Genomic DNA, 68,478 nt, shown 5'->3' on the forward strand with positions numbered 1-68,478 from the left:
GCAGTGATGTCAACATTACCACCAATACATGTGCATGTAAACACCAGGGAGGAAGCATATAGGCCGGCACAAGGGAGAGGTTGGCCGAGACTGAGGGGAAACATGATGCGTCGAGGTGGAGGAAGAAATGTGGAAAGGCCTAACAGAGACCAGCCTCGCCCTCCATCTAATAACATCCAAGATGAGGTTTGCTGGGGATGTAATCAACCAGGTCACAGGAGGAGGGACTGCCCAAGTAATCCTTGGCCAGGTCCCAATCCACAGTGGCAATAGAGGTGCCCAGAGGAGCCAAGGGGGGACACCATGGCACCAGTTCTTACTGTAAGACCTCAGGAAGAGCCCATAATCACGGTAGTTATTCAAAATCAAGAACACCCGTTTATGGTCAACACAGGTGCCACTTACTCTTGCATTGGAAAAACCGGCTCATTACTCCCCCTATCGTGTACCTCAGTCAGGACTGTAGGCTTCTCTGGGAAACCTCAAATAATACCAGTAACTCAGCCGGTTCCTATGTTAATTGGAGGAAAAGCTATCACAACATCACTGCTCTACTCAGCCGATACACCTGTCAATTTATTAGGAAGAGACGTTTTATGTCAACTACAAGCCAACATAATGTGCACACCGGATGGAGTGTATGTTGATTTCCCTGATAAGGAAATGGCAGAATCAAGCACTATGATGTGCCAACAACCAGATGACGTGAAAAACCAACCTTTGGTTTACTGGATTCGACTGATGGAGAATTCAAGTAAATGGAGAGAATGGGAAAAATGGATAAAGAGTTATGTAGGTACTGTAAAAGATCTGGCACTGCCACTGCATTGCACCCTGATGTTTACAGAAGAGCCACATGAGGATTATGACGTGTGCTGGGAGGAAATGATTAACAAGAAACCATATTACATAACCAGTCAAGACATCTATGTGGGACCTCAAGGAGCTGCAGTAGCAGTGACCCTTCCTGAAAGGTTACAAGAATGGTTTCAGGTATCATCCTCCACTCCTCATGTTGTGCTCACTGTAGCTGAAGGACATGAAAGCCAGGAGTTGGGACCTATGGTAACAGTAGCGCAACGAGAAACGAACTGGCAACCTACGGAAAATAAGTACATACATGTCTCATCAGATAACCAATTCCTGAGGATATCAACACAACGATTAGTGGATGAAGGCACGGCAGAAAAAGTAGTATTGGAACCCAGACCTAGTAAGCAGATGCTGCTCGACGAAGAAGAAACACTTATTCTTGAACAAGTACCACCAGAAGTGTGGTCAAGACATAAGACTGATGTGGGTAGAGTCAAATCAGCACAACCCATCAGCATAAGAGTAAAACCTAATGCTCGACTGCCATACAGAAATCAGTATCCATTGAAGCAACATGCAATCAAAGGCATTGAACCAACCATAAATGGATTACTGGAAGCGGGAGTGTTAGTTAAAACAAAAAGTCAATGTAACACACCAATCTTTCCAATCAAGAAACCCAATTCAACAGATTACAGGTTGGTTCATGATTTAAGAGCTGTCAATGCCATTGTCGATGCTGAGACTCCTGTTGTCCCTGATCCACATACGCTGCTATCACATGTTCCACCAGATACTAAATGGTATACGGTAATAGACCTTTGTTCTGCCTTTTTCAGTGTGCCGATAGATAAGGAGTCACAGTATCTTTTTGCTTTTACATATCAGAAACAACAATATACGTATTAGGGCTGTCACGATATCAAATTTTCTCTTGACGATTATCATGGGCAAAAAATATCACGATAACAATATTATCACGATATCAGCAAAAATTTAACTAATAATGGAACAAACATTTAGATTCATCTTTAATTTTATTTTTGTTTTCTCTCTTTTCCCAGATGAATTACATTCAGAACACCTGTCAAATGAGGTGTTGAAACAATATGAGAACAGTAACTGTACAACTGCATACAAAAAGTGTAGTTACACTCAACTAATTGAAATCTGATGAACTGATTAACAGAGAATCCACAGCAGAGGCATAATTTACGTAGGGTTGGTGGGTTCTGAAAACCCTCGGGTCCTCTTGGGGTGAAATCCTGTCCCACCACCACACTGCCGAGAACTTTTGTTTGTTTGTTTGTTTAAATCCGAGGCGGAATGAGCGCAGCAGCTTCTTCTCTCCAGCCAGAGGCGCCGCTACTGGCTAGGGCCCTGAGATGAAGGGGGTCCCGAGGAACGGCTGACATCAGTCAATTTCAATGACAGATTTAAGGCGCTACACCCGACGCTGCAATGACAACGTGTCGAAAATCCCCCGCATGGGGCCCTTTTCCGAGGACTCACCGGTTAGTTGCTAGAAGGGGGCCGGCGGAGAAGACGGCGGATATCAGCGACACAACTTGAAACCCCCCCGGACACATTACAATGACACGTCTGGAACCTACCTAATGGGGCCCCACTACTACCCGGCTTGCATCAACGTGCAGTCAGTGTTGCTAAACACACTTTTTTCGGGTTAGGATAGAGCGTCTCGCTGTCGTTGTCGGCCACCGCCGACATGTTTAGTTCACTCGAGACGCTCGCTAACTGGGAGCCACGCAAGCTAGGAGCCGTGCCGCTACCGCTGCTCTGCTGTGTTTACATTTGAGGAGAGGGGGAGAGGTGGGGGTGCTGCAGGAGGGAGACGAAGCAGGGCGGAAGAACAGGAGCGGATTTTGAAAATACACGTTTCAAGTGGCACTAGATCCTCTTTACAATATTATCATGTGCGCATTTTGAGCACGATATTGAAATTTCATTTTTATTAACACAATTATCGTCAATACCGGTTTACCGCGACAGCCCTAATACGTATACTCGACTTCCACAAGGTTATGTAGAAAGTCCATCAGTGTTTAACAGGATATTGGCTCAGGACTTACAGCATATAGATGTTGCAAGCACAGTAATACAGTATGTAGATGACATATTAATATGCAGTCCTACTAAGGAACAATGTGTAAAAGATACGATAGCTGTATTGAAAGCATTTGCTGATGGAGGTCATAAAGTTAGTAGGGAAAAGCTACAATTTTGTAAGGAGAAGGTAGAATATTTGGGGCGGCAATTGAGTGGAGGACAAAGAAACATAGCACCATCACAGATAGAGGCTATAACTCAAGCTCCACAGCTACAATGGAATGAAGAGGCAGAGGTCGCATTCCAAATGTTAAAGAAGGACTTGCAGTCGGCACCAGTTCTAGGTAATGAAGTTATTCTTGCTTCTCCTGAGCTCACAATCCAGCGGTGCGCCGCGGTGAATCCTGCCACTAAAATGGTAACTCCTGATGATGGTACCCCTATGCGTTGTCAAACTAACAGAGTGACTCATCTAACACCGCATGAAATGTGCACAGGAAGGCCCATGCCGGTGCCGTTTCTGAGGGGGCCATACAAAGGTCCATCTCTTGAACAATTGGACCGGGAGCTGAGTGGTTATGTTCAACAATTGTCCAGTATTCATAAGGTGATCTTTCAACAGGTCAAAGGGGCCACAGAAGACCGGGAAGCTGAAATCTCACCATCTCTAGAACGAGTGCGACCTGGAGAGTAGGTATATGTAAAAGTGTTTAAAAGAAAGTGGAACCAACCGAGACGAGAAGGCCCACTCAAAGTCATCCTAACCACACCCACTGCATTGAAAGTCGAGGGTAAGACTGTTTGGTTCCATTTACACCACTGCTGCAGGGCTGATAGGCCGCCCTTGGAGTATCAGCAGACACCACCTGAGCCGGAAGGGGAAGGTAATGCCTCCCCGCAGGGTTTAGGCCGGCCATAGGAGGGGGAAGACGACGTCTCCCCTGCACATACGGCGCAACCAGAGATCAGAAGATCCCAAAGATTGATTTCCAAACAAACCAGCAAATAAACTAGGAAAAGAGGGCTGTTGCCGGGTAGACAAGGGGGTGATTCAGACAGTAATACAGCATAAAAGTCAGGCACAAACTTTGAGATCGGGAGTCAATAGAGGAACTACTGAGATCCCAGTATATATAAGCAATGTTACTATTAATACTATCTCTGTTAGTAGGAGGAGGAATACATCAGGACATAGGGACTGGTTCAAAGTTGCAACTTAAGAAATGTGCAACTGCAGCTGGGGTATTAGCTGCTAAACATGGAGTAATACCAGTGAACACAGATGTAACATTAACATACATTAAGTCCTTGGAACATAATGTGATGCTCACCATAGACAACGTAGAGAAAGCTGAGATAAGTTATAGCGCCCAAACGACTGAATGTAGCTTAGATGGAGTAATCACTGTAACAATTAAATGTACACCAAATAATTGTATTGAAGAAGAATCTACGAGTCGGGTGTATTATGAATATGCAAACAGAATAATGCGTATGGGAACAACCAGAGTCAAAAGAAGCTCCAGATCTGTAATGGGTGTTAAAACCCCAACAGAAAGTATGTTTTATCAGTGGATGGAATACTCGGCCAAACAGGTGAGCTCACGCTCTTTTATAACTTGCTACAATGCTAAAAGGAGACCTCAAGTTTATCCTTTGCCTGGGATAGATGACCCAGCGTGCACAATTATGAAGAATTGTTTCGCCTACTGTACTTTAGTTATGGCAGCAGGATTCGGAGGATGGAACGTGCCTAGGGGTATATGTCCTATTGCAGTATTGGATGAATCCAGTATTGTGATTCCCCCTGTTGTGGACAGAGACAGAAGTATGGTATATCCTTTGTGTATAACAGCGAATCCAATCACACTGGAAGCAATGAGGGGAAATGGGACTGATGATAGGCTTGGATGTGAATACAAGGAGGTTACAAAGAATGGAGAAATCATCACTATTCGTCTATGTAATACCACTCACAAATCTGCCCTGCAATGTAGTCAAGTAATACCAAGTAGGGGTACTATATATGTTATAAATGGGTCTCAATGGGTGGCGCAGCACTTTCTGCCTAATCTATATCGGGGCTTAAGGCCCCTGGCAGATATTTTTTGGTTATGTGAAACAGATATGGAAATTAAAATTAAAGTGCATCTGTCAGATTTAGACCTCTGCACACCAGTTATGTTAACTAGTAAAATAACGGTGTTGAATATACCATCATCCACACGGGAGAGGACGAAAAGGAATGCTGAATGGAGAGAAGATGCTCGAGTATACATTGCATGGAATCAGGAACCCTATGGAGTCCCTAGTGAACATAAAGCCATAGCGGAGGAATGGATTAGTGGCCAATTAGCAGGATTGATACCAATATGGGGACAGGCAATAAATGCACAATACATAGCACGTAACAGTAGATGGGTAAATGCATTATGGTATAATCAACAACGATTCATGAATTGGACAGTTGCAGCGATAGATGCTATACGAGACCAGCTACATGCTACATCTCGTATGGTGTTACAGAATAGGTTGGTGTTAGATACCATACTAGCAGGGGAACAGGGAGTGTGTGGTTACATAAGAGATGAATGCTGCACCTTAATCAATATGCACACAGGTGACGAAGGTAATTTAACTATGGCTCTTCGTAAACTAAAAGAACTGCGTAACGAACATGTTGTAAACTCAAATTGGAACACTAAAACAACAAATTTGATGGATTGGCTCAGTAAACTCTCATGGCAAAAAATTCTTCAGATAATAGGAATGGCCCTGGGAGGATTTCTCCTTATTGTGGCTATACTGTTGTGTTGTGTATTCCCTCTGATAAAACTGCTGATTAAACGTACGCTTGGAGCAATAACGGGACAATTCCCTTTACAAGTACGTAATGAGATTGAGATTAATATGGATAGAGGAGGAAGTAGATGTATTTACGAAAATGAAGATGAAATTGAGATAGAACCTCCCGGCTACTATGAGCTTGAATAGGAAAGCGTGCTGGTTTATAAGCTTGACGACATCATGGACTGAACGATAAAAGAAGGGGTAAGTTGAATTTTAGATTATAAAAATGTTTTATACAACCAATAGGTTGTTGAGACGGTAAGGTTGCTACGCTACCTCACCCCACGATAGGTGGAGTGCTAGCTAGTTCCGGACGAATTCCGGATAGGGGTAGTATGGAAAACAATGAAAAAAAAAAAATGATGAAAAAGGTAACAATGTGCCTATGGTGGATACCATTAGAAAATGCTTAATGGGTTATTTGTCTTTATAGGAAAATCATGGCGGAGAGCAATATTGACTGGAATGCACTCCTGTTGGACAACATGCCATCGATGACTCGAGACCAAACATGGACGAGGACGTTGGCCAGTGTCTTCCAGCCGGAGCCTGCCCCATGGCAACTGACGATTGGGGATCTACAACCAGGACCCAGCAGACCTCGTCCACAGGAGTCCACCGGCATGTATTGGGCTCCGCCTCCACGCTGCTATCAGCCGCCAGTGACTAGCTACCAGCATCCCTTTCCAATTAAGGTCACCAGTTCCCGAGACCCTCTCCACACCTCCCCTCCCGTCATGCCGATGCAGGAATGCGCTCCATCGCAGGAGCAACAGGCCCCAACAACACACACGGATCCTCGAACCCCTGAGAAGCCCAGGAGACACCTTTCTCCCCAGCCTATGACGCAATATCATCTGACGGCAGCGACGTCAGCGACAGCGACACCAATGCTCGTGTAGGATTCTGGTTTTTGAAAGTTTGTGTTTATACTCGGAAGGACCTTGCCACCATGCCTTTGAATGATGTACAAGAGATGATGAAAGATGTTCAGGTGTTGGAAGATACACCACGTAGCTGTGTGCGTCAATACTCGCCGCTGGCAAAAGATGATTTGCTCTTCGGCATTTCCGCTGCCAGCAAGATGCTGTTCCCGCTGCACCCAATAATACCCCAAGCTTCACTGAGTAGTGTACTGCTGCTTGTATCCCTCTGTTTGGTAGGTTTCAGTCAGGAGATTGATTGATAGGGGATGGTTAACCCTTAGTAGTATAATCTCTGTATTAAGTTAGTCATGTAATCTTAGTATTGATCATTTATGGGAATGTGTATCATGTTATTAATCATTCTATGTAGATGATTTAGTATATTCATACGTGTGTGCTGAAATCACATAACCTTTTTGAAAAGGTGCAAGATGTGCCGCAGTTAAACACTGCCGTTACACGCTTACAGACAAATGCTTGTGTTTGCTATGAAGAAATTGTTGTTGATTAATTGCAGTGGTGTAGTATGAGACTTGTTAGTCTCAAAGGGGGGAAATATGTTGAATAATTATATTGTATTCTTCATATTATGTATTCCTCATATTATGTTTATCTAGTAGTCATTATCTTATGTTATTTAGTATTATTCATATTATGCATGTTTTTGGTTGTGTGTGCACTCATGGGTGGACAAAACAATGTATTCTTTCAGGTTTGCCTGTCTGTCATGTTTCATTTTTACGGCAGCCTCTTGGCAGCTGGACAGTTTGTTTTTTCTAAAGTTAAGACTACAGGTCAATTGTCTCTCTGTCTCCCTCTGGTGTAAATGAGGCTCATTGGACAAGAAATGTAACACTATGATTTGTTGCACAACACCTGGCATTTGGGAAGACTTGATGGAGGCTGAGAGGGCCTCCCAAGGGGTCACGGACATTGACCTTTGTAGGGAGGGGGGAAGAGTCAATTGAGAAGCAACGAATGGTTTTGTGTGATTGTGTCTTGACGAAGACTCAACTAAGAATCAACGAATGGTTTTGAGCAATTGTGTCTTGATGAAGAATCAATTGAGAAGCAACAAACTCTCAAGAAATAGTATAAATAGATGGAGCGGAGAGCGATCGGGGCGTCAGTTCTTTGGTCGGCCTGGCTGCCATGAGGGTTTTTTTTTGGGGAATAAAGTCCTCCTTTTGCATTCTGACTCTGACTCTGCCTGATTTTTCCAAGGAGAACTGTGATTGAAGACTTCAAGAACCAAGTGGATATAATTGAGGATTTTACGTTTTTTCTGGAATATATGTTTGTGGGGTTTTTTTGCATCGTGACTGGCCTAGGATACTTTTTTAAATAAAATTCCACGACAGTTAGAGGAGACGTGACTCAGATAAATTTGTGTTTTTGTTAGAGATATTTCATATTTTTGGTGACAAGGAAGTGTCTGTGTTGAGTTCGGGTGATACCTGAAGCAGAGAGTTCAAGAATATGCCGGTGGGTGGCTGAAAATGTGTGTAAATTGCATCGTGTTCCACAATGAGGAAAAAATGTGAAACTGTGTGAATGCAAACCTATTAAAAAAAAACCAGTCGGGATATGTTTTTTTGTTTTGGCACAGAAATGAGGAAATGTGTTTTGACTTTGGTGAGATGTTAATTTCTGTAGAAAATGTAGAAAGTAAGTTGTGTATCTACACGTTTTTTTCCTGCAGACGCACTGCACGTGGATTGAACCAACTCACTGTGTAGAGTGACATGTGGGCCTGACATGACTGTTTTTTCGTATTTTTGATATAAAATGTTGTATTGGCCTATAATTGTTAAACTTGGGAACAAGAAAGAGAGATTTATTGGAAGATGTTCTGTATTATTTTGTGACAAAAGAATTAACTGTGAAATTTACTTGCTCATTGATTGATGGCTCTGCATGTTTTGTGCAGGCTGGTTTTTTTGATATTGGATTGATCAAATCGAATTGAGGAACTGATCTGTGCTGTCCATGAGCTGGACTGCATCTGCGAAGACCACAGAGAATCCCAAATCGGAGTTCACCTACTTCCTAGGAGGGCGGTAGGAGAGAAACCCAATTCACCATTTTCCTTGGGGTGAATTTCCCTTTCCCCCCATTAATCTGAGATCTCAGACCACCCCCCCACCCCTTTTTTTTTTTTTTTTTTTTTTTTTTTGAGTCAGGCCTGACTATAACAAGTCTCACACATTATACTATAACGTATAATGTGTGAGACTTGAGAGCCCTGCGAGTTTGCATGGGGCCGACTTGGCTGTGTCTCCTAATAATCGGCTCCTCATGGCAGTGGGAATGGGTTTCATCGGTATTTCGACCTGGGTTGACTGAACCTGCAAGCGACCTGATATTCCGATCGGCTTCAGTGGCAAAGCCAGACCCAGGTCGACGCAGTAATTTACGTGGTGGCGTTGACGTAGTGTCTCTACATTAGTCCAACATCACAAAGGTGTGCCCATCACTTGGGCAATAATTCCACGCTCGCAGGTGAGGAGACACGCAGCTCACTGGCAGGCGATTAGACCTGGGTCTGCAGGCAGTGGGAAAGGAATCAATTATTAGCAAGTCAACCCCACTAGTTTCAGTGGGAAAGAGGTATTAGTCAGGGTGTGGACAGGTGGGCAGCAGAATGGAGTTGGAATGCTGACTGCACAGGTTGTCAGAGGTTCTCATGATACGGTCCAGCATCAACGTAGCGTCTCAAGTCCCCTTAAATAGAACTGCTCCTCGTCTGAACAATGATTTCCACCCCGACAACACAGGTGAAACAAATCTGCAAGCAGCAGCCAATTCCCTTCTTCTGCACACAGCCTGGCACCGCCCACCTTAAACCAAAACTAAACAAAACACAAGACCACAAAGATCCCACTGTGGCTGCAGAAGAGCAGAACATGACAAAAAGAAAATCCTGCAGTGAAACAACTCGAAAATTGCTGCTGAGGTACCTGGAAGAAAAATCAGGAATTAATGAACAAGAAAGTAATGACAGTAGGTTAACTATTTATTTTCAATGATACCAACCAAACCATCATCTGGCTGGTTCAAATCACTGGACTCATACATATCTAAATTTCTCTGGAAAAATAAACCATCACGTATCAGTTTAAAGATGCTACAACAGACTAAAGACAGAGGTGGGCTAGACTTGCCTAACTTCAATAATTACTTCATAGCCAGCAAGCTGCAATATATCTCCAAATGGCTTAAACCTAACAATTTAGATGAGCCATGGCTGGATGTAGAGCAAGCATTATGTGAGGATCTAGTCATCTCTGACCTGCCATTCATCAGTCCCACCATCAAATCCCATCGCTGTTTTAAAAGTGTCAACATCAGTTCCTCTTTAATGGCTTGGTGGGACTTTCTAAAGCTAACCAAATCTTCTCTGATCCCGTGTAAACTCACACCCATCTGGAACAACCCGGACATCCTGCAAAACAAAAAGATGATAAACTTCACTCAGTGGAGAAATAAAGGAGTCAGCCAGCTTGAACATATAATTGAAAACGGCAACTTTCTATCATTCAATACTCTCATCTCACAATATGGAATCAGCAGCACAGCATTTTTAGAATATCATCAACTTAAATCTATCATAGGTAAAAAGTATACCTTTAATCAATTGCAGGGACAGCTCCCTCTCGGGGTCGAAGAATTCTTAAACCTCAGTTCCCCAAAGTTGCTATCAAAGATATATAAAATATTATCAAAGGTAGAAGATGAAATCTTCCTTCCGACCTTAAAATGGGAGGCTGACTTATCTAACAACTTTGACCAAAATGCGTGGTCACAAATATGTTTAAATACTTTCAAAATGACAAAGAATTCAAATATACAACTAATACAATTCAAAATTCTGCATAGAATTCATTACACAGGACGAAGGATGTTCCAGATGGGTCTATCACAATCTGATATCTGTTCACATTGCAATGATAACATGACTGACAGCTACCTCCATGCCTTGTGGTCCTGCACACCAGTGCAGAGGTTCTGGCTTCAGGTGTGTGAAGACCTGTCAACATGGTTCACATGCAATATTCCTGCAACTCCCACATTGTGCCTTTTAGGTGATTTGGGTGAAATTAACATGTCAATAAACTCTGTCTACATGGTTGTCACTATCTTGTGCATCGCAAAGAAAACTATCCTTGTAAATTGGAAATCCAGAAATAATCTGAGTAACAGGCAGTTTAAGAATCTTCTATTAGATCATATCAGCTTGGAGATGATGTCTGTCTGTTCAGAGGATCAATCAGCTGAATCTGGTTCCCTCTGGTCCCCTGTGATCAGCTCCATCACTTAATATAAGGGGAAGATGAGGGCCTCTCCACTTTGAGGGTCGGTTGTTGGTGGGGGGGGCCTGATGGCTGCGGGTGGTTGGTGCTGTCTTGGGGTCGGGATCTGGCCTGCTTCGCTGGGGGCTGTCTTCCTGTTTGGTTTGGATTGGGGGTGGGGGGGCCGCCGGTTATTGGGGCTGTCTGGCGGCGGTGGGGCGGGGGCCCCGGGGGGCGGGGGAGGTGGGTGGGTGGTGGGGGATGGGGCGGGGTGGATGGGGGGGTAGATAGGGGGGTGGTGGGCTGTGGGGGTTAGGGGGTTGGGGAAGGTGCGTGTACGTGTATGTGTATATGTGTGTGGGTGTGTATGTGTGAGTATGTATATATGTTTTTGTATGTGTGGGTATTTATGTAGGTGTATGTGAGTGTGTGGGTGTGTACCTGGATATGTATGTGTATGTGTGTGACTATGTATGTGTAAGTGTGTATGTGTGTGTGGGTATGTATCTGTGAGCGTGTATGTATGTGTGTGTGGGTGTGTATCTGTAAGTATGTATGTATGTCTGTACGTGTGGGTGTATATGTGTGGACGATTGGAGCTATGTATGAGAGAGTGCGGTGTCCTGTGGGGGGTGGCCCCGGTGGGCCTGGGGTCGGTGGGCCCTGGGTCTGGGTCCTTCTGCTGCCCCCTGTCTGTCCTCACCTTCACTCCTCCTGATGCATGATGGGTGTGTGCTTCTTGGGTCGGTGGCTCTCCGGCCATGGTCGCTGTCCGCCCTGGTCCTGGAGGGGGGGGGGGGGGTGGCGCTCCTGGCCCTGTCCTTCATCGGGGGGCTCCTGGGTGACATCCCCGGACCCCTCTCTCCCCCCGCTCTCATGCACACACACGTAGGGCTTTGGGAGGCGGGCTTATCAGGTAGGGTGTGGTGGAGGGGGCCGTCTAAGTGGCCCCAATCACTGCACGCTTCGGTGGCTCGCCTCTCAGTCTTAATTGCACTTAGTCATCTAACACGACCAAATACATACAAACACACACGTCGGGGGGTCTTGGCCCGCTGTGTCGGGGGTGGGGCTGTTCAGGTGGATGAGACTGCTCGTTTGGCCTCACTCGCGGCACAGTGTAGTTACTGCCCCTCAAATTTTAATTGCAAACAACATATACTCCATCAACACTCACGAGACGGGGGGGGGGGGGGGGGGGGGGGGGGGGGGGGGGGGGGGGGGGCAATGGGGTCTTCTGCGCCCCCGTTTTCGGATTCCTTCTGGTGGGGGGTGGGGTGGGGGGGGCTGTTGTTTTCCCCACAGGCCTGGGGTTTGGAGCGGCTGTGGTTTGGGGGGCTGCTGGCTCTGGGGGGTGCATATCTGTCTGCGGCGGTGGGGTGGGGGGGTGGGGGCGGCAGTTGTGGGTGGCGGGGGGTCCTGGATGTGGGGTTCAGTGTTCCCTTGCCTTCCGGGGGTGTCTCCCACAGGATATGACAGTTGGATGATGCAGGAATGTGAGTGTGTTTGGGTTAGGGTTGACTGTGTGTGTGTGTGTGTGTGTGTGTGTGTGTGTGTGTGTGTGTGTGTGTGTGTGTGCGCACGTGCTTGTTAGCGTGTGCGTGTGAGTGTGTTGGAATGTGAGTATGTGTGTGCGTTTGGTTTAGGGATGAGTGGTTGTGTGTGTGCGTGTGTGCATGTGTGTGTGTCAGTATGAGTGAGTGGGTATGAGTGTTGGGTTGGGGCGGGGGGGAGTGAGGTGGGAGAGGACAGGGGGTGGGAGGGGTGGGCCGGGCGGTGGACGGGGGGGGTGGGTTCCGGGTGGGGGTCGTGGTCGTGGGGGGTGGGGGTGGGGGGGGGGGGATGCCCTGGATCTCGGGGTGCGTGGCCGGAGCACTGGGGGGTGTACTGGCCTGGGGTGGGTAGCCGCCCGTGTGGGCTGGTTCTCCCGGGTGGGTCATGGCCCTCCGCCTGGGTGGGGGGTTGGCTCCTGGGCTCTTGGGCCTTGGGCTCTCGGCCCTGCCCGCCCCGGGCGCCCGGGGTGGGCCGGCTCCTGCCGGTCGTGGCTCCGCGGGGCCCGGGCCCCGGGGCTGCCGGGGTCCCCGGCCGGGGCTTTCCTCTGCCCCGTTTCTGGACCGGAGCGTGAGCGTCTGCCTGGGGGGGCGGCTTGGATCCGGGCTCTGTGATGACCGCCGGTTGTCTGGGCTCTGAGGGCCTCTCTGGCCTGCTTCTGGCCTTCTCAGAGGTCAGAGGTCATATATGCATGATCACTGTCACCATCACTGTCACCATCATATTCACATGATCACGTTGATCTTTAATCACTCTTCACATACTGGGTTACCTTGTCTTCTTGTGGTGGTTAGACTAATGGTGATCTGTAGCAGACCTCTCTTGATGCACGCCCCGAGTTTACTACTAGTTACGACTAGCTATATTCAAAAAAAAAAAAAAAAAAAAAGGGTTTGTGGTGTCCTTGCATTTCCTTCCTCCCCTACACCTCCTTTTATTTTTGTGGCCTGGTCTGTTCACTAATATGGTTCGGAAAAAAAAAAAAAAAAAAATGTATGTATGGTTCTGTAATTTTCTTTGTTGGTTGCCAGCTCTGTTTTGGTGTTGTCCAGATTGGGGATTTGGGATTGTTCTCGGTTGCATGTGGTACGTCGACAACACTGTTTTGTATTGTGACTTTGTACATAGGTTGTGCCCCCCCCCCCTCATCAGAAAATTGGCTCCTCACTCTTCCAAATCTTGCGTAGTCAAACGTGACTTTGTGCGGTCTCTCTTCATTCCTCATTCCCTCAGTTCATTCATTCGCATCGCTCCTTCAGCACCCCCCCCACCCACCCCACCCGCATGCACATGGAGCATGTACTGTGAGGAACCTGTCAGAAAGTTTAAATGGTACAGTACAAAAGAGGGAAACATAGACTGACACAATTTTCTTAGAATTTACCCCTCTATATTTGATAATAATTCAGCTTATTATTGTTTTTTTTTTCACTTTTGACTCCAGAGTGGGGCAGTAGAAATAAGTTATAAGTAGCAATCTGTAACAAATACAAACGACTTTTTTTAAATCATCAACTATCTTAAATCATTCTTTTTGTCCCCAGTTGACAAGTTTAAACCAGAATAAAAACACGTTGACCTTTGATTAGGAAAAGTTTCATTATACATCTGCTCTGTTGCACTGAAGGCACGGAGTCAGTGGAAAGTTGATTTTTTTTTTATTCCCCCATTCTTCCGTGATGGTTAATAATGGAGATGAATTAGAACATTGGGATTATTGCAGGAGTGGCGGAGATGCAGATGAATGTATTAGATCGGGGTTTGGGTCTAAATGGAGGAGGATACTGTTAAGTCTTAGCTGACTGTAAGCCAGTTAAGTCGGTCCCAATCCAAGTTGGCCCCACGCTAACCAACTCGGTCCCAAGCAAAGTCAGCCCATAGCCAAGTCGTCCCCATGCAAACTCGGCCCCTACTCACATACACAATAGAGGCCAGTATTTACTGTCAGTGAATGAGTGTAAAGGTTATGTTGACAATTAATCCACTCCCATTGAACTTTGTATTTTACTGTTTTGAATTCTAATATGAAAAAAAAGAGACCACTTACCAATAGCTCAGCAGGTGGGGGGGAGCGCGGAGGGGGCAGCTGGGCGCAGGGGGCGGCCCACTGCTGCATGGGGGCCCACCCTGAAGGGCAGTGGCGGTGCCAGGCTATTTTTTTTTGCAGATGCTATGAGGTGTTAACCCAACTGCTGATGGTGCTTTTAAATTCACGATGAAATGCCATTAAATGCCATATCAACAACCATGATGCACAAAAATAGTCTACATACATATTTAACACCCATTCAGCACAATTTAAAGGTTCTAAATTAAAATGCTAAATTCATCTAATCTTACCTTAATACAACACTGAAGAAATAAGCAACAGCATGCAGCAGTGCCACCAAAGCACAGCATTTTATGCATGCACACTACAGCTTTGGTTACAAAATCCACCAAATTCTAAATAACATGCAGCTTAGAAATCAACAGACCTTCTTATATCACATCCAGAATATATAGCCCATATATAAACAAGAACTCAAAATAAATGCAATGTTCTCATAATGTGGTGCCGAAGAACGGGAGTCGGAGGCGGAGTGAGCTGAACACACTGAACTTCTTTATTCTCCATGAGAACAGGAAAACACCACACACTCACATTTGGTGCAGCGCCTTATATGCGCAGTAGAAACCCCGCCCCTCGGTCTGAATGGTGGATTCTGCCCACATGATCACCACAATAATACATTTAATCAACACTGCCTCCACAAAAACGCATTCTTACCTGTTGATGTCTTCATAACAAAACAATGATCCTGTTGCGGTTTACGGCAAAGGCATCTATGATCTTTTCATGGTCCAAGGCTCGGGTTCTGTCTGAGTTTATTGCCAGCAGTGCCAGGATGCGGCCGGGCAGCTGCCCTTCCTCATCTCTTTGGTCCTGTTCTGGTCCTGGCATCTCTAGATTATCATCAACAGAGCAAGACTTGTTTCCCAACAGTAAGAAGTTTTTTTGTCCATCCGTGGACATTTTTGAAAAACAAAGCGATCCATCTCCGCACCATTCACCTCACAAGCTACCAAGCTAACAAAACATGCCTCACCAGTCAAAAACGGAAGAGTTGGGTCAAAGGTTATGTGCGTAATCTCTGCATTTTGGCTTTTTTTTTTTCTTATTCGAAATTACTTTGAATGTGTATTGCACAGCTACAAATAAAATTACATAAAAAAATTTAAACCATTGAAATTTTTGGGGGGGTGCTACTGGGGTGCTTTGAAAATCCCAGGGGTAGCTGAAGCACCCCCAAGCCCCTCCCTGGCACCACCTATGCTGAAGGGGGGGGAAGAAAAAAAACTTTGCTGAAGAAAATGGTACGGAAGGAAAGCTGAACTCTATAACACTTGCGTTCATGAGGATGAAGTTGTTCAAAAAATAAAAATAAAAAAAGGTCCCTTCTCCCCTTGTCTGCCTGCCTGTCATGCACGCATACGTGCGTGCCCAAGTTGTGTGTTGTTTACGTTTGCTGGAGATGTAGCCTGTACTTTCTTGTCCGTTCTCTGATGAGAAAGAAGCTCATTTGTGAGAAGCGAATTTGTGCCGGGAAGCAATTGATGACTCATTTATTTGAATTTTCTGTGATTTGTGCCTGAGGAAGACCGCACCTGTTTGAAATGTCGCGTGACTGCATGCTTGGGAGAACTTTTTTTGGGTGTTTTATTTTCTTTAATTTGTTTTATTTCAGTTTATTGTTTTTCATACCTGTTGTTGCATATCCTCCACTGGATGGGTGTGAGATGTGGGAGGAAGAGGGAGATTGTACGGTAGTCCACCGTGGTCGGCGCAGCGGCCGTGTGTGCGACCAGAAAGCCCGGCAGGGGCACAAACAAAACTTCCCGGGGCGCCGGGGAGATTTTGAGGGGGATCGCTGGCGAAGGCAGTGGCGACCCAGGAAGGCCCGAGCAGACCAATGGACAACAATAATAGAACTCGGCTGTATTGAATCTGACATCACTGGATGTCATTTGATTTTTCATCTCTAGTTTGATTCCTATATCTAAAAGTCTGTATGACTGGCAAAATCCATGGTGCTGGCCATGGTGCTGAAACAGTATTTGAATCGTTCTGACCGCGTGCACCTGCTTGCTGTGGTTGTGTAAGAGGAGTTGATCTGCGGCATTTTTAAGCGATTATGATTTAATGGGGATGTTTCTGTCACAAGGGCCCATGGAGAAATGTTTGGCCCCCCCTGGGCTGGGACCCCTGCTCCGCCCCTGCCTCTTACCAAAGATGTTGTACAGTGCACGATGTTCTTGGGTACATGGCTGTGAAGTAGTTTAGGTGTGTTGAGTATGGAATGTTATGGAAAGGCAAAGGTATGAGTGGTAGATTTCTCAGCCCAGTGCAAGCTCAGTCTGAATCACAAACACAATTCAGGTCAGGCTTGACTGTCATTGAATAAGTGTATGTTGTTTCCCCCCTTTTCATTGTTAATCCACCCAGTTTTTATCCTAAGGAATCTCAGCAACCTCGCCAGTAAAGCGAAGTCAGGATTTACACCATGGACAAATATTGAGAACCTGGTCTTTATATTTAGTTTACTTACGGGTAGGAACAGATTACCCTGTTCTATGAGAAATCCACTTGTTGATATAACTGATAAAAAAGTGGCAAACAGTATGCTTCATAATTTCTAGTCGGCAAAGTTTGTAATCAGTTATGATCCAAACAATGTTTGTACTTGGACTAATTCCTGTGTTTGTAATGAGTGCATATTGACACTGTAGAAGAGAAGGTTTTTGAATAGACTGAACAGAGTGATAATTACGGAGCCCCGGACATGACATGGTAAAAAAAAATTAAATTGTGGCCACGAATTACTAATTCGTTCCCACGAATTAATAAATCGTGCGCGCGAATTACTAATTCGTTCCCGCGAATTACTAATTCGTTCCCTCGAAATAATTAAATCGTGCGCACGAATTACTAATTCGTTCCCACGAATTAGTTATATCATTCATATACTGAACAGTTCAGTAAAGTTGGCAGCATATTGACAGATACGGACTTTCAGTCTCAATAACTCTTTAACAAAATGTCAGTAACATACAAAGTGCGCTGCATCCCATCGTTGTGAGGTGGACGATATGCTATAAGCTCATTTTTATTAAAAATATCTGTCTATCAAGCAGCAGAAACAATATTGATTTCAATCAGCACCCGGTAGTGCTGCGGGCTTCAGGGACCGTCTACAATTTACAAGACGCTGCAACAGTGAAGACAAACACCATATCCAATAAATTTGATAGGAGACAAATGAAGGTTGTAGCGATTATGGTGACACTGTAGTAAATCCCAGTGGTGGTATTACGTTTTTTTTGTTGTTGTTTTAGTTGTTGGGTTTTTTTTTGTTTGTTTGTTTTTTTGAGCTATTTGTCTTCACTGTTGCAGCGTCTTGTAAATTGTAGACGGTCCCTGAAGCCCGCAGCACTACCGGGTGCTGATTGAAATCAATATTGTTTCTGCTGCTTGATAGACAGATATTTTTAATAAAACTGAACTTGTAGCATATCGTCCACCTCACAACGATGGGATGCAGGCGCCCTTTGTATGTTACTGACATTTTGTTAAAGAGTTATTGAGACTGAAAGTCCGTATCTGTCAATATGCTGCCAACTTTACTGAACTGTTCAGTATATGAATGATATAACTAATTCGTGCGAACGAATTAGTAATTCGTGCGCACGATTTATTAATTCGAGGGAACGAATTAGTAATTCGTGGCCACAATTTAATTTTTTTTTTTACCATGTCATGTCCGGGGCTCCGTAGATAATAGTAATTAGCATGAGCTTTTTATTTGTATTATAATTTTGGAGCAGAAAATCAAGAAGTGTTACTATTACAGGCCAAATGGCACTTTCTGGCATTTAACTGCCCCTGCCACTGGCTTAGGTTCTTGCTGATGTTGGTTTTAGTAGAAAGAGAACACACAATAAATAAAATTCAGTCAACATTTAATGGCAATTTTCTGAAAGAGTACCACAGATTTGATCATTTTCCTCATAAATATATAGAAATCACAAGATAGCTACATAAGCATTGGTCATGAAAATACCTGTATTGCTGTTTGTACTATGTACCAGGTGTATTTTTTCTCTATGTATTTTTCAAGAGCTGAAATAAACTAATAAAAAATTGTTGCTTTCTGTTGTCATTGCAAAGTGGAATACTTGGAAAATGAAATCATTATGGTCTGTAATGAACTGTGCTTCTTTATTTATTGAGCACTGGGGTGGTTGTAATGGCGAGATATCTTACAAAAAAAAAAACCTTTACCTCGCCACTTCTGCAGGACTCGAAGTTTCTGACGCGCAAAATCCACTCCAATAAAGAAAAAAAGGGCAAAACGGATATAAAAACGATTTCCATTTATTAAACCATAAAGCCACAAAAAATAACACAGTTCGTCACTGAAAACTGTTCAAACTTCAGGAATATAACAAAAAACTTTGACGCAACCGACCGGTCAGAAAACTGCAGCTCCTCGTCCTGCTCCAATTCACTGTCTGATGCTGTGCATGTGCCCCTAAACATGAATAAACCATGCGCCTCACGTGACCAACTGCAGGGCGTCAAAAGGAGCTTCACCAAGCAATTAAAACATAAATAATAAACACACGAAACAATACAAAATATAATCATGAACCTCTTAACAAAATATATTATTATTTTAAACAACTTAATTACTCTTATCAAATGCACAGAATAAACAATTTGGAAATGGCTCTAACAGTGGTCTCTACCCAAGGAGAATTCCATTCTCACCTCACGGTTTCAATATATTTGTTATGGGTATCCAGCACTCCAGAGCAATCAATCAAAGATACTAAACATTGATATATGTATATATATATATATATATATATATATATATATATATATATATATATATATATATATATATATATATATATATATATATTAGGCCTGGGCGATTATATGATCGTGATTGGTGATCGCGATTAATTTCCAGTCGATCACGGTCATCAGCTGTGAGTGTGACACTTGAAATATATGGTCACAAGTTGTGTTTTTTTTTTCTCCAAGGGATTTATGTTTTGGGTTCATTTTCATTGAAGCTTGAGCTTGAGCGCAATGACGTATTTACGCCAGCAGGAGGCAGTGTGACGCGCTACCCGCTCCCCCAGCGGACCGTCGGTTTTTTTTCAGTTGGACCGTTAGGTTGCGCTGGAATGGAGACTGACTGCTTTCTGCCTGATTATTTCTCCTGTTTATACAGGTTTGTGGGTTGATAAACATTTGTAAATTGTATATCTATACAAGATAGATTGAGCATTATTGCTGAGAATGAGTTGCTTGATGTTAAGATATAAATTTATGTGATTGTAGTGTGTAGATTTAGTTTTACTGCTTGGATCCAGACATACTGTATAAACTGTCAACTGTTTTTAGTAAGAAATGTAATGTTTAATCTATGAGATGTTCAATGTTTAAAGAAAATAATTTAGAATCTATGATTTGTTCAATATTAATTTAATTAACAGCAAAGTTAGATGAATTAGAGATCTGAAATATGGTTGTGTATTGAATAAATTTCAGTTGGACCGTTAGGTTGTGCTGGAATGGAGACTGACTGCTTTCTGCCTGATTATTTCTCCTGTTTATACAGATACATCTGTCACAGGTGTGCAATCCCAAGGTTGTGCCTGTAACATGAGCACATTTACTCGATCACACATGGCAGAAATGTGCGTGACACAGTCGACTTTTTCCTGCTCAACTTCCGCCTGCAAGTTGTCTGAGAAGTAAACTACGGTGGCCCTGAGGTGCAAAACACAACGGCAAATGAGAAAACACGAATGCAAATGAGAAAACACAACACAAAAAGAGAAAACACAACGGCAAATCAGAAAACACAACACAAAAAGAGAAAACATAACGGCAAATCAGAAAACACAACGCCAAATCAGAAAACACAACACAAAAAGAGAAAACATAACGGCAAATCAGAAAACACAACAGCAAATCAGAAAACACAACAGCAAATTAGAAAACACAACACAAAAAGAGAAAACACAACAGCAAATCAGAAAACACAACACAAAAAGAGAAAACACAACAGCAAATCAGAAAACACAACAGCAAATCAGAAAACACAACGCCAAATCAGAAAACACAACACAAAAGAGAAAACACAACGGCAAATCAGAAACACAACGGCAAATCAGAAAACACAACACAAAAAGAGAAAACACAACGGCAAATCAGAAAACACAACAGCAAATCCGAAAACACAACGCCAAATCAGAAAACACAACACAAAAAGAGAAAACACAACGGCAAAAGAGAAAACGGAAATCGGGTGAAAACGGAAATCGGGTGACATCAGTCTTCTTCTTCTAATGATTTCCGGCAGGCTGTACGCTTGTTTAGCGCAATGCTGCCCCTTCAGGTTAAGTAGTGGGTGACATCAGTCGTCGCTGATTGGACGAAAGAATTGGTCCGTCCTTTGAACCGGAAAGAGTCACAGTTCGCCACTGAAGCCCCTTTTCCACAGCTTCGGTACGGTTCAGGTCTGGTCAGTTCGGATCGGATATGCGGCGTTCTTGCCTGCGAAGCAGCGAGCCATCTGTGACGATCCGTTCCACCGGTCTCACCGCGACAGCAACGCAAACCTTTCCAAAAAGTCTACTGAACACCGGTCCTCCCCGGAGGAGCAGCGGCTGCTTTCCATCACTGCAGAGGAGGTTCAACGGAACCGAACGGTGCCGTTAAAATGGAAAAAAGGGGGAAAAAAATCACCGCAAATGGGGAAAAAAAAAGGGAAAAAAACACTGTCGTCTCCGAGCGGCTGCTCTCCGTCGGCTCCAGACCCGGTCAGCACCGCGCAAAATGCAAGAAACGGAGGAGAGGCTGTGTGGACTGCGGCTGAGATGGAGCTGATGGTAAGTTTTAATACTCTGAACTGTACAACCACCAGTGTTACCATGCCGCTATCCACCACTGAAATCTGAGGTTTTTGTCTTAAAAGTGTATCCACGCAGCGCGCTAGCTGGTTAGCATTAGCACGCGGCTAGGCTAGATAGCTTTGCACCCAGCCATGTAGCATTGTGGTGTTTCATGTGGTTTGTGTAACGTTTCTGCAGGAGGACAGGAGTCGTCCTCCTCTGGGCCCAGGGGTGGAGGAGAGAGATGTAGCGTCGTCAGGATGGAGCATCCACCTCCAGCCGGATTCTCCTGTGTTATGAAGCTCCAGCAGCTGGGAGGTGAGCAGCAGCCTTGTTCATGCTGTAGATAATGCAGGAGACGATTCAGCATCTATACTGGTATTCTATCAAGTAGAATTCTATCAAGTATCACATTGATACGTTCACCACTGCTGCTCCAGCTGGATCCAGGGCCCAGTGTGCAGTACTATTGATGCAGAGTAGTGAAATAAATCTATGCTGCTGTTTCTGCAGCTCCAGTTTGCTCTGTGAACTGTGGATGTTTACGCTGAACAGCTGTCTCTCGTCCAGTGTTACAGTGAACACAAACTGGTGAAGTAGCAAAAACTGCTGGAGAAACGACAATAGATCATATTTAATCCATTACAGAAGTGCAGAGCAGTCAGCTGATAGACCACACTCTGCATTTACACCCTGGGAATTACATCCAGCAATGTTACTGTCCAAAATCGTCTCCACCAGCTGCACCACAGGGTCTGATGGGTGGAGGCAGGGTATGGGTGGTAGTGTCTTGCTGAACTGCTCTATTTCCCCCTTTGCTTTTTACCCAGGAGGAGGCTGGAACACCAACCAGACCTGACGGAGCCCCTGAGAGAAATTCAGGCTTTAGGTGAGCTGGGAGCTGCAGCGTGATGAACGGCATGTCCATCAGGAGGAGGAGCAGGAGGAGCGGCGTCTGAACCTGCAGTTCCTTGAAGATGAAGCAGGGCAGCGAGGCTGAATGAGGCTGATTTGGCCTCTCAGCAGCAGCAGAGCTAGGCCTTCAGATGTCCCTGCAGCGGGTCTCTCTGCAGGTCCAGACCCCGAGAACCCACAGGAGCAGCTCAACAACTGGTGGTGTTGATGTCCTTTCCAATAAAAACCGTTTTCACACCCATATGTGTCTGAATTCACTTGTTCTTGCTCAACACAAGCACAGCAGTGTTTTTGCATTTGGCATTTCTTTCTAAGTAGTGGTGCTGAACGGAAATGAAATAACTCCATTTGTAAGGGATGTACATGGTGGTGTTTTGAATATTTTACATGGTGATTATCATGAACTTCAATCCAGACAATTCTGCACTGCGACACGTTACAGTAACAGTGCTTTATGGAAACACACTTCAGTCTGACTGCAGTTGAAGAGCGAAAGGTAAGGTGGAGCCAGTATCATCTACATGTAGGGAGAAGCCAGTACTGATTTAATATTACCCTGTTACAGCTTTAAACAACACTGTCACTAAATACAGCCTTATAAAACAATTCTCCTGTCATCAACCAACTCTTCTGAGCTGGTCTCATGTTGACAAGCATGTAGTCTCTGCACAATTCCTAAGACTGGTTTGAAACTAAACCTTTAACAGCAAACTTTTTTCTGTCAGAAAAAAAAATTATGAATTTTACCCAGTTATGAGCAGATCTGTGCCTCATAAAGAGCAGAATAGACTATTTATCTCACCATGAAGACATTTAGTTATGGCGGCTCATAGAACAAGCTGGTGCAAATAAATGAGGACATTTGCAAATAAAGAATAAGTAATTGAAATCAAAAAGAAGAAAACATTGAACTTGATATACAACAGATCTAAAATATAACACTACTACTACTAAAATATAACTGGAGCTATAATATATAGAAGTATGTACAGATATGAACTTAATACATTTTGAAAATGTGATGATCAAGGGTTGTTTTGTTTTGTTTTTTTGTACTACCCACACGTTTACAGCACAGCGTTTTCAGCCATGGCGATTATAATTCGTGCAAATCGATATTTTAACCCTCTGCATTTCAGTCATTTATTCTAGCAGAGAAGCTGGCAATGTCTTGGATCCATTGTTTTGGTGTCGCTGTGCTCTCTGCTGATTGGCTTCAGAAAAATTAGACTTATTGGCTGTGTTTTTCTGAGGGCAGAGCTCATTAACATCAACGACGTAAAAATCGCGCGTCTTGCTGATTTAAAACGCACGTTTTTTACGGCATTTTATTAAAAAAACAGGCGTTTTTTACTGCATCTTAAGGATCCGAGGCATTGGCTTAGTGGCGAACTGTGACTCTTTCCGGTTCAAAGGACGGACCAATTCTTTCGTCCAATCAGCGACGACTGATGTCACCCACTACTTAACCTGAAGGGGCAGCATTGCGCTAAACAAGCGTACAGCCTGCCGGAAATCATTAGAAGAAGAAGACTGATGTCACCCGATTTCCGTTTTCACCCGATTTCCGTTTTCTCTTTTGCCGTTGTGTTTTCTCTTTTTGTGTTGTGTTTTCTGATTTGGCGTTGTGTTTTCGGATTTGCTGTTGTGTTTTCTGATTTGCCGTTGTGTTTTCTCTTTTTGTGTTGTGTTTTCTGATTTGCCGTTGTGTTTTCTGATTTGCCGTTGTGTTTTCTCTTTTTGTGTTGTGTTTTCTGATTTGGCGTTGTGTTTTCTGATTTGCTGTTGTGTTTTCTGATTTGCTGTTGTGTTTTCTCTTTTTGTGTTGTGTTTTCTGATTTGCTGTTGTGTTTTCTCTTTTTGTGTTGTGTTTTCTAATTTGCTGTTGTGTTTTCTGATTTGCTGTTGTGTTTTCTGATTTGCCGTTATGTTTTCTCTTTTTGTGTTGTGTTTTCTGATTTGGCGTTGTGTTTTCTGATTTGCCGTTATGTTTTCTCTTTTTGTGTTGTGTTTTCTGATTTGCCGTTGTGTTTTCTCTTTTTGTGTTGTGTTTTCTTATTTGCATTCGTGTTTTCTCATTTGCCGTTGTGTTTTGCACCTCAGGGCCACCGTAGTAAACAGAGATGGAGCTGAACGTGGAGCAGCGAAGCAGATGAAGTCAGCCATGTATTGGCGTTATCCTCTGAAGATGAGGCTGCTGCTGACAGGAAAGGCTGCTCCACGCTGCTGCTAGCACACCGAGCCGCAGGGTTGGGGAGTAACGGATTACATGTAACGGCGTTACGTAATCAGGATACAAAAAAATTGTAACTGTAATCCTTTACAGTACACGCAAAAAATATGTAATCTCGTTACAGGTACTTCTGATAAAAACACGGATTACTGAGCGGGATTACTTTTGAAAATCAGACAACACATCCGCGCCGTATACAGACATTGTGACACTTTACAACACTTTACAGCATTTTACGGCACAAACCGCCACACCGTAGATCTATAAACAATAGACACCGTAGATATATAAATGATGGACGCCGCATCGACCGCTGTCTTGTACATCTACCCAGACATACAGTAGGTGGCGGTATGCACGTAAGTTGTTGGTCGCCACCCGCCATTGTCCCAAAGAAGAAGACGAAGAAGAAGAAGAAGAAGAAGAAGAAGACCGCTGTTTTGGAGCAGCCTCCCGCTCTACTGATATGTTTAACCGTGAATGAAACAACCCGCGCTGCCATTGACTTTACCACCTGCTGCTGGAGTCATGGCTGCTCCAGGGAAAGAAACTCATTCTTTGGCTGGAAACGTAGACATTTTGTATTTAAGTCAGATGAGGACCAGGACTTCTCTGTAAGATGTAAATCCTGCCTCCAGCTGTGAAAATGCTCTCAACATCCAGGAACTCATCTGAGTCCCTGGATCTGAAGACACATCTTTCTACAGGTATGAAACACACCTGAACTCACAGTGAAGCTGAAGTGTTATTAGCCTGCTAACCTGTCAGTAACCTGCCTGTAGAGAATCACAGCCTCACCAGGCTGAACTCAGAAGAATCTGATGGACACAATAATATCTTCAGCCTGTATGGAGGATTTATTGGAGATTGCATGTTTCCTTCTGTCACTGAGGAATGAATCAACTCTGAACTCTTGAAAAAATACTTTGTATGGCATACCTGAAGACAAACCCTGCTCCTCACTGCAGCAGTACAGCTACACAGCAGATTGAGTATATACAGTATAATATAAATGTGTGTTAACGGTGTCAATGCGGCTCCTGGTGCTGCTGCTGGACTGTAGAGCTACTAGAGGAATACAGTCTGAACGGATGGTTCTGATCCTGAGTCAGAAAGAAAGAAAGTCAGATTCTCAGGTTTAGAGGTTAAAGGTCATGTTGTTGGTATTAATTGGGGCTGAACACACAGAGTTCAGCAGAGTTCAGAACACTCAGAGCATTTAGTGTTTACTGTGTAGAGTTGTTAATACACTATGAGGATGACACATTGTATTTGTCTTTATTTTTTATGTTTGCTGGTGAAGTAATCTAAAAGTAACTAAAAGTAATCTGGTACATTACTTTTTAATTGAAGTAATTAGAGTAAGTTACTGATTACATTTTTTGACAAGTGACTTGTAACTGTATCGGATTACAATTTAAAAGTAACCCTCCCAACCCTGCCGAGCCGCAAGGAGTCTGGTCTTTTGAGTCCAGGAACTACTTGTGATACAGTTTAACTAACAATCGTTCAGTTCTCCTCTTTTACTGAAAATGACGGTGCATCGCATCATTGAACATATCACCACTTCTTGCCGCTAATCTTCTGTTTCTAACAACATGCAGAGAGCGCCTGCAGCGGCTGCAGCGCCGGTCTTCTTCTGTGGCGTCTGTGTAAAATAAGGTTGACCATGCAAACAGCACACCTGGTGGCATGAAGTGCAAATGCAGTCATGGCGTCGCCTGTGGCTGTGGTCTGAATGAGGATCTCCCTGGGGTTATTCCAAATGTTTCAGAAACCAGAATATTTATCTTAACATGAATATTGACTGCACGTAAATGTAGCCAGTGCTGTCTTTTCAGGCCACTGCACCATACGAGCAACATTGTAAGAGGAGAAAAATGATTAATTTTGTCTATTTTTTTATATTATTGTAGTTTTGCACGTTACATTTTAAATCTAATCTGTCCAATCTAGATTATTTAAATTTTGTTCATTTGATGCAAGCATTAATGATGGCAGCAGCATATTTAGCATCATAACTTGAAAATAATGTTTACATTCTAAAGCACCTTCATTATCCCCAGGCGGTTTCTTTAGTTTTTTAATCTTTTATAGCAACAAAAATCCTCAGGGCTGGAAACTGTCACACTTTAACTAACGATCGTTCAGTTCTTCTCTTTTACTGAAAAAACGGTGCATCGCAGGATTTTATTGTCTTGGTGCTAGATTTTTTTTCCCACTTACTGCACTGTTAAAGCTCGTGTCCGGAGTTTTGAAAGAGAGATGTTTTTTTTAATCCAACGTCTCAGGTTCCGCCCTCCCTCTGCTTTCATGAGCGACCAAGCCACGCCCCTTTAATTGTGCATGCTATTATCTGTCGGGTGAAAATGAGAGCCTCCGAGTCCTACAGCATCCTCCATGTTGAGCTGTTTACGGTGGATGTTCAGCAGACTGCAGAGTTTACCGCGTCCACTAGGTGGCAGTGCAGGGCTAGTATTGGGCTTCTGCTATGTTCTTCCTGTGGGAGTGAGTCAGTGTTGTTGTTTTGAGAGAGTCCGGCTCTGGGAACGTTCTTACTTCCCCAGGATATATTCATGTTGATGCATATTACTATTGTAAGTATTTCAAGTTTGTTAGTATTGCAATCTATCAAGCCTAACTAGTCCAGTATGTTATTTCTGTGACTTATTCTTGTCTTGGAATGACTAGTGATAGCTTGTTGCTTTCTGTTTGGATAGTTAGGGCCAATCCCAATTCTACCCCTTACCCCTACCCCTTAGCCCTTTGCCCTACCCCTATCACTCTCCTTCCCCTTTTAGAATAGGGCTGAGGGCTAGGGCTATCTTTGCAGCACTATGAATTGGGATACCCCTCGGCCCTTTAAGCCCCGCCGCACTCCTATAACAACAAAAAATTATGGATATTAGAAATGATAGAAATTACATTAGAAATTACTTTTATTTTTTTTTAAATGGTATTATTATTTACCTTATATTTCTTTTTGATGTTCTCCCACTTTTTTGAAGCTTGCTGGGCTGTAACTTCCCCTTCCAAGCCATTTTTTTTTATGAATTTCCTAAAGTAATACAGATATATTTATATAAACACGTTTTATTACTGACATATTATAGCTTAGACGAATAATATAATTTACTCCCAATGTGTTTTGGCACTGTATTTTGATTTCAAAAACTTTTCTTCCTTTTTAACCTCTAAACCAGGGGTCCTCAAATACAAATCTTGAAGGTCCACATTTGCTTTTTATATACAAGCATGGGTCCGGACTTCAGCGCCCTGTGGGAGAGGGGGGGCAGCGATACCGAGGACTGCCGAGCAGTGCGGTGCGACGGAGTGCGCTGGACACGCGCAGAGCGGCGCGGTGCAGAACGGTGCTCACACGGAACATGGAGCGTTTAAAGAAAGATTTTTTTTCTTTTTTTTCCCATACGTTTGCCCTGGGGCAGCAGCGAGGTGTGCCGCGGTCTGGTCGTGGACCGCGGTCCGCTAATTGAGGAGCAGTCGGGTTTCATCGGGGGTCCCTGTGTCTAACATATTACGTTAAAAACATGATAAAGGATGACGTTATTTCAGTGATTAGTGCTCTAAAGAAGTTACAAATTCACGATTGGAAACAGTGCTGCGCAGCGCTAAAACGTTAATCCATGACTGGGACACTGTCACGCTAGTTTATCTATAAATTCAGTGAAGCAAATACACTTTTTATAGCTTTTTAAATAGTATACAGAAAGCAATCTTACATTTGTGCGACTCCGTGGTGGGCGCCATGTTGTTTTTTTCTGGCCAATGTGAAACTCCGCCTACCCCTATAGAGAATAGGGAGCATCGATGCAGACTTTGCTGAAAGGGGTGAAATAGCCCTTCCCCTTACCCCTACCACTATTCAAAAAGGAGAATTGGGACAGCCCTTAAGCCTCGTGAACGCGCATATCATAGGGGTAGGGGTAAGGGGTAGGGGTAAGGGGTAGAATTGGGATTGGCCCTTAGTATCTGTTCATGTTGTTCACAGGGCTCCCTCATCGTTGTGATTAAAACACTAAACCATCAACGAGGAGCGTATTTCTTCACAGACAGTGGATATATCCGAGGTAAGCGGCGGCTGCTGCGTTGCTAACTCACCTCTGCCTGGGCGAGCGGCCGTGCTCTCTGGCTGCGAAGCTGCGTGCACACTTTGATTGACAACACGAGAATGCTCGAAATCTATTGGCTGACGCTGACCGGCGCTTTTTCGGATAACATGGGGGTCTATGAGACGAAGGCGGGGCTCATAAATAAATTTTTATATTGCTTTATGCTAATATTATATTATAGTATCGAACCAGACTGACACATTTAAGCTCTGTTGAAAAATGATACATACATTGGAAACGAACGGAAACTCCGGACAAGAGCTTTAAGTGAGATTGTTCTTATACTTTTCTGTGTTTATATTATTTAATTTGCATTGCTATTTGCTTGGTTTGTTTATAAAATGTTAAACTATTCTATAGTTCTAGTTTTCAGTGCAGACGCTTTAAAACTGGTTTAAAAACAATACAGCATATCGTGATTTTAATCGAGATTGAATGATATGAAAAAAAAAATCGTGATCATTTTTTTTGCCATATCGCCCAGCCCTAATATATATATATATATATATATATATATATATATATATATATATATATATATATTTACCAGGTTTTTTCAGACAATAGAGGAGTCATTTGACCTCTCTCACTGATTTTCCTTGATGGTGTTCTGTGTTGTCTGTGCCTGCAGCTGTGATTGCTGTGATTGTGATTAACCGTAACCTCCCAGTTTATCCAGTTTTATGATGGAAAATAAAAAGTCACTGAGGTCATTTTAAGAAGACACCAGGAGGGTGATAGGTCAGGAAACAATGAAATGTGTGAGAGGAGCCAACTTTGATCATTTGGGACTCAAAGGAAATGACGTGGTCAACTTACAGTACATCCACTGTAGGTTCAGTTTAACAGTGGAAGTGCCATCATTGCAACTGTACGGAAGTGTTTTGCTTGATCTTATCTTATAATTACAAAATTTGTTCTCAAAGTTACAAGATAAGGTGTGTAATTGGAAATAATAAATATTTCAAATGTACGTAATTGTTGTTTCTTCAGTGAATGCAATGTGCTTCTTTAAAAATGTACCAACAACCATTAAATGATTTTTGGTGACATCAGACAATAATCTCGAGGTGATTTGGTATGACGTTTAATTTAAGCCAACAATTCCTGTTGGACGTCATAACTTTCTGAATATTCACTTTACTTGAGAAAGAAGTTTATGGAGTGAAGTTAATGCCAAAACCTCTCCAACACAAAAAACGTGTTTTATTCACAGCCGATGATTCACACACAAACTCAGTGTGTTTTGCAAAAGCAAAATGTCATTCACAACTAATGCACTTAGGTTTGTCCATCAAAAAAACGTTCCACAAATTAAAAAAATATATATCTGCACTTACATTAAAACATTCTTTAAGTGCAAAATAAAATCTTTCAAGATTAATTTTTTTTTCCGAGTACAAAAAACAATTCTGCGGGCTGGAGAAAAAAATCTGCAGGTTGGAGAAAAAAATCCGCGGGTTGGAGAAAAAATTCCGCGGGTTGGAGAAACTTTTCTGCGGGTTGGAGAAACTATTGGCTCCCCAGCGTCACGTGACTTTTGGCAGTGATTTTGCACCTTCCTGATTCGCATCCGCAGGACACAACTGCCAGTGTTGTGTAATTTGCATGCCACAACAGGAGGTGGCGCTGTTGATGCCGTTTAACGCATAGCACCATCCACAACCAGCCAGGACCACAACCGAGTGAGTCAGTCGCCCCAAAACAACACGCCCTGAGCAGCCAACAGGTGAGTTTGTGGTCATTGTTGATGAAAAATTAAATTATCTTCGTGGGTACATGTCATTTTTGTCACTGCCGGAGCTAACCCATGTTGTGGTGTCCGTGGTGTTAGCTGGTTGTGAGCGTTAGCCACGCTAGCTCAGGGCAGTAGTGGCAAAGCAAACACTCTTTCCTTCACTTCCACTTCCCTCTACTGTTGAATTTATATCATAATTGTCCTCACTCATAGGAGATTGACTTTGAGAGTACATTGTAACTGACCTCATGTTAAAAGTCATAATGGGCAAGTGTGTTTTTCAGGAGAGCTGCTGATGAAGTGAATGAATCTCATCCAGACTGCGCTCCTGTCATCACATCTCAACACACGCTGCGGAAAGATTCCAACGGAGAAAAAGGCTACACCTGAACCTCACACCCCTGATGTGTATCAAGCTCCACAACAGAACGACATGGTGGAGAATGAGCAGTGTGTCAGTTGTAAACGAATGAATGGTGAAATTAAGTCCATGTGTGCTGAGATGAACCGCTTGTTTTGTTTATCTTGATTATATGTGGCCAACTTCTGTTTTTCTGTAAATAAAATTGATGGCTAACAGTCTTCCTCTGCTTAATTCTAATATTTATCCTGAACATTTCATTCTGTCAGGACAGGTAAATCTCCTCAGCTGTTACTGCTCATTGAGTTGGCTCCATCGATCTCGAGAGATCATGGGGGGGGTTTGTGCCGTGGATTTACAGTCAGGGAGCTGCAGCGCCGGGCGTGGCTGTAGAAGCCAATACGGGATCCGCAGATCCTGCCGCAGCCACTGCAGATGAACTCTTCGCGGTGTGGTTGAGGTGTCAATGGTTTCCGCTGTCTGCGGTGTCTCTTCTCTCCCCAGCGGGTGTCTCTTCTCTCCTCTGCTTTTCTGATGACATCCTTGCTGGTGGTCCACCAATCAGAGCGTTTGGACGTGGCTGACTCCAGGTCAGAAGGGTTGAAGCCTCCAGCTTTAAGGTCACGCTTGCAGACATCCTTGAACCTGAGAGCTGGTCGTCCCTTTGACCTGTTTCCAGTAGCCAGTTCCCCGTACAGTAGGTCTTTTGGGATGCGGCCGTTGTTCATTCGGGTGACGTGGCCAAGCCATCGCAAGCGTCTCTGGGTCAGGATGGCAAACATACTGGGAACTTCTGCTCTGGCCAGGACGTCAATATTGGAGACACGGTCTTGCCCGCTGATGCCCAGTAGTCTGCGAAGGCAGCGCTGGCGGAAAGCATTCAGCCGACGTTCCTGACAGGAGTAGAGGGTCCATGTTTCACTGCCGTATAAGAGAGTGCTCAGTACGCAGGCCTGGTAGACTCTTATCTTGGTGTTGGTGGTTAGCATGGAGTTGTCCCAGACACGCTTCGCCAGGCGGGCCATCACTGTCGATGCCTTGCCAATGCGCGTGTCCAGTTCAGCATCATGGGAAAGGTTACTGGAGATGATCGAACCGAGGTAGGTGAACTTGTCCACTACCTCAAGGGTGTGGTCGCCGATGTTAATGCTGGGAGCACTACTGACATCCTGACCCATGACCTTGGTCTTTTTGAGGCTGATGGTGAGGCCAAACTCAGAGCAGGCATCAGCAAAGCAATTTATGAGACGCTGGAGCGCTTCCTCAGTGTGGGCGGCAAGACCAGCATCATCAGCAAAAAGCAGCTCCCTGATGAGAATGCTCCGTACCTTAGTCTTTGCTTTGAGGTGTGCCAGGTTAAAGAGGCCTCCGTCGCTCCTGGTGTGGAGAAAGACACCGTCTTCAGAGTCCTTGAATGCGTAGCGCAGGAGCATAGAGAAAAAGATGCCAAAAAGGGTTGGAGCAAGGACACAGCCCTGCTTCACACCATTCTTGATTGGAAAAGGGTCTGAGGATGATCCCCCAAACTGGACAACGCCGTTCATGTCCTGATGGAATGACTTGATCATGCGCAAGAGCTTGGGGGGGCATCCGGTTTGCTGGAGGAGAGCAAACAGTCCATCCCTGCTGACCAAGTCAAAAGCCTTGGTCAGGTCGATAAAGGCCAGATATAGGGGTTGTCTCTGCTCCCGGCACTTCTCTTGCAACTGTCTCACAGAGAACACCATATCTGGAGTTGACCTGGCTGCTCTGAATCCACACTGCGCCTCTGGATATACGCGTTCGCCCAGTAGTTGTAATCTGTTGAGGACAACGCGGGCAAAGACTTTGCCAACTGTGCTTAGGAGTGAGATGCCACGGTAGTTGTTACAATCGCTCCTGCTCATATGGTGACAAAAACCAGCCTCTGCTTTAATAAGTTAATAAGACTATGGTGAAATTAAATATTGTAGCTCAGTAGCTATTTATGAAACTTCATTTTAATGGGAAATCCTCTGTGAGACTGTGCCATTTACCCATGCTGCAATAATGTCACCATTTCTGGTTTCAAAGTATTCTGTTTATTACCAACCTTCTTGTGTAGTGCAACACACTGTTAAAGTTAGTTACAGTTCAAATAAGGTGCAAAAGTCTGTGCAAACAAATATCACTGCAACTGTATAAAGTACGATTAGATTGTGCATAAACAAATAACACTGCAAATAAAATGAAGGAAAACATTGTGCACCTTGCAGTCCACCGGCGTCCACACAACTAAGTCACAAAACTTAGCAGCTGTCACAAAGATGTGAGTCTGTCTGGCTGTAGTGTTTCTGTGTCTGGCTGTAGTATTACTGTCTTCTTCAAGACAAAATGCCATCACTGAATCCAGACAAAAGTTTGTGCCCTGACAACCTATAGCGCCGTGCTGCTGCGATGCTTTGATGGACATTTCACTTCCAGGCAGCCTTTTCCACAACAGGAACGGTAAGTGAGCCCAACCGGGTCTGAACCAGGTCCAGCTGGTCTCCATACAGTCCGTCGCCTTTCTGTTTTGGTCCATTTCTCTTTGTGTTTAATTCTGTCTGAAGCACAGTACATGATCATTTACTGTAAACACTGTAAACGTGAACGCGCACAGCGCCACCTTCTGTTGTGGCATGCAAATTACACAACACTCGCAGTTGTGAATAAATCCTAAGTCCTGCGGATGCGAATCAGGAAGGTGCAAAATCACTGCCAAAAGTCACGTGACGCTGGGGAGCCAATAGTTTCTCCAACCCGCAGAAAAGTTTCTCCAACCCGCGGAATTTTTTCTCCAACCCGCGGATTTTTTTCTCCAACCTGCAGATTTTTTTCTCCAACCCGCAGAATTGTTTTTTGTACTCGTAAAAAAAAATTAATCTTGAAAGATTTTATTTTGCACTTAAAGAATGTTTTAATGTAAGTGCAGATATATATTTTTTTAATTTGTGGAACGTTTTTTTGATGGACAAACCCAAGTGCACTAGTTGTGAATGACATTTTGCTTTTGCAAAACACACTGAGTTTGTGTGTGAATCATCGGCTGTGAATAAAACACGTTTTTTGTGTTGGAGAGGTTTTGGCATTAATTTCACTCCATAGAAGTTAAATTAACAGTTTTTCTGTTCATATATTTCAAGACATGTTGATCCAATCAAAATAATAGTTGGATCTGCTCCAGCTCCTCTGACCCTGATGAGGATAATAACATTTCAGAATATAGTGAGTCATTATGTTCTGTTTTTAATGATATTTGAAACTGTGCCAGTTTTTATGTGACTGGAGTTGTGTGTAAATATTTGGAAGAATTGAACCCAGGTTCAGTTCCAGGTCCTTCTGTTTGATGTTTGCATGTTCTCCCTGAGCCTGTGTGGATTCTCTCAGGTTCTTTGTCTTCTCATATTTCATAGACATGCTTGTTGTGTGTCAGTGGTTTTCTGTTCCTCTGTGTTTGTTCTGTGTTGGAATATTGGTGTCTCCCTGCTCTTCACCAAATGTCAGCTGACATAAGCGTTTCCTCTCTGAGAGCCTGACTTGGAAAACATGAGGATGAACTGGAGTCATTCCAGCTGTATGTGGATGAAATAGCAAATTTCATGATGCTCAATGAAATTTATGTTGAGATACGCAGTTAAGTTTAAAACAGTCTGATTGATTTTCAGATATGAGTAAAAAGATGCATAGTTACATTATTAGGGACCGAGCCCGAGGGCGAGGTGGCCTCAACTGAGGCCACCTTGCCTGGAGGGCAAGGCCTCTATTGTTCTTCGTTCGTTTCTTCTTCTTATTATTATTATTTTCCTGCCTGGACATCGACGGCCAATTTGACCCCCTTAACATGCACGAAAACTCACTAAATTTGGCAGGCACATCAAGAGAGATGAAAAATTTTATAAAATAAAAAAATTAACCCCATATGCTCTCTAGCGCCACCTAGGAACTCGCCCAACATAGAAACAGTAAAATCTCCGCTACGACCCGTGCGAATGTCTGAGACAGATCAAAGTACCGCTCATGCGTTCGTCTGCTCGAGATCTAACAATTACGATCTGTGCACGATGACATACATCCAACAGGAAGTCCAGTATTTCCTGATCAACATAATAGCCAAAAGTTGCTGTATTCGACACCAAATTTGACCCGCTAAACATGAACGTCTAGTCACTAAATTTGGCAGGCACATCCAGCCAATCATAAAATTTTCAAAAGTGGAAAAATTAACACTATAACCCCATCTGCTCTCTAGCGCCACCTAGAAACAGTTAAATAGCCGCCACGGCCCGTAGGAATGTCGTACAGAGATCAAACCAATGCTCAGGCGTTTGTCTCATCGAGATCCAAAAATGCCCAAGAGGAATACCTATACCTAAATCCAACAGGAAGTCCGTTATTTCCCTTTCAAGATAAAATTTTTAGAAAATCACTCCTCATTTAAAAATTATCTGCTCTGAGACCACTTGTCGTAGAGATGTCAGGGTGGCGTGAAATCGTAGAGGACAAGTTCCTCTTCCAAAGTTGTTAAAAACTTTGTCAAAAGTCTCAGGGTGTGGATTTTATTAACCCTTAAATTTTGAGTCTGAAAACCCACTTGAAGCACTACAATGGACGCTGCTACCCGCACGAATGTCGTAGAGAGATCAAATTGACGTGGATGCATTCGTCTCATCGAGATCTAAAAATCTTTCATTGACAAAAATGTCCTAAATTGCACAGGAAGTCCGATATTTCCCTTTCAATGTAAAATTTGGTGAAAAAAAAATGACTCCTACGCAACGGCCCGTGGGAATGTCGTAGACAGATCAAACCAATTGCTCACGCGTTCGTCTCATTGAGATCTAAAAATCTCTCATTGACATTAATAACCTAAATTCAACAGGAAGTCCGCTATTTCCCTTTCAAAGTAAAAATCACTCCTCATTTAAAAATTTTCTTGTCCGAGACCGTTTGTCATAGAGACGTCAAAGTAATGCGGCCTGAAAGAGGAGAAGCTTCTCTACAAATGATGTTTCAAACTTTGTCAAAAGTCACACGGTGTGGATTTTATCAGCCCTTCAAAATAAAAGTCACATTTTTGGAAAAAAATGGCCGCTGCAGTCCGTAGGAATGTCGTAGAGAGATAAAACCAATTGCTCATGTGTTCATCTCATCGAGATCTAAAAATCACCCATTGACACCAATAACCTAAATCCAACAGGCAGTCCACTACTGACCATATATGGGCATGCAGTGCAGTTGACAGCAGCTGTCATTAAAGGGTACATATGATGCTATTTTTCAGTCATGTCATATAGGTCTCTGAAGGCCTAAAACATAGTATTCAAGCTTGTTTACAACAAATTCATCCTTCTTTCAGAGTTTCAGCGATGTAAAAAGCCACTGTCGGAGTCCTTCAGAAGTTATTCAGATCCAACTCATTCAGCGGGGGCCACGGCAATGAAGCTTCCCGCACTGAAGCTCCATTGCCGTGGCCCCCGCTGAATCGGTTGGATCTGAATAACTTCTGAAGGACTCTGAGCTGCATGATGTTTGTCTGAGTGAATAAATGAGCATGTGCACACCTATAAATAATGTCCAAGTGTCAAAAACCGGAGTTGCATGTACTACCTTTCCAAAATAAAAGCAAAAAAATCCTTTATAAAAAAATCCCGTTTACAACAGAAAATGATGTAGAGTCATGAAAATATATGTTTATGGAGTACCAAGGGTTAGTCATGATTATGACAGCGTGTACTGCCTTTCCAAAATAAAAGCCCAAAATTCCTTCAAATTAAAAGCCCAATTACAACAGAAAATGAGGTCAAGTCATAAAAATGAATGTTTATGTACTGGCAAGGCTCCCAATGACTGAGAATTCAGTGCTAACAGCTAAATGTTAGTGTATGAGAGATGCTAACAGCTACATGTCAGCGGATGAGAGATGCTAACACCTTCATGTTAGTGTATGACAGATGCTAATATCTACATATTAATGGATTGGAGATGCAAATAACTCCATGTTAGTGGGTGACAGATGCTAACAGCTACATTTTAGTGAATGGGACATGCTAACAACTCCATGTTAGTGGATGGGACATGCTAACAACTCCATGTCAATGGATAGGAGATGCTAACAGCTACATGTTAGCGGATGAGAGATGCTAACAGCTACATGTTAGTGGATGAGAGATGCTAACAGCTACTTGTTAGCGGATGGGAGATGCTAACAGCTACATGTTAGCGGATGACAGATGCTACCAACTCTATGTCAGCGGATAGGAGATGCTAACAACTCCATGTTAGTGGGCGAGAGGGTGCTGGAAGTCTATGGAGGAGCAAGGTTCCCAGTGACCTGGACTTCGGTCATCAAGGTACGAGGACGGCCTCAGTGGGGCCACCTTGCCAGAGGGCGAGGTCCCGTCCAATGCCGCTTGCGGCTTTAATTTAATTTGACACTGATCAAAATGAAGAAGAAACTCACTAAACTAAGACTGTTTGTGATTCAGACTGTGGTGGAGTGAAATATGTGAACCTGCTCTCTGGTTTACTGTTTACTTCCTGTCACACACTTTATTTGACATCAGTTGGTTTTTGTTCAGGCTGCAGGGATCATTTCTCACTGTGGGAGTTTTTAATCCAACAGTAGCAGTAGTAGGAGGCTGAATGATCTGATTTAATTTTGTTAATCTTTAACTCACAGACGTTTTGTTTCTTCACAGCTGAGAAATCCTTTACCTGAGGATGATTGAACCCTGTATATACTTCACTGTTATCAATTGCAAGAATCAGTCTGAATGTTTCTTTATCTTTCTTCTGGTACCAGAATACATAGTTAGTGCTACACTGATCAGTTCCTCCACAGCTGAAGGAGACTGTGTCCCCGACTCTCCTGGTCAATGTTAAATCGTCCTGAATCAGCTCTGCTGCCATGGCAACCAGCGCTGTGGAGACACAGACAGACAGGTGCAGGTCAGTGTGACCTCCTTTGTTCCAGGTGGAGTTTTCTGGCTCCTGATTGGCTGGAAACACTCACCTGAACACAGACAGCAGAGAGCAGCAGCTGGGAGGAAAAGCATTGTGTGCAGTGGTGTTTCCTCTGGAGGAGCTGAGGAGAAGTGGAGCTCTGATGCAGCCGAGGCCAAACAAGGACGAGCTGTTTGAGCAGACGAGCTCATGTGGTTTCTAACAGCTCCTCAAACCTCCCATCAGCCCACAGATAAGCTGCTGATTGACAGCTCAGCTGAGGCTGCTCTGTGGTTTCATCTGGCTGAATCCAGCCTGAAGAGAGAAAAAAACACTGAGAATATTTATTTTCTCACATATTTAGGTTTTAGGGTGATAAGTTCAGTGTCATACAAAATGTTCACACACACACACACACACACACACACACACACACACACACACACACGCAGATGCATATAGATGCTTTTTCAGAAAAAAATATAAAGACATTTCTGAAATGTTTAACACAAACTAAACTCAAGTGCAAAATCAGAACTATTCCTGAGCCTTCTTGGTCTCGTGCTTGGACCATAATAACCTCAAACTTTTTTTTTCATCATTTAGAGTTATTTTTCCTCTCGTTGATATGATACAGTTGAAATTGTTCTTCAGTATTTATGAGTCCACAAAACTTCATTTTAACCTCAGATCACAACAATATCGGTCTGTTTTGATATAATGTCTTATTCAATGTTTTTCATAACAGTATTCATTACTTTATATTAGGCTGATATTACATATAATATATAAATTATGTAAATTACATATGTTATTAAAGTGCTTGTTAATGTCACTGTTGCATGATATACAGTAGAAATTGTTCTTGCCAGCATTTATGAGCTCACTGGATTTTTGTTCAACCTCACATCATAACAACAATAATGACCTCATTTTTTCTTATGTCTTATTTATTGTCTTTTATTATATTATTTATCAGATGATGTTATACAGTAGCATTTTTATTTTCTTCTTTTTATCCAACTCAATATGAAAGTCATATCATAGGAGCAGGACTGTCATTATTAAAGTACCTGTTAAAGTACTGTATTATTACTGTTTCTGACACATTATTTCTTGTCCATCATGGTTTTGAAAACTTTGTTGGAATATTATCTTCAGTCTCCTGCCACCATATGCTGGATAAAGCAATCACATTTATTAAAGACCAGAAAGCCAAAATATATCAAGTTGAAGTGATTGAACATGTTGAATCTGAACATTTTAGATTATTTTGCTTCGATCTGAACTCAGAAACAAAAACATGCAGATGAATTGACACGTGGACTCAATGGGGGTTTCTGTGGATCACCAAGGAACCAAGACATTACCATAAAAAATGCAAGAATAAACTATTTCCATTAATATGATGAGCTCATAACTACAGCTTCCACAGACCAGAATGAAGTTCAACCAGGACCACAGCCAAGGCCTCATGGAGGACCTGAGAAAATCCTCTCTGCCATCAGCAGCACTGTGGAGTGGTGTTATGCTCTGAGAGGCTTTTAGACCAACACTGAACCTCTTCTTCAGGTGTGGAAACATTTAAACATTACTTTTTTGCAAAATAGGGGCTTTGTGTGTATGTCCTGTATCTTGGGATTTTTTTTATAGATGTGTATTAAACACAGAGAGGCTGTGATGGACTGTTTGGTTTTGTTTTTTCAATGCAAATGAGACCATGGAAGCAATAAAAACAATAGAAACCCTACTGAGAGTACAGCAGCCATTATAATCTTGTGGCAAATTTGAAAAGACATTAATGACTGATATTATGCAAATTGTTAGGATGATATATGTAAATCAGTGTAAGAAAAATATTAACTTTGTCAATAATTATTGGTATCTTTATTCGTTCTTTGTAGGAATTATTTATCTTTAAAATTTGCAGCAGAACATAAGAGAGGACAATGAAAGAGAAAGTATCCTGCAGAAGAGCTGATGGACATGAAACATGTTGAGTTAAAGTCCAGAAAAACCAGCAGACTGGACGACTTTATGGTTCAGTATCAACTGTCACACACCGCCCTCCTCAAGGAATCTGGAGACTCTAAAAGATCTTCCAACAGAGTTAGTGACCACATTTACTGCTTATTTCTGGGATCATAACCCAAAACTCTACTTTCACCATTTTTAATATTTTCTACATTTTATTGTGAGATTGATCGACTATATTTTTTATCAGAAAAGTAACAAATATTTTTATTTATACAGAATACCCATATTTTGTATATAATTATAATAAATTGTGCAGTAGCTTCAGCAATGTCTCAGAGATTCTCTGATGTGTTTCTAATACATCCATCTTAACTGTTGAGGATGGAGTTTTCCTCCGGGCCGGGCTCCCCTCTGACTGCTCCTCGAACCTTACAGATTCTTTCTTGGATCCCAAATAGAGTGCAGAATTAAAGAGCCCCAATGCAGATTCTCAACGCTTATTACAATTTATTTGTGCGAAGCCTCCAGACAGAATTCTGGTCCTCTGTGTCCCTAGTCTGTCCTCAAGCAGCCCTCACCGGCAGAGTCAGAGCGAAAAGGCGAAGTCTAATCTAATGTGTGTGTTTTTATCAAGTCTTCCGCTCACAGGCGGGGGGACTTCTTCATTCTTCTGGCTCACTCCTCACTGGAGCTGGTCTGGGCTGGTTGAACCTCTGCTTCTCACACACTGATGTGGAAACGGTGTTCCTCCCGTTGTTCCAGCACAGCTGCTCTGCCTGATCAGGATTTGTCTTTCTGCACAGAGACACTCAGAAGTCCTTGCATGAACATTAGTGTGTGTCTGATTCGACGAGCAAGATTATGAGTTCACAAGATGTAATTTTCCATATTAATAAATAGAACAGAAAACAGTAAAATAGTAATAGAAATAGTAAATGTCGACATAACTCAGGGTTAGGGAAGGGAAATATATGAACAATAACTGAAAATCTGTTTCACTCCATATCTTCATCAGAAATAATGAGTGGATCTTGAGAAATTGAAAATGCAACGACAACCCAGAAAACTTTTACTTTGAAAAGTTTCACAAAGAAGAAAGTCGAAGGAATTACATTCTAATCCTCCTGAACGGTGAACTGAACTGAACCATTAATGTTCATCTTTCAGTTAATTTCAATGATTACTGTTCTCCTCTTTTTAAACCTCACATCACCAGTGGCTCGTTTTATGCTGTTAGATGTATAGAACCAAACAAACTACACTTGCAGGTGTCAATTTGGTAGCTAAAAAAAAAAAAAATTCAAGATGAGATGGAAAAGTGAAAGTGACATGTTGAAAAAAAAAAAGTCAAATAATAAAAAAGAAGAGAACTCTAATCAGTCACAGAGACCTCCAGGGCTCCAACAGCAGCCTTCACCTCTGACCCCGACTCAAGACTCTCCACCATCCCCAGCAGGAGCTCCTGTCAGTAGAAACACCCCAGAGAGCTTGAATGATTCGAATATTGTGGTTTTGCTGCCTCCTGGTGGACAACAGGAGGAGTGACACAAGAATTTAGTCTAAAAAACAATATTGTGTGTTGTGCTGTGTTATAGAGCAGAACTCTGCAACCTTGAAGACCAAAAGTTTTGTTTTTGTGACTTTTCGCCAAGTGAAGTTGGTCTGGAGCCTCAAAGCAAATTCAACCTTTGAAATCAGGTGAAAGCAGCTCATGAAGTTTCATATATAGTTTTGATGCTCATACAGCTATATTTGTTGAAGCATTTATGAAGTTTAAACTCAGAAGAGTGAACATTTTATTACATTCAACCTATTTTTTGGACCTGATTTTAACAGTTCTGTTTCTCTTTTCAAACTTTTTTGTTGACAATTTTGAAATTTCAGCTGTTTTAGACATTTAACCTCTTTTCAAGCCATTTTTCATGCTTCTTGGTAATAGACCTCATGGTAATAAACTCAGTAAAACTAAAAAAAATTCTTCTGCCAAGCGTAGTAAGAGGCATGTTGTCAGCACATTATATTTCAGATTGTTTTGTTGAAATATCGCCAGAATTACCCAGCAACTAAAAGCAGTTGGTGCTGCAGCTGTAAGATATGATACAGAAAGAATGAGCGAATGGCTTTGATCAATCCTCTTTCAAAATGTTGCTGATTCACTGTGTTATAAAAATACTTTCACAAAGAAATAAATTGATGAAGCAGTATAATGTAAAACAACTCATGGTAACAACTCTGAGGAAACAGAAACTTACACACCATTCATATGGAGCCTTTTGAAGTTTTATAATTGCTGACAATCGAGTGCATGTGGAGGCACAAAGGTAGCATGTGGTGATAAGACTTTAATTTTATTAATGCACTCTTCAAGTGAGGTGGAATCTGTTTATTTTAATCACATGTAGGTGTGTTGAACTATTAGTGTGCAAATGATGTCAAGATATTGTGCCTGACAAATATGTTGGCATAATGCCGTGCACAAGTTATTGATGCAAAAACATAAAATGAATGCATGCAATATTTTTCCCTTGTGGATTTAAAATTGTAGACAGTATTTCAGCCTCAAATCCTTGAAGTTTGAGTGCTGTATGTGTCTTCTTGCATTCCTACATTAATGCAGGCTCGATGCTGAAGTTTGTCCAAGGAGGAACACAAGACCAGGAAGCCGATGTAGATGAGCAACCATCAGCAAGAGGTGTATCCACATCTCTGGATTGCTCTTCAGATTGCTCTAACTCTCCCTGTTACTGTTGCCTCTGCTGAGCGAAGCTTTTCAAAACTCAGGCTCATTAAAACATGTTTGTGTTCATCAGTGGGTCAGGAACGTTGAGGTGGTTTGGCTGTCATCAGCACCAACATGGACGTGGCTCAGAAGCTGTCCTACAATGACCTGACAGCGGATTTTGCTTCCAGGAAATGCAGACGTGTGTCTCTGTGGGGCCTGAAGTTAGTGACATTCACTCAAACTGACACCAGGGGGCGCCATAAAGCAGTCGTGTTTCGTGCCCCTAAATGACTTGCAGCGGCCCTGTGCAGACCCTGTTACAGAGGATCGAAGTGTAACAATAACCTTGAGTCATCTTAGTGTCAAACCTGCTTTGTTTGTAGTCATGAATCATTTTACAGGAAACTCCTGAACATGGCTGCAATTTAGTGGAATTATGTGTGATTTAACTTTGCATTTTAACTCTTCTGATAAATCAACATGTGACCTTCAACATGGATGTTTGTGCTCTAAAGCATTCAGTATGAAAGTGTTTCTAACTTCTATGGAGTCTGTTCTGATGTGAATCCAACATGGACCCTCAGCAGCAGACTGCAGGCTGGATCATTGTTCCTCCTTTGACTCCATCATTTATTGCTGGAGTTCACAAATGGAGACTTTTTCTCTCACAGAGGAAGAACAGAGTTTCCACTTGTAGCTGTCATGTTAATAAAGAGAAAGTCAAAGGTCACAGTGTGGAGGCTGCAGAGCAGAAAGCCACAGAACTGCTCTGCTGCAGTGGAGGAAGTGTGATGAGCTCTCACCAGCTTGTTTTTTCTCTTCTAATAACCACAGAGAACAAATTCACATCTGCTGCTGCTCCGTCATGAACGCCACTCCTGTCTGTCTGTCTTCTCTGTGGTTTGATTTCCTCTCAACATGTTTCTGATGAGACCTCCACCCACACACAGGTGAGCTGAGACCCTGAATACTGTTACTGTTGCACTGTGGGAAATATTTGGAGCTGATTGAATTCAGTTCAGTCCATCAGTATCAATGTCATCAGAGTTTAGTAGATTGAACAGCTCTGTGTTTCATGAGGAAGAGACTGAAGATCATCAAAACTCCCATTCACTGTTCACTTCACAAGAAACTCTCCTGATGAAGAGTGAAACACTTCCTGTTAGCGCTCAACATGTCAGACTGAAGAGAAAACACAACAAAACAACATTATGTGACATTTTATTCTGAAAGTAACACTGAGGAAATGTAAAGAAAGTTTAACATTGAGAAACAATATCATAAAAGAGAAAAGCAGAGAAATATAATTGAATAAACTGATATATCAATAGAATAAATGGTTCAAAATAATTTTACTTGAAATATCAAAATCTTTAAACTGTGTAAAATGTGTTTTTTTCAATATAATCAACCAGGAACATTTTTGATAATTAAGAACTAAAATATAGTCAGTGAAAGAAAGCATTTTGAAAGAAATGTGGGAATTCACATATTTTAAATTCATCACTACAAACTGAAATCTTTTACAAACCTTTTCAGAAAAAACTTTTTTTCGTTTTAGTCAAACATTTTTATTCTGAAAGTAACACTGAGGAAATGTAAAGAAAGTTGAACACTGAGAAGCAATATCATAAAAGAGAAAAGCAGAGAAATGTCATTAGTTTCTTTGTTTAAAATACTGACTGAACTGAAGTTCCTCTTTCTGTTCTTCTTCTCTGTGTTTTCTACATGTGTTCAGGAGGAAGATTGTTTCAAGATAATCTTTGTTGTTCTTTACAGTTGATGACAGAAAACATGTTTGAGTTTTCCAGCAGGTGTGAGTGAGACGTCAAAGCTCTTGGAGGTCAGTCAGCATGTGTGGAGCTGGTGGACGGTCCTTTGTTTCTGAGGATCATCATCAGAGAGAGTCCAAAGCAGTAGACCACACTCTTCACTATCAGCACTGTGTACTGCAGGCAGAGCAGCCTCTCTCTGGACCAGAGTGGTGAAGGGACGGCTGGAGGAGGAGGAGGAGGAGGAGTAGAGGGAGGAAGGGTAGGAGGAGGAGGAGGAGGAGTAGAGGGAGGAAGGGTGGGAGGAGGAGTAGAGGGAGGAGGAGGAGTCGATGGAGCAGTAGACGGAGGGGCAGTGACCTCTATGACTGAAATGGACAAAGGTCAACATGTCAGTGCTCTAAATAATGACAGTGAATCACAGCTAAAGTCATCAAACCTTCTTTACCTTGCTCTGTTTCAGCCTCCACTGTTCCTCCCTCATGCTTCACAGAGCAGCGATATTTTGTTTTCGGATCATAGTGTTTGAGTACCAAGATGGAGGTGGAGCGTCCCGACTCTCTGAGCTCCAGCTGCTCTCCCTCTCTGGAGTTCAGCTCCTCCAGGCCGCCGTTCTGCTTCAGTCTTTTCCAGGAGAACTGGACCTCAGGAGGGACCATGGCTGAGGCCACACACAGCAGGTGGTTCTTCAGGGGATCTCTGGAGGCTGCTGGGTACACGCTCACCACGGGCTTCACTACCTTCCGCTCTGGAATCAGACAGCAGCAACAAGCAGCACACACACACAACCACAAAGTCAACAGCAGCTTCCAGCTCTCAGCTACATTCAGTCTGATCCTGGAAACCACCTCAACTCTGATCAATCAGCTGATTGATGTGAACACAGTACAAAGGTCACTGCTCACTGTGTTCATGTTGATATCAGACTCTGTCTTCACCTCAGGTCCTCATGTGTTGCAGCTCAGTGATTTTTAACAGAGAAATAAAGTGGTCAGAGTCGGGGCCACACAGTGGAGTCAGTGTGAGAAAGTTCCTGCTTCACATCCAGGCTGAACTCAGACTGAGTTTATGTGTGGAGTTTGCATGTTCTTCCTGTTCAGGCATTGTTTTCCTCCAGGTTCTCTGGTTTCCTCCAGTCTGAAAACAGCTTTTGATTCTGACCAGTAACTCTAAAGTAGTTGTATCTGTGTTCGTGTGAGAGACTCGTGTTTTGTCTTCACTCAGATAAAGTCGGAGGAAAACAGCGTTCAGTCAGAATCTTTATTTTACATTATTATGTTACACAATACCACTGATGTCATTTAAAATCAATTGAAAATATTTTGAGGAATCTGAGTGTTAAAATAAATCTGCTTATATTAGCACATTAATTTCTATAACTATGATCTTTATATATATTTAATGCTACGACTTTTAATTGAGTCCAAGAAAGCATTTATGAATTAATTAATTATATGATGTAAAACAATTAGAAAAGCTAAAATTTTAATGAGTTGAGTTTTCACAAAGTGATTTTGAAAAAAAAAAAAATTTTTTATGTGATATAATTCAACTTCTAATCTTGAATTCGATACTACAATTGGTATCGTTAAAATTTAAATGCTTTATTTAAAGGAGAGAAGTCAAAGAATGCATTTAAAAAAATTATTAATGCATCAGTTTTGTAAAATGTCCATTCTAACAGATTAGTTTAATCTCAGGTGATAATTCACACACAAATTTAAACTTCATTAATTCTGATTTTAAAGATAAAATGTAGAGACCATCTAATTATTATTTTCATTGTATTTAAAAATATTTCATTTTTTTAAGAATACAGTTTATGAAGCAAAATAGTTACATAACTTCCCTACTTATGTTTTTTATTGGTGGTTGGTGGTATTTATTTGGTGGTAAAATAAAGAAAAGAGCACAGAACATAGTCAGCTGAACTTGGTAGTTCATTAATATTCAGTTTGGGAAAATCAAGAGACAACAAAAACAATTATTTGTTTGAATTGTAGTACATAAAAAATTAAAACGGTTTCACCTCAGTGCAGGATAAATTGAGCTGCTAATTGTGTGGCTATTTTCAAAAAAGTTTTTTAAACTATATTCCTCACATTATCATATATTGACGCACTCCTCAGTATGAACTGAAAATATTTTGTGTTCCTTTGTGACACCAGACTCAACATAATCAAATGTTGTGTTATTTGTATTTTGCCATTCTATTTTTAAATGTTAAAATATTGGCAGTGATTGAATTCAGCAACATTCAGCACAAAGGATTTCAGGAATCTGTCAGTTTATTAGTAAAGAATCATCATCACTTTGAAAAGAAACTAAACTCTCTGGACACAGAATTAATAAATGAATTAACTTTAACTGTATGTCTGTGTGTTTATCTGGATGTGGAATAATTTTAGATATTTTAAACAGTAAAATACAAATAAAAGAGTGATTTCCCAAGTATCCCATCATTACTTTAGCATCAAATCAGCATGTGTGTATTCCAGAAGTATTCAGTATTTTTGTATTTGTATTTGTATTTTTGTGGTTCAATATCTGATCAATTAATCACATTCTTCTAAATTACATTCAGTAAATTTAAATAATCATAATATCACATTAACTTTACATTTTAAGTAATCTGAAAGCCAAGCTGTGAAATTTCTTAAATCTAAAACTGCAGTTTGTCTTCAGGAAGTAACTGCTTTCTGAAGTATCTAATATTAAGATGAAAAGTATTTTACTAAATAACTGAATGAATGAACAAATAAATAGCATTTTAAAATCCTTTCATCAAACATATTTTTAACTTCTGATAAAAAAAAGACAAACACAGAAAAAAAGTTCTTCTTACCGTTTACAACATACAGCTTTGTCCCAGAGCCAAAGATCCTCCCACAGTGAGAAAGAGTGAAACAAAACCCTCCTGCAGCTGAACGTGAGCTGAGCTGATGAGACTGTGTCATATTTCTGTTTTATAAAGAGTTTCTCTGATTTCATATCAACACATCTGTCTCTGGTTTCTTTGATCCAGCAGCTCAGCTCTGATGATCATGTCTGTCTCTTGGTCAGTTCACAGCTTTAGTCCACATGGAGCAGATCTGGACTAAAATACTAACTGTTGGACTGAAAGAAACTTTGTTTTACTTCCTTTGTCGGCAGAAGATTAACTTCATGAAATAAATGAGTTTGTTTGAATGGTAAAATATTTTACTGTTTTTTTTATTTAGTTTTTTTTAAATATTTATTTTAAAAACATTTTTGCTTCTCACTAAAATGTATCTTTAATGGAATTTTTAATATATGCCTGCACAGCAATGCATACTTTGGCTATGATAAAGCATTTAATAATTTACCAGGGACCACCAGGGTACATTCCTCGCCCAGCCCCTCCAGCTCACCTCTTTGATGCTGCTCTGCCCAAGCTCAGCGAGGCGGCTGAGGTTGTCGGGAAAGCAAAAGAAGCCTCAGCTCCAGGCCCCAACGGGATACCCTATAAGCTGTACAAGCAGTGTCCAGGAGTCCTAAAACACCTATGGAAGCTCCTGAGAGTGGCCTGGAAGAACCAAATCATCCCGTCTGAGTGGCAAAGAGCAGCGACCGTCTTCATCCCGAAAGAGACAAACTCCACCACCATTGGCAAGTTTAGGAGTATTGCGGTCCTGAACGTTGAAGGCAAGATCTTCTTTGCCATCCTAGCCAAGAGGTTGACCAGCTACCTCACAAACAATGGGTACATTGACACCAGCTGTCAGAAGGCTGGAGTGCCAGGCTTCCCAGGGTGCGTGGAACACTCTGCAGTAATGTGGAAACAGATCCATCGAGCAAAAACAGGGAAAAGTGATCTGCATGTAGTGTGGCTGGACCTTGCCAACGCATACGGGTCAGTTCCCCACCAGCTCATCGAGAATGCCCTGGATTTCTTCTATGTCCCGGTCTGCATTCGCGCCCTGGTGTCAAGCTACTTCACAGACCTCCAGATGTGCTGTACCCACCAAGATTTCACCACAAGCTGGCAAAGTCAGGAAGTGGGCATTGCCATGGGATGCTCAATGTCCCCTATCCTGTTCACTGCAGCTTTTGAGATCATCCTCATTGGGGCAAGGAAGATGGTAGGAGGGGTGAAGCTTCCATCTGGCCAAAGGCTGCCACCAGTGAGATACTATATGGATGATGTCACCACCATCCTCCAGACAGCAGCATGTACAGCAAGACTGCTGAAGAGGATCAACGAACTTGTGAGCTGGGCAAGGATGAAAATCAAACCTGTCAAGTAATGTAGCCTGTCCCTCAGAAAAGGGGTTAGAAACGACCAGACCATCTTTGCCGCAGGTGGTGAGAAGATCCCGTTGCTGGCTGGTCAACCCGTCCGTAGCCTCGGTCGGACCTACACTGCAGACCTCTCCGACAAGCACATGGGGGAAGCAGTGAGGAAGCAGCTTGCGGATGGCTTGGCAAGGATCGGCGACAGTCAGCTACCTGGCAAGTACAAAGTATGGAGCTATCAATTCATACTGTACCCAAAGGTGATGTGGCCGCTGAAGATGTGCAAAGTCCCCTCCTCAGTGGCAGATAAGATGGACAGGTTAGCAAACACGTTCATCAAGAAGTGGCTGGGTCTTCCAAGATGCCTTTCAGATGTGGGGCTGTTTAGGAGGAACACGCTGCAACTGCCACTGCAATCCATCAGCCAGGGATACAGGCAGGAAAAGGCCCGACTGGTGCTGGAGCTGAGGGAGTCCACTGACCAGCTAGTGAGAGCAGTGGGCACCCAAGTGCGAACAGGGAGGAAGTGGAAGCCCAGGAGGAGGTTGACATGGCCATCAGCAGGTTAAAACACCAGGAGGTCATCGGAAGAGTCCAGGAGGGTCGAGCAGGGTTGGGGAGAGGCGAGGCCCCCCTCTTCTGGTCCAAGGCCTCCAAGGAGCAGTGAAGAGCGATGCTGGTGGCAGAAGTGGCAAGGACGGAGCAAGTCAGGCTACGCATTAAAGCAGTGGCCCAAAGCTGTCAAGGAGGCTGGATGTCTTGGGAAGGTGTCACAGACAGGCCCTTGTCATGGTCTGACCTGTGGAAGATCCCCCAGGCCAGACTCAGCTTCCTAATCAAGTCCACCTATGACATCCTGCCTTGTCCTCGAAACCTCCACCTATGGTTTGGCGTGGAAGAAAGCTGCCCCCTGTGTAATGCTATCAATGCTAGCCTCCAGCATATCCTATCAGGCTGCAAGACAGCACTCTCTCAAGGCCGCTGTAGATGTCGGCACGATCTGGTGCTAAAAAAGCTGGCAGAGGTGGCAGAGGCATGCAGACAACAGTGCAACAGCAAACCTCCTGCTCCAGCGAGACCGCCCATCCCCTTTGCAAGAGCTGGGGAGACCCCCAAACCCACCCACCAGAGAGCAACACCAAGACTTCTCTCACCCGGGGGCGAGTGGACCATGAGGGTTGACCTGGGGAGGCAGCTCCAGTTTCCCAGGGAGATAGTGGAAACATCGCTCCGGTCAGACCTGGTCTTGTGGTCAGTCCCACACAAGACCATCCTGCTGGTGGAACTCACTGTCCCATGGGAACAGGGGATGGAGGCTCCCAACGAACGCAAGTGTTCCAAGTATGCGGACTTGGCAGCAGAGTGTCAGGAGGCTGGCTGGAAAGCCCTGATATGCCCCATTGAGGTGGGGTGTAGGGACTTTGTGGGATCCGAAACAGTTCGCCTGCTCCGAGACATCGGTTGCACAGGAGCAGGGAGCTGGAAATCCATCAAGGCAGAGGAGGAAGAGAAGGGCAGCTTCGGGCTGTGGTTAAAAAGGATAGACAGCGGGTGGGGGCAGAACACCTAGGGCATCAGCAGGGGGTGGCAGGTAGAGATACTTGCCATCGCTCCGCCACCAAGAGATGTACTGGGGTTAAAGGAGCAAAACATCCGTGACTGGTGGTCCCCAGCTGATGACCCATTCCTGCCCGTAGGTGTATAGGGGAGCACAATTGCATCGAGTGCACTGGTGGAGGTGCGTCAGGCAGCAATACCCAGCAGGCATACCAACAGCCTGTATCTTCAAATCTAAGAAAACACTCCAGTAAAACAACTTGAAAATTACTACTTGAGGTACCTGCAACAAGAATTTCTGCAACAGATAAAAGTTGCACTTGAATGCACCAAGAAGTCCCATCAGCTTTACTGTAAGGATTTACTCCTGAACAATCATCACAACTTGAGATGCCTGCACAGTATTGACTTGCTAATATTAATACCATCCTCATTTTTGAGAAACAACAGTATTTCGTCAGTGTCACCAATCAAGAAGTTAGTTAAAGCAGTTTAACAGTGACAGTGCCATCACTGACACTGCACAGAAGTGTTTTGCATGATGAATTTTATCTTGTCATTATGAGGTCTTTTCTCGAAAATACAAGAACAAGATCTCATAAATATGAGACAAGGTGTGTAATTGTTGTTTCTTCAGTGAATGCAATGTGCTTCTTTAAAAATGCATCAACAACTATTAAATGATTTTTGTTTGCATCAGAGGATGATTTGTAGGTGCTTTGGTCCAGCCTTTTCAGCTTTTTTCGTATAGCGGCAATTACAATATAGTAATTTCTAGACACTTTTACAGAGAAAACTCAACAGATCCACATGAGCAAGGAGAAGTGACTGTGGAAAGGAAAAACTCCCTTTTAACCCTTTAAGCTCGGGGCCATTTTCGCCTAAAAGTTCAACTAAAGACGTACCCAAAGTAAACTGAATGCTGTTCTTGAACTGTTTGGAGTACATGCATGGTTGGGGTCTCATTTAAAAGCTGACAACCTGTATTTTCACCCAGTGCAGTCAGAATTACTGTAGGTGCTACTGGCACAGATTTATTATGTTGCAGCACACTGAATTAGGATGAATTTCATTCTCGCCTGAATTTTTTCCCTCATAAAACACCTGGAAATAAGTGTGAAAGCACTGAAATAGCTTGAAAACAATTTTGCTAAAGCCTGGGGTCTTACATAGTTCAGGTCAAAATGTCAGAGCAGTAATACAAGAAATGAGTGTTTGACACATGTATTTGTACTGCTATGCCCCGGCGGGGTCAATTTTGGACATCCTCTGTATACCCCCTGGATGCCCTCTGTACAATGGTATATGTTGGTTTTTGGCCCGTTTTTACATTATTTTCACTCCAAAAACTCATAAAGTACTCAAAAAATCACCTCAGATAGGCTTCAGTGTGGGATAAGGCACTCAGATTGAGAGGAGCAGGGATAGACAGCAGGTGCATCCCTCAGCAGATGTCTGAGAAGTCCCAAAACCCCGCTAGCGTGCCAGCCAGCCATTCAGCCATTCAGCAAGCTCATTGGCTACCAGCCTGTCAGTCAAACGTTTCTACCGACGTGATTGGCTCAGAATTCATTGATGACGAGTGATGACGACTGATGACGTGGGTCCATCAGTCTCGGCAGCGGTTGCTGGTTAGCCATCGGAGGGCGGGATGAGTCACTTGTTTGGTTGAAATATGATGAATAAGCAACGGAAACCGATCAGTCGCCATATTGGATATCCTCAGCGCGAGTGAGAGAGGTCTGCATGTTTTTATCTGATTAAAAAATTGATTATTATCGGACACGCACGCAGAGACACGCCACGTGCGCGCGCGGTGGCGCGTCTAATTCTGGATTATTTGCTATTTACATATTTTGGACAAAAGGCTATACTTTCTAGCTTTGCCTGGATGCATACGTTTGGAATGTGGGAGTTTTTGCTGGATTATCTGGATTATGGATCATCTGTGATCAGTTATGAGCCTCCAAAGGTGAGTTGCGCTGTTTATTTAATTTTCTGTATGTTGGACAAATGTGTTTATATTACCCGCTGTGGTAATCACATCTGAAAGTGATTTATACCAGCGGATTCATGAGAATATCCGCTTTCTAACGGTACATAGTATGTCTGTGGAATTTGCAAAATGCGTCTGGATATTTGATAAATGCATCGGGAGAAGCTGACCGGCCCGTCAACCAGTCTCCTCCTTGTGGGACATGCCCGGAACACTTCTCCAGGGAGATGTCCAGGAGGCATCCTGAATAGGTGCCCAAGCCACCTCAGCTGGCTCCTCTTGATGTGGAGGAGTAGCGGCTCTACTCCGAGCTCCTCCCTGGTGAGCTCCTCACCCTATCTCTAAGGGAGTGCCCAGCCACCCTATGAAGGAAGCTCTTTTCAGCCGCTTGTATCTGGGATCTTGTCCTTTCAGTCATGACCCAAAGCTCATGACAATAGGTGAGGGTGGGAATGTAGATTGACCGGTAAATCAAGAGCTTTGCCATTTGACTCAGCTCCTTCTTCACCACGACAGACCGATATAACGACCACATCACTGCAGCCGCTGCACCAATCTGCCTGTCAATTTCACACTCCATCCGTCCCTCACTCGTGAACAAGACCCCAAGATACTTAAACTCCTCCACTTGGGCCAGAGTCTCTCCACTGCCCTGGAGGGGGCAAGCCACCTTTTTCCGGGTGAGGACCATGGCTTCGGATTTGGAGGTGCTGATCCTCATCCCTGTCGCTTCACACTCAGCTGCGAACCACCCTAGTGCATGCTGTAGGTCCAGGTTCAATGGAGCCAACAGGACAACATCATCTGCTAAAAGCAAAGATGAAATCCTGTGGTGTGTCGTTTACATCACAAGTTCTCATTTTGGAGCTCACACTTACCGTGGTGGAGCTTAGCTTGTAGCATGAGCTGAGGACAGCCAGCTGCGGTGTGCATGCCGAGTACGTGATCACTCTCTTGCGGCGCTTTCGGTTCAGCTTGAATGGCGGCGCCGTGAACAGGAATTGTGAAACGCACACTGTAATGTACTATATTGAAATATCGAAAATTTGTTTAAAACTCATATCATCGTTATTAGATTAAAATATACCGCGGTATATATTGCTATCGAAATTCTGACCAGCACTACAAGCGCCACTTCCAAAACAGTTAATAGCTATTTAGAATTTGAGAAATAAATGGATAAAATGTACAACTATCACTTTGTAATGTTCCTGAAGTGTTCAAACATTACTCCGTGTTTCCTTGATGGATTACTTTTCTCCTCGATGGATTCTAAAACATGGCTCGTAACTGCTGAACGCCGCTCAAGTCTGGACAGAAGGTAAGTCTACTATTTCACACGTAAAGATTAAAAGTTTAAAAGCATTAAACGTAACAAATGAGTGGTTTTACAGTTATATGGGAGAAGAACACGCAGGGCTGATGATTCATGACTGAAGTCAGGCTTTTATTGGAAGAGCTGCTTCATTCAGGTGCATTGTTTACTCACTGCACCTTAAAGGCTGTGTAAAAGATCTATATTACTAACAATAATGAATTAAAGCTAAAAAATGGCGTTATTAAGCTGTAGCAGCCTTGTTTTTATCGTGATAAAAAAGGAAAATAAACAATCAATTCTGGACGTTGTAAAACCAACATTACTTTAGCCAATTAAAAACGAGGTAGCTTCATTATATATTGGTTTTCTAACGTGTCAATTAACCTCTCTACATTCTTAGCGTAACTGTCATCTCCTACGCCCTTTTTGTAACCCCCTCTCCCACGCGCTCCACCCGGCTCTATCCATGCTAGGCTCTGCTGCTGCTATCAACACCTTAACACCTGTCGACATGAGACAATTGCTACAAACAACCTGCGGAGGGCAGCGTTACAGTAAGAGGCATCAACTCTACCAAAAATAACACAAAAGAAAAAGGTCGAAACAGTAGCCTGGACAGTTAGCATATGGTTATGCGATGGCTGACAAGAATCTGCTGCAAGTTTGCCGCAAGAGAAAGTCAGTGTTTCAGGTGGCTCAAAGGAGAAAACAAGAAGAAAAAGAGCGATGCCAAACTAAAGTTATTCTTAGGGAATCCTTGGCGTGCCCTGAAGGAGACCAAGGGACTAAAGACCAGTGGCGACTGGTGGTGAAATTTGTTGGGAGGGCTAACAAATGCTTGCATAATACAGATTAAACAGAGCTGCAAAAGCAACCTATGATACACAGTTACATCAATTACAGGTACACTATACTTTTTTAGTGATCTACATCAACTCTCTCTCTCCCTCTCTCTCTCTCTCTCTTTCTCTCTCTGTCACACATGCACACATTTACGCACTACAGACGTGTTCCAACCCAACTTCAAAGCCTGCCCACACATAGCCTGCTGCAGCTGTTTGGTGACATGTAGTGCCAAACACACCTTCAGTACAACAGCTAACCTCAGCAAAAACAAGGCTTCACAGTCCTTTAACAGGTCATTGCTGCATTTGGTGTTATCTAAACTTAAAACAATCTGCTGTAAGTTATTTAAAAATAATTTTCTCATCTTTTTTGTATTGGCTGTCTTTTTGTGCTGGGAGGGCTTAGCCCTGCTAGCCCATTTATACCAGCCGTCCCTGCTAAAGACTGAGGCTTTGGTTGCCAAGTTTCTCCTGGACAGGTAACATTATTCACTCTTTCTTTAAATCTTGGTACCATGTTATTCATAAATGCTTACAGAATGCAATATTATCTATCTGAAAGTCAGATATTTGTTGTTTTAGCTTGCTAATGTACTGGGCAGCTCATTAACATGTGGGTAGCATAATTACTGCATGAATAACGTAATTGCTAAGACTTTAGCTTCCTCTCAGAACAGCTTTCTGACAGAGGTGATTTTTCATTGCAGTTATGACAATGTTACATCTACTCCTCTGCCTCAAACACGATGGAGCAGACCCCCGCAGCCCCCTGTGACAATTGGGCAAGAATCACTCTCAGACAGATAACGTTAATTGTGCTTATTTTAATGCAAGGTGTCTTCGGGAAGTGTATTTTTCTTAATCATAGCTGCAACATGCTTGCCATTTGGCGAAAATGTATGTTTTGATCTTAAAACAAGACTTGTATAAAAAAGTCCGGAGAGTGAGAGGAGGAGGGTGTGGGTTTGTTTACGCCTGCTGCAGCGTGCACACAGATCAGCTGTGAGCTCCAAGCGTCTTCTCCAGTCATGCAGCTCCACACAAACCTCCCCCGTCCTCCTCTGATCCACCTGAGAACAGGGACGGCTCAGGGACAGGATTTGGCGTAAGTGTAGGATTTTGCTCATATTCGCTGTGTTTTGTGTTGTTCAAAAGGACACGTTGGTAGCGATGTGTTAACGCTATGATGCTAAGTTACATGCTACCCAGCTCTCGTAAACACAGACTTCAGGCTATAATCAGATTTCTGACTGCTCTTCTGTGCATTTGCCTGGCATGTCTGGTCACACCTAGTGTGATTAAACTCATCTGTAGATTTTCATGAATCAAAGTAAAATATTTGTGTAATAGGATATTCATAGTTTCACCACTGATAATGTTATGACACCACGAGCTCAAGTTCACTACAATTTCAATAAAAAGCTCTGTATTGTGTATTCATTAACCTCAAAATAAGTTGCTCAGTGTGATGAACAGTGTTTAATACATGTGATGGAACCACTGTGGCACCAATTCAAAATCTCAAAATCAGAATTTGTACAGTAGTGTTCTTACCTAAAGACTGGAGCTTCTGTTATATACTTGAATCTATTTATTTTATTACCAAAAAACACATGGCTCATCTAATGTTAATAAGTACTGCATTGTTTGTGAGTTTGCAGGCTTGATTATTATCGGTGTACATATGTTCCCCACTAACCTCAGCTTTTGTCACAACAGCACACAATGATTCTTTACGAAGATTGTTTATCAAAGACTATGAAATAAGTTAACTTTCTTTTTTTTACCATTAGCTAAACTACTACTATACTATAATTTGCACAATAAATAATAGTATCTTGTACATTTAACAGGGATAAAGATTTCTCTGTGAAAGGAGTTCGTAAACTTGCCAGTGGAAGCAGTGGTGAAGAGCACACTTCTGCACCACATGAAGAAACAAGGTTAAACAAACTACAGCTTTCCAAAAAACTAGTACCTTCTGCCACGATATTGTATAATGTAGCACATATGTACCCTTGTATATTTATGTTGAGCAGTTCAGCTGCCTCTGAGAAAAGAAAATATGAAGGGACTGTTAGGCCAGATCAGAAGCTCTAAATTCGGCTGGGAGCCTCGGGTGAGTCAAAGCATGGAGACACACAGGAGTGCAAGTGAGGAACGTTTACTTGCAGAATAATTTGAATGAAAAAAATGAATATTTTCACAATACAAAAGCGTGCAATAAAAATAAAAGAAAACACCAATAAATCAATAAACCAAAATTAGTCAGTCTTGTTGGTCTTTAAGTGTCTTGTCTCTCAGTCTTTCAAGTGTTTGTTCAATGTCCAGTGTGTCTGCCAGGATCTTTCTGGGGTTTGGCTCGCCATTTAGTGCAGAGAATCGATCCTCTTCTGGAATCCACGAATCTGCAATCCAGTGGATTACACAAATCCAAAAAACTTGACCTGTTGGATAGGTCACAAGAACAACAGCTTACTTTTTGACTATAATTACTGTAGCTCTGAAACTGTTTTAAAAAGAAGTGAAATATTTCAAATGGATCCAATTTCTTATTCCTATACAGTAAAAATATATTTAATTTTACCCAACATAGCTGTTTTTTAGTGCATATTAAATAGACACTAGGTTCACAAGTATGCAGAAATACACAAAATAAAGATTACAGTACATCTGAATGCACTTACAGTTACAATAATTGATTTACAATGGGTTGAACAGCAGAGCTCCACATGGAGCTAACAGAAGATAACATTGCTAACAGCAATACAACTCACACAAAAGAAACTTTACCACTCTGCAGCCAGGATATAACATAAACCTTGGGATGACAATCACTGTTGTGGGTCATGAAACCATAGCTAACCCCCTTCAGCTTGAAAAGAAGCTGTTTTTGTGATAAAAATGCTTTTACAGTAAGCAAGCGGAGTTAATATTTAAGCTAGCGGAGGTAGCATTTAAGCTAGCGGAACGGCTAGCATGCTAACAAGTTACACAGACACACACAAGGTAATTACTCACCACGCTGATTAGCAGGTGTAGCACTGCTGCTCTGAGCTCACGTGGGTTCACAGCCTTTGGCTCAATATCTTAAAATTTAACAAACAGTCAGTAGACTTATATATACATATATATATATATATATATATATATATATATATATATATATATATATATATATATATATATATATATATATATGTGTGTGTGTGTGTGTATATATATGTTAGGGCTGTCAAATGATTAAAAATTTTAATCAGATTAATCACAGCTTACAAATTAATTATTCATGATTTATCACAAATAATCGCAATGTCCAACTATGTCTGAAATATACCCTTTTTCCTGTATTGCATTAACAAAAAAAACGACAGGACATGATTATATATATTTAACACGTGATGTGTTTTATATTTAAGGCTCCAAATAAAATAAATATTCAAAAAACTAAAACATGCACACCATAACATAATGTGTGTGTGTGTGCAGCGCTCCCTCTGCAGTCCCTCTAAAGTTGGCTTTAGGCAGGAGTTACATTTTCAGGTCTGTAACAAATGTAGTACCACAAGAAAAGTAAAATTAAGAGATACCACACTTTATTCTTGCACAATTAAACAGGGCATTCTCAGTGTTCCTTTTTGTGTGGAAAACAGAAATTGCTTCAGTATTTTTTTAATCAAACAAGTAGAATCCATGGGGCCAGCCGGCTTATCTCCCTCCATATTGCTTTCTTCTTCTGTTTTGATAAATGAATTGACGCCAGGCCTCCTTTGCCTCCTGTCTGCTGCCCATCCAGCTTCACATGTCCGCGTGGGTGTGCGCTGCGTGTTGGTCCGCGTGGCGTAAAAATCGTCATGAATTCCTGTCCACTAGGGTCTGCGCGGACTGATCCGCGGATGTCCGCGCAGCAGACAAAACATGACGGTAAAAGTGAAAGTGAAAGCTCCAGCCTGATGGCTCCACTTAAAGACACGGAAAGAGTGAAAAACTCGTGGAAAGAGAGAGAGACTCTGTCTGGAGGGAGGAGAAGGTCTGCAGACAGAAGTGAAAGCAACTCCGGCGCTGCCCCCGCAATTCAGAAACAGAAAAAAAAGGCTAAATAAACTTTAATACTTAATGATAATGTACTGACAGTGTATGTGCTTAATTTTCTCTAAATAATCCGTAATAAAGGAGCAGATAAACAGTCTGTAGTGCCGTTGTTGTTGTACTCTGATGATAGCCAAGATCTGGACTACCTTCCTCCTGTACGTCTACGGATACGTATCTGATCTTTTGCCATGCGACTTCAGTCTGAACGGCCAGGTCGCATTTATCTGACCTGCACGTCATGATATGGGGCGCCGAAGACGTGTGTCTTACCATGAGTGTTAAAAAAAGGCGCTCACAGACGTACATTAAGGGAGTTCTTGTCATCCGAAAAATATTACTGAACTCTGTATCATTAAAGCCTCTCACCACTGTCCCACCACTCCTGACTGCGTTTCTCTGTTGCTGCCGCTGCCCCACAAAACGCCATGGCCAAAAACTCGGCTCTCTTCCTTCTCATTCGGTAAATTCTGCAGCGCCAGGACAACGGGGAGGAAAAATAATAATAATATCCACATGCTCTCTCTCTCTCCCTCTCTCTCTCTCTCACACACACACAGGAGCTCAGTGCGGCTGGTTAGAAGCGCTGCGCTCAAATGATTGCTCAATGTTCAATTGTAAGAATGCCTGTTTGATCATTTCTTAAATAAATCATCGACGCTTGAAAAGCTACAGATTCTATGTTGTTTGTGAGTTCCGCAAACACTGAAGCGCTGCTGCGTGACGTCGTTCTGTCCTCTTCTGCGCATGCGGGACACTTTTGAGTGGTATTCCGTTCAGACGGGAGATCACATACAAGTCGCATTTTAAAGGTCTAATACACGATTTTCTCGAAAAGACGAAGCCCCAAGTCTTCTTACTCACTTTTTGAACAACGCGCATGCGCCAGACCATCCGCCCGGCTCTCCTGCTTCTCCCAGGAAACGCGGAAGTGTACGAGCGCGATCTCCTCTTCTCCGGCGTGCACGGCTGTTTACAGTTTCTGCGATCGGCCTCGCTCATACATAAAGCTTTTTTTCCGAAACAGTTTCAGTTTCATTATGTCATAGTCGCCATCGGTAAGTACTAGCTCAGAAGCTCACGGCTACATAAACACTCTGAATGCGCATGCGCAAAAGGGAGAAGCTGATTGGGCGCAAGCACGTAGAACCGCCTTACGAAAGCAGCTCGTCAGAATGATTGACAAACAGACCCACCAATTATTTAGGTGATCCACCCGGACATCAAAATCCTGTATTGTACCTTTAATGTAAATATGAACGAACTCACAAAAAAAATCAGATTTCACAAAAAAGTTAAAAATGGGCATTAAGCCCTGCAGTGTGAACGTAGCCATAGTTAGCTCAAACTGTGTTTAGTGCCTCATTATTTGATCTAACATGCTTGACGGTAGTTATATCTGTGTGATTTTATAATAGTGTGAAAAGACATTTATTGAATTAAGAGAGTAATACAGGACAGATAACTTACCCGATCACTTGTTATTCTCTGATCTCTGAGAGTTTTGACCCTTTCTAGATCCTGTTCAGTCATGTGGGACAGAAGATGCTTCTCTTTCTTTTTTTTCTTTTTCCCTTATCCCTCTGTTGTGGCAGAAGACGCTGGTCTTTTCCTCCTGCTGCCCCTCCCTCCTCGGGATGAAGGCCCCGGTCTGTCTGGGTCAAACTCCGTGTCAGAGCCCTCTGTCGCTTGCTCTTCCATAACCTCACAATATGCAATAACAATTCATTAGAGCGCTTCCTGAAACAAGCAGACAAAAACTGAACAACTGGAGAGCACTGATGGAATGCGATGGTCCGACAGGAACATGCTAACTAGCAAGATGCTAAAAACATTAGCTTAATAAACCTGCTCCATACAAAGACACACTTTGACATTTTGGTCTTTCACATGTGTAGAATGGTACTGACAAAGGTAGATAATTACCATAGATGAGTCCGTCATTACGAGAGTATAACACTAGTATCAGCACTCGTAGCAGCAGTCTTAGCAGCAGCAGCAGCTCTGAACGGCAAACTTTCTGCATAAGGAGGAGGCGTTCCTCCGTAGAGAGCAGGGGAGGAGGGAGTGTGGGTCACGCATGCGCAGCATTTCAAAAAGGACTAACTTTCACTGGATTTCTCTCTCCATGGAAAATCCTCGATGCAACCTTTAACTGTGGCGATACGCTGTTCAGTATTCAGACAATGTGACCCAAAATGATTACTTTAAATACGGGTTACGGGTCGGGCTGCGGGTCGTGTTTCAACGGGTTGGATCGGGTCGCGGTTCTAATCGGGCTAATCGGGTTTGCGGTTCGGTTGCGGGTTTGTACGTCCCTGGGTCGGGCCGGGGCGGGTCTTGAAAATTGGACCCGTGCAGGACTCTCCCGGACTCTCCTGTGGAGTTCAAGAGCTTTGTATAACAGTTGGTCTGTTACAGGTCGGGTCGGAGGCTCAAGAGCAGACGACACGGGAGAACAGATGGCGGGTGAAAAAACTTATTTATGCAGAGAACTAAGGGTGAGTCCAGAAGCTGAGTCGGACCAAGCTGGGTCCGAGGTGGCCCTCGGCAAAGTTCCAGTCCAAGCTTTGGATCCGAGTCCGGAGGTACTTGGAGCAGGCAGGCGGCAGGAGCGGCAGGAGGTTGTGAGGTGAGCGGCAGGCTGAGCGGATCCCAGACTGAGAGCAGGGGAGAAAAAAAAAACAAGAGTGAGTTCACAGTTCATGAGAGCAGGTCGAAGCAGGCACGTCTAACACACTGTAGCAGAGGTTAAGATCCAGCGCCGATTCCAGCCAAGGACGCCACTTAAATAGGGACCGGGAGAGCAGCTGAACTTCATCTGGCTGATGAGCTGGAACCACGCCTCCGGAAACCCGCTCCAGCACCGCCCACCTTAAAATCAAACAAACAGCCTCCCTACTAGGAGGCCGGGGGGCTGGCCATGACATGGTCCCATGATTCCAGCATTTTTCATTGTCAAAATAGAAGCTTTTAAAAAAGCACCAAAGTTCAAAGGTCAATATCTCTGAGCAGGAGCAAATTTAAACTTCCAGTCTGCCATAATCTTACTCCCCTGGTTAAGTCCTTTACGTATCCTTTATGTATGTATGTCCTTTATGTATCATGTTTAGTCCTATGACACACTTTTAATTTTCCCTCTTTTGGAACCAGTCCTGTTTGACATGTACATTTCAGGGACACATGTGAGACTCAACTGTGTAGATTTTAAGAAGAGACCCAAAATGACAACAAAGGGTTCCAGTAAGTTCAAACAAAGTTCTTACTGAAGAATGTGGCCACTATTTATGAGATAAATTCAGTTCAATCACTTTTCATCCTGTTGAGCCTTACATTTCTCTCTGAAACGTACATGTCAACCAAGCCTGCTTCCAGCTTAATCAAGTTAATACTGATTGATTGTTTCCTTGAATTTGGTCACAGTATCCTCTGACAAACATCTCATAAGTTTAAATTTTTCCCAGATGCTTTAAAGCCAGTAATTGTAAGCTCTAACGATATCATGAAGTGACCAGACAGTACAGGGTTTTGGGGAAAAACTGTTAATTGATCAATGTCAATATGATAAGTGAGAACAAGATGGAGAGTGTGATTGAAGTAATGAATAGGTTTGTTCACCTTCTGCCAAAAGCCAGTCGTATCAAGTAATGAACTGAATGCAGTGTTGAGGCTGTCAGCGTCCTTATATACTTGAATGTTAGTCTCCCACTACAATGATTTGATCTGAACTCAGAACTAAACTGGAGAGAAAATCTGAACATTCAGATCGAAATTAAGAATCTAAAGCTGGAGGACCAATAAAAGTGTCTTCTGTGTTTTCCAGCTGGAGTTCATGAGATTCGGAATGAGACTTTCAGGGCTCTAATTTGACGGCGCAACTTGGCGATGATCAGCGGCGGAGGCAGCGCATTCCTATTTTCGACAGGCGCAGAAGAGGGTGTCTGGCAGGTCCGCTGCACTTGCGCCGAGATGGGCGTGGCGGCGCACCAGGGGGAGGGGTCGACAGAATCAGCTGGGCGCAGTGATAGTTTCGTGCAGAAGGTGTGAGCAGGCTGGGGAGCGGAGGATCTAATGACACTGACAGCTTGTCAGTGTCATGAAAGATACACACAATCACTCATGAACCACATAATTGTTTTTATTATCTTCTTTAGCACTAGAACATCCAAGACAATCTGACAGACCATTTGGGTTTTTAGAATTCAAATAAATCTGTTAAAAATAATTCCCCTGTCCTCTAATTCTTTGACTTTTCCTAAATATGTGTCTTGTATGTTTTTCTGAAGCAAATAAGGTCCTAACAATAACACAGATAATATTACAAAGCATTTATACCTCCAAAGGCCAACAGTGGTCTGTGAGACTTATTATTTATTTATTTATTTATTTATTTATTATTATTATTATTATTATTATTATTATTAGACTGATTAAAATGATGCACTTCACGGGGCTTTTTTTTCTTCTGTGATTGATTTGTTTTGGTTCATGCGCGCATCTGAACAGGGGGCTAGCTCTGACAGCAGACAATCAGACAGATGACCAAAAATATCAAGCAAATCCCAAAAGAAAGATAGTAAAAACAGGCATAAATAAGAGATATAAGGTGGAAGAAGCTTTAGCAATGATACAGGAGGTCAGTGAGGGGGAATCGGATGGCGGAGACGTGTCGGACATCAGCGATCTTGACTGGAGTGAAGAGGAGGAATGTTCTGAATCAGAGTCAGAACAGTCGCGGGACAAACAGCGAAACAAATATAATGCTGCTGCCCCAAAAATACCCGACCGACCTCCAGCTGCTGTACAGTCCAGCGTAGAACCTGCAGTGGCGCATGGAAGCGCTCACGCGTCACCTCCAGGTAGAGAATTACTGTAAGCTGCTGTCAGTTTACAACTAAATAATAATAACATAAAATGGTGTAAAATTATTATTATTATTATTATTATTATTATTTAAACTAATGTAATAAATCTGAGCACAACAGTGAACACGGTATTGACAGCAGGGGCACTGCAGCGTCTCCAGATGTGCCTGTTACAGATTCAGGTAAAATATTATATCCTCCATTAAAGTACAGCAAACCATGTATTTTTCGTTTCCAAAAATTAATTTTAGAACGAACATATTTTCTGAATAAATACCTTTGTCCTGTTGAGCCTGCAGTCCCAGAATAAAATGAGCAGGGTGAGGACGGGTCGGTGTGGGAAGGTGTCCGTCCTGGGGCGCAACCGGGGAGACTTATTTTACTAATTTTAATATGTTCTTGATTATTATTGACAGTTAATAATACAACTATTTTGTGTGTGTTGGCGTGTGTGTGCGTGTGTATCAGGGAAACGAGTGCGCGGAGTGTGAATGAGAGGTACGCTGCGCAAATGCGCACTGTAAAAAGTTCAATACATTTTAAAACCTGATTTTAGGCATTAATAAAGCAGATATGAGGCAGACGTTTTGCTGATCCACTTGATTTAATATTTTGTTTCTTTACCTTAATTTCTAATGCATTAGATTACAGAAAAGCAACCTGTTGGTGTGCTCCTGCGCAAAAACACTGCATATGACAGCCTGGCTGACCATAGTGGCCTTTGGAGGGGGGTAAGAATGCTGGCAACACGTGAAGCAGAGTGGAGGACGGAGCAGATAGCAGATGTCGCCACCATTCTCTCATAAATGATTATCCTTCGTCTGGGATGGCCGGAATGCCATGTGTGTGATAGGAATTACAGGGAATCATTTCAGAGGACATCGATCTGATGACAACTGAACCAGCAGTCCTAAGTAGACTCACCCAGCTCCGCTGTGCAGCTGCGCTGAGTGATTGGCACCTGTAATTCTTTGTGCTTTCCCAAATGTATCTTTAAGAGTTATGATGCACACAAATAAAAACAGATTTTCCCTTTCCCTACAAAGTCTGTATGTAGCCGCTAAATGCAGGGTGTCTGCATTTTTATTTCATTTGTCTGGCTCCCCAAGCTCTACAAGAGATTATTTATTTCAAAATGCAGTCATATACATTGTTGCTTCACTATGGTTTAGTATTGAGGCCAGGAAATAAAATGTATTTCATCATGTTAATGTAGCAGTGTCCTTCTTTGAAAAAAAGGAGAGGTGTTCATTTGATTGGTCAAATTGCGCTCAGCCGGGTTCAACCCACTTTCTCTCCTCTCTCTTGCGCCACCTGCGCCGGTGGGCGGGATGGAGGCGTGACTGCGCCTGGTTCACGAAATTGGGACAATTTTCTGGACACGCCCCGTTGACTTTATCCGCCGACGGCGCACTCTGCCCTCCGCTGACAGCGGGCGGATTCGGCGCAGTCAGCGAAGTTAGAGCCCCCAAAGGTTTTCTGCTTGGTTTTAGTTCCAGGACCGATTAGAAGTTTAGAGTTACAGATGGACGCTACTCCACCGCCTCGGCCAGATTCTCGGGGAATACGATACTTAAGTGTATTTGGGGTTGCTTCATTTAAACTGAGATATTCATCCTTCCTTGGCCAGGTTTCAGTGAGATTTAATGCATCAAAATTATGATCAGTTATTAAATCACTAATAAGTAAAGATTTGGAGGAGAGGGATCGGATATTTAACAGTCCACATTTGACTGCTGTGGTTTTTTGTTCTACAGCAGATTTAGTTTGGATTTTGATTAAGTTTCTAAGATTAACTCCTCTCATCTTGTGAACGTGCTGTCTGCTGGAGATGATAACAGAAAGAGAGGTGTGTGACGAGTGGGCGAGACTTACCTTGAGTGAGTCAGCTGGATTGACAGCTGGGGTTGTCTGGATGTTACCTGACAAGATGGAGTTTCCCAGCGTGCTGGGATATAATCTGTCATGACAGTAGAAAGCAGGGCGGTTCTAGAAGAGGTTGAAGTTGTTGATGAAGTGAAGATTGTGAGATGAGCAGGAGCGCTGAAGCCAGGTGTTCAAGCTGAGGAGCCTGGAGAAGCACCCAGCACCCCGGAAGAGTGTTGGTAGAGGTCCGCTGATGAAAACAGACTTCCTGCAGCTTTCCAGCGAACTGAAAAGGTCCTTAAAATCCTTTTTGGTGGGCTCGAAGTGTCGCCGTGTCATGTCATTTGACCCAACATGAACAATCACCCGGCAAACAGACGAGGGTGCAGACTGGAGGAGCTCCGGGAGTTTATTCACGATGATGCCAGGAAAACACCTTCTAATGTTGTTAAAGAAGCGAAAATTTCGCACAATGCTGTCTCCAATGATGAATGAAGTCGGGGTGAAGAGAGGATGAGGTGGAGGCGGGTCAGGAGCGTTGTTGTTCAGGGCTGGGGGCACTAAGCTGGGGCAGCAGCACTGCTGATTGCAGCTTCTTCTCTGGAACGGCAATCCTCAGTCTGTCCCGGACGAGAGGCTCCTGGAGCATCTCCCAACAGCCTCCCTGAAGAGTCCTCAGCAGGCTGCGGAGGTCAATGACCTGGGTAATGGCTGCCGCTCTATTAATACAGAGGAACGATCCTACAGCAGAGCAGCGGCAGAGCGATGAGTTCCGGATTTGGTGGGATGAAGGACTGTCTCAGTGTCCAGCAGCAGAGATGGACCCACGTAGTCTGTAGCTTCTGGGTTGTCGAGGCAGGGAGCTGCAGTAGATACAGGAGACGTACAGACCATCGCAGACCTGGAGACTTCACCACCAGCTGCACCGTCGTTGTCGTGCTGCATCAGAACCAGGAAGCGGTTCAAGACGGAGAGTGGAGGCGGAACCACCATAGCTTTGAGTTTTCGTTTTCCCCGAATCACAATTTCTGCCCATGAGCGTTGGTGGTCAGCTGTGGAGCAGGAGGGAACCCAGGGTGCTGGGTCGGTGGTGGCTGAGAAGGAGGCTATGACCAGGGACTATTGTTGGGCCACTGCCTGGGTCTTAAACAGCAGAGTGTCTTTGTTCCTCTGACAGCTGGGATTTCCTTTTTCAGATTAGCAATCTTTTTATTTGCTTTTGTGACTTCTTGTAGACATGTTGGTCGAAGCTCACGGCTGACAGCTGAGGACGCAGTCTTGTTAGCCAGTGAACAGTCGATACCCACGGGACCATGCTGTCAATCTCTAGAGCTGGGTTCACTACCAAGCTGACGCTGTGCTCTGAGCAACAAACATGTTTACATGTTCTCCCTGAGCCTGTGTGGATTCTCTCAGGTTCTTCATTTTCCCATATTTCATAGACATGCTTGTTGTGTGTCGGTGGTTTTCTGTTCCTCTGTGTTTGTTCTGTGTTGGAATATTGGTGTCTCCCTGCTCTTCACCAAATGTCAGCTGAAATAAGTGTTTCCTCTCTGAGAGCCTGACTTGGAAAACATGAGGATGAACTGGAGTCATTCCAGCTGAGGATCAAAACAGAAGAATTATCTTCCTTTACTGTATTTGGCTGAAATAATAAATTTCTTTATGCCCAATGAAATTTCTGTTGAGATACACAGTTAAGAGGTCGTTCATCCCCTCGGCTATCGGGCTGTTTAACAGATGTGCCTGAGTCGAACTGAGTACACTATGAGCACTTTATCACTACTCTATTGTACTGTTGTTATTTATTTGCGTGCAAATAATTTATGTGTTGCTGCTGGACACCTGAATTTCTCCCTTGGGAGATTAATAAAGTTTTAATCTATCTATCTATCTATCTATCTATCTATCTATCTATCTATCTATCTATCTATCTATCTATCAGTTTTGTTTAAACAGTCTGACTGATGTTCAGACATCAGTAAATACATGCATATTAACATTATTTCATTTCAAACTGATTAAAATGAAGAAGAGACTCGGTAAACTAAGAGTCTCAGATTGAGGTGGAGTGAAATATGTGAACCTGCTCTCTGGTTTACTGTTTACTTCCTGTCACACACTTGATTTGACATCAGTTGGTTTTTGTTCAGGCTGCAGGGATCATTTCTCACTGTGGTAGTTTCCTACCCAGCAGGAGCAGTAGTAGGAGGCTGAATGAGCTGATTTAATTTTGTTAATCTTCAACTCACAGACATTTTGTTTCTTCGCAGCTGAGAAATCCCTTTTCTGAGGATGATTGTAGCTTGAATCGATTGCACCACTGTGTCTATTAATATCCAGAATCACTCTGAATGTTTCTGTGTCTTTCTTCTGGTACCAGAATACAAAAGTGTCACACTGATCAGTTCCTCTACAGCTGAAGGAGACTGTGTCCCCGACTCTCCTGGTCAATGTAAAACCGACCTGAATCAGCTCTGCTGCCATGGCAACCAGCGCTGTGGAGACACAGACAGACAGGTGCAGGTCAGTGTGACCTCCTTTGTTCCAGGTGGAGTTTTCTGGCTCCTGATTGGCTGGAAACACTCACCTGAACACAGACAGCAGAGAGCAGCAGCTGGGAGGAAAAGCATTGTGTGCAGTGGTGTTTCCTCTGGAGGAGCTGAGGAGAAGTGGAGCTCTGATGCAGCCGAGGCCAAACAAGGACGAGCTGTTTGAGCAGACGAGCTCATGTGGTTTCTAACAGCTCCTCAAACCTCCCATCAGCCCACAGATAAGCTGCTGATTGACAGCTCAGCTGAGGCTGCTCTGTGGTTTCATCTGGCTGAATCCAGCCTGAAGAGAGAAAAGAACACTGAGAATATTTATTTTCTCACATATTTAGGTTTTAGGGTGATAAGTTTAGTGTTATGAATGTTATCTTTCAATTGAATTCAGGAAAATAACGATGAGCCAAATCTGTCTCTCTCTCTCTCTCTCTCTCTCTCTCTCTCTCTCTCTCTCTCTCTCACACACACACACACACACACACACACACACACACACACACACACACACACAGATGCATATAGATGCTTTTTCAGAAAAAAATATAAAGACATTTCTGAAATGTTTAACACAAACTAAACTCAAGTGCAAAACCAGAACTATTCCTGAACCTTCTTGGACATGAAACATGTTGAGTTAAAGTCCAGAAAAACCAGCAGACTGGACGACTTTATGGTTCAGTATCAACTGTCACACACCGCCCTCCTCAAGGAATCTGGAGACTCTAAAAGATCTTCCAACAGAGTTAGTGACCACATTTACTGCTTATTTCTGGGATCAAAACCCAAAACTCTACTTTCACCATTTTTAATATTTTCTGCATTTTTTTGTCAGATTGATAGACTATATGTTTATCAGAAAAGTAACAAATATTTTTATTTATACAGAATACCC

The 68,478-nt window shown here is 42.9% G+C and overlaps 1 protein-coding gene across 1 annotated transcript; it reads right to left on the reverse strand.

Annotated features, from left to right (window-relative positions):
- Positions 1 to 43,774: 43,774 nt before the first annotated feature.
- Positions 43,775 to 60,249, reverse strand: LOC115405695 (leiomodin-2-like). Its single transcript, XM_030115358.1, has 3 exons — positions 60,233 to 60,249; positions 44,693 to 44,992; positions 43,775 to 44,612 (listed from the first exon to the last, which is right to left on the reverse strand). Exons 2-3 carry the CDS (start codon positions 44,901 to 44,903, stop codon positions 44,317 to 44,319), a joined length of 507 nt encoding a protein of 168 aa, XP_029971218.1. The 5' UTR covers positions 44,904 to 44,992; positions 60,233 to 60,249; the 3' UTR covers positions 43,775 to 44,316.
- Between the last annotated feature and the right edge of the window lie 8,229 nt (positions 60,250 to 68,478).

The sequence above is a fragment of the Salarias fasciatus genome, chromosome 18 (assembly GCF_902148845.1).
Source record: "Salarias fasciatus chromosome 18, fSalaFa1.1, whole genome shotgun sequence".
NCBI classification, from domain to species: domain Eukaryota; kingdom Metazoa; phylum Chordata; class Actinopteri; order Blenniiformes; family Blenniidae; genus Salarias; species Salarias fasciatus.

What these genes read in the sequence shown, in the direction of transcription:
- LOC115405695 (XM_030115358.1), bottom strand. Translation starts at nt 44,903, where the DNA reads ATGGTCCCTCCTGAGGTCCAGTTCTCCTGGAAAAGACTGAAGCAGAAC. An exon ending in GGAGGCTGAAACAGAGCAAG is followed by an intron (nt 44,613 to 44,692) that starts GTAAAGAAGGTT and finishes TGTCCATTTCAG; the next exon opens with TCATAGAGGTCACTGCCCCT.